Source organism: Camelina sativa, chromosome 9 (assembly GCF_030686135.1).
Source record: "Camelina sativa cultivar CO46 ecotype springtype chromosome 9, ASM3068613v1".
NCBI lineage: Eukaryota > Viridiplantae > Streptophyta > Magnoliopsida > Brassicales > Brassicaceae > Camelina > Camelina sativa.
In genome coordinates this window covers 19469483-19531806 of record NC_141888.1, presented here as the reverse complement: position 1 = coordinate 19531806, position 62324 = coordinate 19469483, and the positions used below count along the sequence as shown (strand labels likewise).

General features: G+C 37.5%; 2 protein-coding genes, 3 long non-coding RNA genes and 5 pseudogenes across 7 annotated transcripts in view; 6 read left to right on the top strand and 4 right to left on the bottom strand.

Moving 5' to 3' along the window:
• Nucleotides 1–1842: 1842 nt before the first annotated feature.
• On the bottom strand, nt 1843–2597 carry LOC147938331 (uncharacterized). The gene is made up of 2 exons (XR_015567083.1): nt 2319–2597; nt 1843–2197 (listed from the first exon to the last, which is right to left on the bottom strand). It is a non-coding gene; the product is annotated as an uncharacterized LOC147938331 (long non-coding RNA).
• A 1341-nt stretch (nt 2598–3938) lies between these two features.
• On the bottom strand, nt 3939–4885 carry LOC147938330 (E3 ubiquitin-protein ligase RSL1 pseudogene; annotated as a pseudogene).
• A 788-nt stretch (nt 4886–5673) lies between these two features.
• Nucleotides 5674–6476, bottom strand: LOC109126423 (E3 ubiquitin-protein ligase RSL1 pseudogene; annotated as a pseudogene).
• Nucleotides 6477–6874: 398 nt separating this feature from the next.
• On the top strand, nt 6875–8697 carry LOC104715288 (E3 ubiquitin-protein ligase RSL1 pseudogene; annotated as a pseudogene).
• Nucleotides 8698–12314: 3617 nt separating this feature from the next.
• On the bottom strand, nt 12315–13478 carry LOC104715287 (putative F-box/kelch-repeat protein At5g03000 pseudogene; annotated as a pseudogene).
• A 15470-nt stretch (nt 13479–28948) lies between these two features.
• LOC147938329 (uncharacterized) lies at nt 28949–29773 on the top strand. The gene is made up of 3 exons (XR_015565864.1): nt 28949–29105; nt 29252–29554; nt 29690–29773. It is a non-coding gene; the product is annotated as an uncharacterized LOC147938329 (long non-coding RNA).
• Nucleotides 29774–51254: 21481 nt separating this feature from the next.
• Nucleotides 51255–52627, top strand: LOC104715286 (E3 ubiquitin-protein ligase RSL1 pseudogene; annotated as a pseudogene).
• Nucleotides 52628–53161: 534 nt separating this feature from the next.
• Nucleotides 53162–55880, top strand: LOC104711004 (E3 ubiquitin-protein ligase RSL1-like). The gene is made up of 3 exons (XM_010427672.3): nt 53162–54057; nt 54480–55249; nt 55445–55880. Exons 1-3 carry the CDS (start codon nt 53323–53325, stop codon nt 55569–55571), a joined length of 1632 nt encoding a protein of 543 aa, XP_010425974.1. The 5' UTR covers nt 53162–53322; the 3' UTR covers nt 55572–55880.
• A 3140-nt stretch (nt 55881–59020) lies between these two features.
• LOC147938328 (uncharacterized) lies at nt 59021–60091 on the top strand. The gene is made up of 2 exons (XR_015565507.1): nt 59021–59614; nt 59722–60091. It is a non-coding gene; the product is annotated as an uncharacterized LOC147938328 (long non-coding RNA).
• Nucleotides 60092–60566: 475 nt separating this feature from the next.
• The window catches only part of LOC104711002 (putative L-type lectin-domain containing receptor kinase I.6), a 3120-nt gene continuing 1362 nt past the window's right edge, over nt 60567–62324 (top strand). Inside the window, exons 1-2 of one of the 3 annotated variants that reach the window (XM_087467464.1) lie at nt 60567–60901; nt 61120–62324. The exon at nt 61120–62324 is cut by the window's right edge and continues 1362 nt beyond it. In XM_087467464.1, coding sequence (XP_087323590.1) covers nt 61427–62324 — 898 coding nt within the window. In that variant the 5' untranslated portion in view covers nt 60567–60901; nt 61120–61426. Of the gene's footprint in view, nt 60902–61073 lie in introns of all 3 variants that reach the window. The other 2 variants (XM_010427670.3, XM_087467463.1) reach the window with 2 other exon arrangements.

Genomic DNA, 62324 nt, shown 5'->3' with positions numbered 1-62324 from the left:
ATCAGAGGTTGCAAGAAGATATCTAGAGCTTGCTTTGGATGCTTAGGACCTTGTACCAAAATACTCAAGAACAGAAATTCGCTTTGCATACACATATCTGGAGGAAGATTGTATGGCGTCAATATAACAGGCCATAAAGAATACTGCCTCTCTGACATACCAAATGGACTAAAACCATCTGTACACAACCCAAGATATATATTCCTACACTCTTGAGCAAAGTCAGGATATACCGATTGAAAATGTTTCCACGCCTTTGCATCAGATGGGTGTGTAATTTCTCCTTCGTGTGTAGAATGTTCTGCATGCCATCTCATTGCCGCTGCAGTCCGTTTTGATTGGTATAAGCATTTCAATCTATCAGCAACAGGCAAGTACCACATACGTTTATATGACACTCATGTCCTTCCTTCAGTAGGCTGATATCTCGGCTTCCCGCAAAACCAACATTCCTGCAGCTTAGCATCATCTTTCCAAAAAATCGTGCAATAGTCAACGTACACATCAATCATTTCAGATGGTAATCCAAAACTCGCAACCAACTTCTGTATTTCATAGTAGTTCTCAGCCGATACATTATCAGGTGGCAAATACTCTTTAATGAGTTTAGCCCAAGAATCTATGTAAATCTCACTTAAGTTATTATCAGCTTTAACTGTCATCATCCTAGATGCCAATGATAACTTAGAATGCCCTTCTCTACATCCATCGTAGATAGGTTGATTTGCAGCATCTAACATATCATAAAAACGTTGTGCATCTATGTTGGGTTCTTACGTATTATTCTCAGGAAATGCAGCAGTAGTTTCATGAAATGCATCATTAACCATATGATGAAATCTATTTTCTTCATTATACCCATAAAAACCAAATTGATCAGATTCTTGATGCCCATAATTACTAAGTTGATCAACAACATAATTCATACTACTACTTCCAACGTTACTGCTACAACCCTCTCCATGACGGAACCATACATAGTAATTTGGCATAAATCCTCTATTATAAAGATGTTTCTTCACTGGATTAAATTTCAAATATTTAATGTTCATGCACCTAGGACATTGACACAATATTGTACCGTTTTCACGAGCAAATTCTTGGTTTGTCGCCTGGTACATGAAACCGCGCAAGCCATCACAAAACTCTTTCGTCACATCACCGGTCTCCGTGTCTCTATGATTGTACATCCACCGTTGTATTGTATATATCTCGTGCTCTCCACCTCCAAACATTATTTTCTCTAGACTTTTTCTGTAGTCTTTTTTTTTTTATCAAAAACTTTATTTTTTGACGATTTTTTTTCTCTTTTTCTTTCTTTTACTCTCAGAATTTTTTTTTTCTTCTCTCCCAGCAGTTTTTTTCTTATTGCTTTGTGTTGTGGTTTCCATGTCTCATGGACTGGCTATTTATAGGCTTTCTAAAATTAACTGCTACGGATTTGCGAGAGAATTTGCGATAGTTTTGCGACGGGTTGTTTTTAAATATTTATTTCTTGCTACAAATTTGCGAGGCTGTGTCCTTTTTGCCGACAAAACAGGTACACTCGGGGAAAACTTTTTTGCCGACATCTAGGTCCCTTGTAAATTCTTTGCAAATTTGCTACGGTACTTTTATCGCTAATTCGTCACAAATTTGTTAGGGAATTGCGTGTCATTTGCGAGGAATTTACTTTCCCTCGCAATGATGTCTTAGTTCCGTCGCAAATTTGCAAGAGAAATATCCATCGCAAAATTTGCGAGGGAGTTACGACAACGGGATACGAGTAGCAAAGTACTCGCAAATCCATAGCAAATTTGCGACGACGTTTTTCCATCGCAGATATACATTGCAAATCGCGTGTTTTCTTGTAGTGATAGTTTTTATTTGTTTATTAAATTCATTGTATGTATAATAAATATATATCTATACAACTATATCTATAGATGGCATCGGCCAGAACACGGAGATGTATTATTGCGGCAGCAGCCGATATGTATTGGTGGTGAACTGTCGAAAGCTTCAAAACGTAGTGGCGGTGGTGAAAGGTGCGAGCATCTTCGGTGGTCCTCCACTTCCACCACCATCTCCGACGTCATCGTTGACACAAGGGTCTTCATATCCACCACCTCCGATGTCGTTGTTGACACTAGGGTCTTCAGATCCACCACCTCCGACATTGCTGTTGACACTGATTCTTCAGATCTGTCGATGAAATCTAAAATACAAATTAAAAAATAATTAAAACAAATAGGATTTCTCCAGATTTATTCTCAGCAACGATGTGTCAATCTCAAGCGAATAAACAGATTGAGAAGGAGAGAGAGAAGGTGACAAACCAAAACAACAGCTCCGTAGAGGAGAAAAGAAGCAGCGGTGGTGTGGAGATATTAGAGAGATGAGAGTACGTTGGACGAAGCTAGAGGAAGAGAATAGAAGAAGTAGCGGCTGTGGGATTTAGACGAGAGAATTTAGGTTAGTGGAAGAGGAGCAAAACACTTAGGGAAATGAAAGAGAAGGGAAAGAAAAGAAAACACTTAGCCAAAAAATAAATTAGGTTTTTTACCTCTCTCCACAAACCCAAATTATTTAGACGGTAAGACCCAAATTTTCTCACTATTCCCAAAACTTCACTCCCTCCAAATTATAATAAATTATATAATCTAATATTTTCTACAGCAAATTATTTTATGTAATTTTTAGTTTTTGTAATAGTATTAGTGGATTTATTAATTATATAATATGACATATATCTTACAAAAGTGATACCACATATTTGCCAAAAGATAATCTTTGCTATTTTAGATTAGCCAATGAGATTTTTTTTTTTGATAAAATTTTGGTAATTTGCACTCATTTAATGTTATTATTTTGATATTGAGGGTTTAGGATCTAAAAAGTATTAGATTTGATTTTAATTAAGACTTATAGAGAAAATATTTTACACTTATATTTTCATTATTTTAATTAAGACTTAGCAGATTGTTACACTTATATTTTCATTATTTTACATTTTTCATTATTTTTAACTACTTTTTGTGACGATTTCAATTGTGTGAAACATGTCTACAACATATTGTGTCACAAATTATGTTGCAAATTTCCTACAGATTTAAATTGACACTTTCAGTAATTAAATACCCACATTTAGTGACATCTTAGCTACAAATTTTTTTCCCAACTTATTAGTCACTAATTAGTATCAATCTGTAGTATTTGTTTCCTACAACTATTCCCGTAACAAAATCTCGTAGCTATATAAACGTTTTTAACTTTTTTTGCTAGTGATAAGGTAGTAAGAATGACATACTTCAGACTACTGTATGTACTTTTTCGTTCGCAATCAATCTAAAAAAGTAAATTAACGGCCTAACATATCTTACTTCAAATAATTCAACTTTAGCTTTTAAAAAAAATTACTTATGAATCTAAAAAAATTCAATTGCAATTTGTAGAATGTTTTAGTCCGTTTTAAAAATAACGATAGATAAAGCTTTTTATTAAAACAATAAGAAATTAATTATACAGTCATTAAATTCTATAAAGTATGTATATGATTTATATTAATTCACCTTTTTAAAATCCATGTATTTATGCAGATCTTAATCTATTTTATAAATATGTAAGAATTATTCTTCATTCTGTAAACTTGCAAGTCTAAATTTTCACTGCTTAACATTGTCAATATATATCAGGTCACCGCGACGCCTTGGGTTGTCTGGTGGCCGTAAAGCTGATGAACTTCATAAAATTGAGAAAGGGTAATAAGTTAATTATAAATGTTGGGAAAAAACCATACAGTCGAACTTGTAATTATGTTTGCTTCAAACTTAATCCCCATCAACAACCCACAAAACCGGTCATACTATTTTTTGAAGCAAGTAAAAAATATAAACCAAAACAAAAAACTAAGTCATGCACATGATGGTAAGGCACTCTGGTGAAGGCGCAAGTGGATGTTATGGCGTTGGAAGATAGACATGGCGAGCACCATGATGACAACTTCCAGCCTTGGCTCCACATTGGTAGCAAAACTTATGTCCACATCTACAATGAAAAATATAATTTGATTAAAACATTATTATAAGAAACAAAAAAAGATCAGATAAAAACATATATAGCAATTCGGATGTTATTAATAGAGATGATACCTGCAAGTTACTTTGATGCATCCTTCTGAAAGTTCGATCATCTGTTTGCACTTTCCACATTGACGCCACATGTTCCGATTTCCTAAAGCTTTGAGCTTTATATCATCAGCAGTAGGATTTGGACCCAGTTTCTTGTAATCGCCGCACGACAAGTCACTATGCCACGGAACTTTACATTTAATGCAAAGGAGTTGACGGCATTCGAAGCAGTGTCTTCTAACTCTAGCTTCTGTTGTAGATTTAGAAAAGTATCTCCTAATTACACCAGGTTCTTTAATTGATATAGAAAGCTCTTTTACCGACATTACAGCCGAGCACCTCGGGTTTGGGCAATAAATTCTATCTGTTATAGGAATCGTGTCCTCTTTGATCTTTTGTTGCCACATCTTTCTTAGTTCAGGTGTCAAAAGATCAGCACAGTTTCCAAAAGTCAGCTTGGACTTGCAACGGTAATGAGGACATCTAATCACACTTCCCTCAAGTAGCCTCACCTCTATATGTCGTTTCACACACTTGGAACAGAATTGATGACAACATTTATCAACACAAAACATCTGATTAGCGTCAATATTATCATCTAAACAGATACCGCAAGTCGTTTTGCGAGTAGACTCCGCTCGGCGAGGAGGATTCTTCACAAGCCTGCTGGATTTAGAAACTATAGTTTCCGTTGATTGTTTATAAGCATATCTGATACTATTTCGGGGCACCAAAATCTGAAAGCTCGATGCAAATTGTTGGCTTATACGTTGCATATTTATTCACAATTCACAGATCAGAATCAACTATTGTGAAGGAGGTTCGATGAAATTTATAAATTTAAATAGAAGATCGAACAAGTAACGCAAAAGACCAAATAAAATAAAATAAATAAATAACAAGGGATAGGTGTGAGAAGGAACACCCTAAGCAAAAACCAAAAAGGATTAGTGATTGATATTATACTATTTTTTTTAAACCAGTGTAACATTATAATTGCAAAAGTTAGAATATAATAATGAAAAGTTATCGAGAATGAAAATAAATATTTGAAAAGTAGAAAATCAATCAATTGCATGTATAATAAGACTAGAATGTATGTACGTACGTGAGGGAAATATATTCTTAAAACAAACTTATTTGCTGCTAATCCTTAAGACAATATTTAAGTTTTTTTTTTTTTTTTTTTTGTGACAACTACAATATTTAGTTATAAATGTTAAATGATACTAGTATATGTAATATTTTCGAGATTTGTAAAAACATTCTAACACTTTGATTAGAAGAAATCGTATTTAGATTCCCTTTATAAACTGAAAACATATTCCATCTTTTCTTTGTAAGGGCAGAAAATACTTTAAAACAATCTTTCATTCTTTAAAGGGTATCAAAATAGAAAATCAAAAGGAAATTGGAATATATTTTAAGTTTGCTCCTAATTTAATCCTATCATATCAAAACTGATCATACTATTTTATGAAGCAAATTAAAAAAAAAAAAAAAAAATCTAATTAATATAAGTACCAAAACGAAAAGTAAGCCAAGCGCAAAGATCGATGGTAAGCTACTGCTGTGATGGCCTTGTAGGATAGATATTGTCAAAATGATGTTCGCAATCTCCAGCCTTGGCTCCACATTTGTAACAAAACCTATGTCCACATCTACATAGAAAAAATGGAATGAAAAATCAGATGAAATCAATCATATAAAAAAAAAAGCCGAAAGTAAAATGTTTTTTGTAACAGATATGGTACCTGCAAATTACTTTGATGCAGCCTTCTGAAAGTTCGATCATTTGGTTGCACTTTCCACATTGACGCCACAACCTTTGATTTGCTAAAGCTTTGAGCTTTATATCACCTGCTGAAGAATTTGGATCCAATTTCATGTAATCATCGCACGACAAGTGACTATGCCACGGATCTCTACAGTTGATGCAAAGGAGGTGAAAGCATTTGAAGCAGTGTCTTCTAAATATAGCTTCTGTTGTGAATGTAGAGAAGTATCTCCTGACTCCAGCTTTGTTTAATAGATTTAGAGAGTTTTTTTTAATGACATTAAAGCCGCGCACGTCGGGTTTGGGCAAGAAATTCTATCTGTTATAGGGATCTTGTCCTCTTTGATCCTTTTGTTCCACGTCTTCCTTAGTTGAGGTGTCAAAAGATCAACACAGCTTCCATAAGTCAGCTTGGACTTGCAGCGGTAATTAGGACATCTAATCACACTTCCCTCGAATAGCCTCACCTCTATATGTCGTTTCACACAGTTGAAACAGAACTGATGACGACATTTATCAACACAAAACATCTGACTAACCCCAATATTATCATCTAAACAGATACTGCAAGTCATCTTTTAACTAGCCATGCCTTGCATAGACGCATCTATGATACTATGTCTAGCAAACAAACTCTGAACACTCGACGCAATATATTGACTTATACGTTTCATATTTATTCACAAAGATCAGAGTCAGCGAGCAAAAGTTCTCTTAATTTTATTAACGTGAAAAAGAGAGAGAAAGAGCATGCCAATTCTCTTTTTAGTTAGAGATTATCGAAAACCCCTATGCAAAAGGGATTCGATATTATCTCTAAAGAAAAAAAATATTAGTACCTCATAATTGAAAAAATACAAACGTAATAATGAAATTTTTTTTTGGTGGCCGCAAATATAAAAGATCTTATATAAAATTAGTGATTATCTCTATTAAGAACAAAACATAATACGTAATATAACTTCTCGAATAGCTTCTTCAGATCTTTTCCAACCAAAAACTTGACACAAACAATCATGGAAAGATATGAAGTAGGCTTTGTTTCTAAGAAACAAAGAGTAACCAAATCTTCGTCGGCAAAATACGTCGATACCGTTGTCTACAAATTGTATTTTAAGGGTTTGGTTAGCAATGATATTGCAGCGGATATTACTGCAGAGCATAATGGGAAAAAGATGGCGATGGCTGGTTTTGGAGTTGTAATTTGCAATCAGAAAGATGAGTTGTTGTTTGAGATAAAAGAACCAGTGAACGACGCCAAGATCAACATCGAAAGAGTTGAGATTAGGGCTTTGGTTCGTGGATTAAGTGAAGCACTTGATTTAGGAATCAAAAAGCTTGTGATTTATTGTGATGACTCTTCGATTTACCAAAATGTAAGTCTTTTTTTTTCTCTACTTTGTTATATGCATTTATTGTGATTCATGACACTCTAAATTGGCTGGTTAGTGGTTAGTTAATTAGTATTGCATTATCAAAACTTCAAGTGCTTAAACTATTCAAATAAAGTATTATTTATTTCTTATGTTTTAGCCATTAATTAGATGGTTGTGCATACTGGCTTGAACGCACTTGTGAGAAATAACTTTTGCAAACATTACTGTGAATATATATTTGGTATTTGTATATCTTAAAGAACAGTTGTATCATATCTTGTTATGTGATGATGACTTTGATTATAATCTGCATCGGCGAAATATATCGGTTTAACTAGAATGAATCTAATTTTTAATGCAGATAATGATTGGTAAATGTGATCCTAAGAAGGAAAGAGTTGTCGAACAACTATTGGAACAAGTCTATCGCCTTCTAGAAAAATTTGATTCTAGTAGAGCTATTCTAGTTTGTAGAAACAATATCAAGTTTGTTTTTAATCTTGCAAGAGAGGCGATTGTTTCTCAAACCAGCACCGCCTCGGAAGTTAAGGGAGAAGTTTGTGTCATTTGTCTGGAAGAAACCATGGTCGATCGCATGTTCTTTGTCGGTAAATGCCTTCACCGTTATTGTTTTCCTTGTGTTAATCAGTTTGTGGAAGTGAAACTGCAAAACGGAACTGTGCCCACATGCCTTGATAATGAATGCAAGTTAGAGCTGAGTCTTAAATACTGTAGCAAGGTTTTGAAACCTAAGGTGATTCAAATGTGGAAACACAAGATGAAAGAGGATTCCATTCCCGTAGCTGAGAGAATCTATTGCCCCTATCTAAACTGCTCAACGTTGATGTCCAAAACTGCGATTTCTCGATCTGATCAATCGAATGATGCAGCATGTGTCAAATGTGCTGGACTCTTTTGCATTGATTGTAAAGTACCATCACATTCTGGTTTGTCGTGTACTGAGTACCAAGAACTTCACCCTTACACTCTAGTTGATGATGACTTGAAGCTTAAGTCTCTAGCACAGAACCAAAAATGGCGCCAATGTGTCAAATGTCGACATTTAATTGAGCTTAATCTAGGCTGCAACCACATGATTTGCAGGTATATATATATATATATATATATATATATATATATATATATATATATATATATATATATATATATATATATTTTAAAGCAATTAAGATATAATTTGAGACTAAATATTTACAGTTTTATAATCTCTTTTATGTTTTTTTGTAGATGTGGGTATCAGTTTTGCTACAGATGTGGAGTTGAATGGAAGAAGAGTCAAGTGATTTGTCCTACAGGTTGCTCACGTACTGCCGATGGTGATTTTGATTATAATGATGGAGATGATCATGAAGGTTACTGGGATGATTTGTATGCCGATTTCTCCCCTTGTCCCCGATTACGTGGATTATTATAGTCTTTTGATCTATGTGTTTTGATTAACAAGTTATTTTGATACATTTTCATCTCTTTCTTTTGAATTCTTACTTTGATTACATTAGCAGCTGCACCTTGACAGTTTCTTTGGATCTTTTGCATTTTAAATTCGTAATGGAATTTGAAGGCTAACTCTCATAATCTTCAAATTTAGATGTTTTGTCATGGTACTTTGCAATATATTTAACTTGATAATTTATTGGATTCTCTGAAATATGGATCTTAAGTAGTGTGCTTGTTTATAATTAATTAAATCTTATATAATATGAGAAGGTTTTTTCCTAACTTTGCATACCACGATGACATTATATAATATGAGAAGGTTTTTTCCTAACTTTGCATACCACGATGACATTTGGCATCATATATTTTCGACACTTGTCTTCACTTCTTAATTATCAAATTCTTTTAATTCATTTTTTCTCAAAATTACATATATTATTTTTCATATTCACTAAATTACAATGATATTTCTGTACTAAAAAATATATAGACATTTGTGCAATGTCCTTTTAGTAATTACATATAGATATTATTTATCAATATTTTATATATTACCATAACACTATAATTTTGCATAGGTATCATTTATCAATATTTTATATAATTACTATAACATTATAATTTTGCAAATAAGAAAGTATTAAATATTAATATTATAAGTTTAGACAAAATAAATTTCTGATAATTAAAGATTTAAATATTAATATCATAAATCTGGAAAAATATAATGTGATGGTCATTAAATTCTTAACTAACTTCAAGCTATAAAAATATTATAATATTATAATTATTATTTGTTGACAAAAAAGTTATAATATATGTTATAAAAATTATTTTTATTTGATATAATAATATATATTAATAACATTTTTTTACTCAATTCTAAACTAAAATTCAGTTCGCATTTAATATGTTCAATAGATATAAAGTATGTGATAAATATATAGCAAATATCTAACTGAGAATTTTATTTTCTAAATGAAATTAATCAAAAAACACAAAGAATTATATTTTTAGAACACATATGCATTTGAAGTCATTTGTATAATTCATTAAGATGAAAATATTTTGTTGCTAAAACATTCAAATTATAATGATAAAACTTTTAAACATGTGTGAAGCATGCTGGTAATAGATAAATATCAAAATTACTTATGCTACCTATAGTTATCTAATTAATGAAATTAATTACACATAGAATGAAGGAAGAGCATGAGTTTCGGCTCAAGAAGAGGTTATTCGAGAAATTCAAGCTATAGTGTCGCTCTTCTTGGAAGAGTCTGGTTTAGAAAATATTGATGTTTTATAGATTATGTTAAGAGTGGACAAACTAACACATAATGTCCATGTTCAACCACATTTTATTTTATATGTAATCAGTGTTCTTTTTCCCAATATAAAAAATGTTTGTACGTCTTGATTATGCATTAAAACATGAAGAGCTCTATATTTTCTAGGATACAGACTAAATATTTTAAAATAATCTTTCATATTAATTTTTTTTTCAATTTAATGCTTAACTAATCAATAGTTATTCAAAAACAAAACAAATAACAAACATAAGATAAATATCGAAACACAAAATATAAAATTTTAAATATTTTAATAAATTTAAATATGTTAAAATTATTATAAAGTTTACTTCTGGTATTGTATAACAAATAAAAATATTTGCATAGAAATTAGAAAAGTAAAACATCTAGTAGCTAGTATGGACTGTGCATGGAATATCTCACACCAAATTCTAACTGCTCTCTCAATCCATCTTTAAGTATGACATTAATATTTAGATCTTTAAGTATTGGAAATTTATTTTTTCCAAAATTATAATATTAATATTTAGATCACTGCAAAATTATAATATTATGGTAATTATATAAAAATTTGATAAATGATACATATTCATATGATGTAAGATTTGTTTTTAATTTTTTCCAAACATCATGGGAGTTAATATGCAATAAATTGTGTTAATGATTACTATTAAAAAAAAATATAATATCATATTGTTTTATATCTTTAAATTATTTTAGAATAAATTGATTTGATCTTTTGGCACAAAAACTACAAATATTATATTTTTTTCAACAAATGATTATTATAATAACATTTTTATAGCTTGAAATTAGTAAAGAATTTAATAACTATCATATTAGAATTTAATAACCTTATCAAAGTTAAGGCACCGGGGTATGGGAATTTCATGATAGCCCATTTGTTGATGATTGAGAGAAGAGAAGCTGAGAGGCAATAGCCAGCAGCTACACCATAGACTGAGGCTTGACGAAGGAATACACTAGACCAAGTCTCTTGGATTGGTGGCTCTGGAGCTATCTTAACCTCGATTATTGAAGTTTCGATTTCCTCATCGTTCGTCATCTCAGTATATATAATAATATATGATAATATATGCAATAAAATTGTGTTAATGATTACTATTAAAAAAAATCTATCATATTGTTTTATATCTTTAAATTATTTTAGAATAAATTGATTTGATCTTTTGGCACAAAAACTACAAATATTATATTTTTTTTTTAACAAATGATTATTATAATAATATTTTGATAGCTTGAAATTAGTAAAGAATTTAATAACCATCATATTATATTTTTCCAAAATTATGACATTAATATTTAGATCTTTAAGTATTGGAAATTTATTTTTTCCAAAATTATAATATTAATATTTAGATCACTGCAAAATTATAATATTATGGTAATTATATAAAAATTTGATAAATGATACATATTCATATGATGTAAGATTTGTTTTTAATTTTTTCCAAACATCATGGGAGTTAATATGCAATAAATTGTGTTAATGATTACTATTAAAAAAAAATATAATATCATATTGTTTTATATCTTTAAATTATTTTAGAATAAATTGATTTGATCTTTTGGCACAAAAACTACAAATATTATATTTTTTTCAACAAATGATTATTATAATAACATTTTTATAGCTTGAAATTAGTAAAGAATTTAATAACTATCATATTATATTTTTCCAAAATTATGACATTAATATTTAGATCTTTAAGTATTGGAAATTTATTTTTTCCAAAATTATAATATTAATATTTAGATCACTGCAAAATTATAATGTTATGGTAATATATAAAAAATTGATAAATAATACCTATGCAAAATTATAATATGATGGTAATTATATAAAATATTGATGTTTTATAGATTATGTTAAGAGTGGACAAACTAACACATAATGTCCATGTTCAACCACATTTTATTTTATATGTAATCAGTGTTCTTTTTCCCAATATAAAAAATGTTTGTACGTCTTGATTATGCATTAAAACATGAAGAGCTCTATATTTTCTAGGATACAGACTAAATATTTTAAAATAATCTTTCATATTAATTTTTTTTTCAATTTAATGCTTAACTAATCAATAGTTATTCAAAAACAAAACAAATAACAAACATAAGATAAATATCGAAACACAAAATATAAAATTTTAAATATTTTAATAAATTTAAATATGTTAAAATTATTATAAAGTTTACTTCTGGTATTGTATAACAAATAAAAATATTTGCATAGAAATTAGAAAAGTAAAACATCTAGTAGCTAGTATGGACTGTGCATGGAATATCTCACACCAAATTCTAACTGCTCTCTCAATCCATCTATGATTCTAAAAACCCTTACATCAATGTGAGATAATCTCAGAAAGAAACCGGTACGAGGGTCACATCCCTCAAAGGTAAACACTTTCTTAGTCCATTCAACGGATCCCCAAAGCTCTTTTAAACCGCGTCTCTCGAACAAAACCTCGGCACACCAAACCTCCGTTTTACATTCCTTACGACAACAGTGATCTGGAGAGCGAACCGTCACCCACTTCCACCACACTGTCATACTTTTTCTACTGCTGGACTTTCCCACAGAATTAATATCATTAAAAAAATATGTATAATCAGAGAGTTCCTCAAGTCCTTCAACACATCTCCATATTGAATCTTGCTTTGGATCATTCCAAAAAAGATTATGATGGGAAATTGACATTAGACGTAACCCGTTATCTACCAAGCAAATCTTCGTATCCAAGTTAAGCTTCAAACCATCCCTCGCATAAACCTTTCCACCCATCACCAATTTGCCTGGCACCACATTCATTTGAGCGGTGAGGTTTAGTGTTGTGGGCAATAATGGCTCCCAAGTTTGGGTCTTTGGATCATAAACCTCTCCCCAACCCTCGATATTGTCTAAACTAGAGCCTCCAATCACGTAGATCTTACCATCGATCACATCAGCAGCTGCAGCTTCTCGAGGTAGACGCATGTTTGGTAATATACGCCATTGACGAGATCGACCATCAAAACTCAACACTCTATTGCTTTTATGTCCATTAACGAGGCCTCCGATTATATAAATCTCCGAACCGATTGAAACAACACTCGAGGATTTGGGAAGTTGGTGAGGAAACGAAGGGACAGGTTTCAGTTTCTGTTGTTTGGGGATTCGGGAAACTTTGAACCAGCTAGGGTTAGGGTTTTTCTTATTCAGGTCTAAGCAAACGTAGAGGTAATCTTCTGTTATTCCGTTGCGTGATCGTGTGGCCTCGAGCTCAGGGGAAGCAATGAGAGATCGGAAATACTTGGAGACTAAGCATAGAGTTGGACGACAGTATCTTGGGACACGAGCCAAACAATGGAAAACGATCTCCTCCGGTAACGAAGAAAAGGACGTCGGAGAAGATGTTTTCTTCATCTCTTTCGTCGTCTATGTCTTTTCGTCGTCTATGGCTGGGAGCTAGTTTTTAATTTTAACGAATACTACCTAAAATTGAACTTATATTTGTAGCATATGCTACGGCCTAAGCTAATGAAGCATTTATAAAGAAAAGTTTTGGAAATTTTCTGATATTTCTTATGATACATTAGGGGATTTCTCTTTCTTATTAATTAGGATAATGAGATAATTTTAAAGATTATCGTCATAAAAAAATTAATTATTTTAAAAATATATAAGAGAAACTTGATAATTTAATTCTTGATATTGAGAATGAGAAGCTTTTAATTACTTGCCGGACACGTCCTTTATTTTCTATTTTCTATAGGTTTAGTCTTAGATTAGAACTTAATATCCTTTTGCCTTTAGGTGTTCGATCCCTACATATATAAAGAGACTCTGTTACTTTCTAATTTTGTTATATTCTTTGAAAGTATGCACAATAAATCCATGAAGAAAGAAGGCAATCTAGCACGAGAAGATGGCACAAACCCCACACCGGGAGATTTAAGTTCTGACTCTTACAGCCTTTATTTCAAGGGTTTAATATTGGAGGAGGCAACGGGGTTTGGGGTTGTAATTTGGAAAGAAGAGAATGGTAGTTGGGTTTTTCACATGAATAGATCACTTGATGACTCTTTCATTACAGTTTTGGAGGCTGAGCTCATAGCATTGAAGCGAGGTCTAACCGAAGCTGTCAGTTTGCGGATCAATCATATCTCAATTTGCTGCCGTGACTATCGGGTTTTTGAATTTGTAAGTTTCTCTTTTCTTTTTTTCCCTTGTTTTTTTTTGGGTAGTTATTTAATAAATTTGTGTGAAGGGTTTTTGTCGATGGTTTTGTGTGTTACATAGTTACTGAGTTTGTTATTTTTTAAAAAGGTCTTAAAATTACTCACATTTGGGTGTTTATTGTGTTAATTTTGTTTGACATTACTTGGGCCCAAATATCTCTATAGGCATTTAAATCTTGGGGTCTATTGTGTGAAAATTGGAAGTTAGTTGATTTGAGAATGTAGTACTCCTTTTTTTAAAGTGGCACGTGTCTTGTAACTGGGTGTTTTCTTCTTTCCCGTATATCTCTTGGTGAACGGAAAGGTGACAATCAATCTTTCGATCTACGGGACATTAGAAGGCTTGTAGCTGTTATTTTTGACGGTCGTATTTTGTTTTCAATCATCCATTGTATCGAAACAGAACACTGAAATTTTTCTCGCGGATATGCCGCACTACGCGCAGATTAATTTGAAAAATTTCATCGTCTAGGGGATATGCCGCGCTACGCGCGGATTAATTTTTAAATTTATAAGACAATGCTAAAGTGTTAATAGATTTTTCTGTAGCTATCTTGTTTTTTAGATTTTTTTGAACAATATCAAATGTACTTTGAATATTTTCTTTTACTTTTGTTAATGATCTTACTTAGCTGAGTTTCTGAATTGTTAATCTTGATGTCTATATTTATTCTAGATGTTAGTAAGAAAATATTCTTTATAAGCTTATGTACAGAGTGAAGATATTTTTTTCATGATAAGAAATGGCAGCAAATTCATGTTATGAATGAACTAAAAGTATAAGTAACATGCATCATTATGATGAAAATTTTAAGTATGAAATCTTAACTTTGTACAATAAAACTATTATTTGTCGACCTGAAATGCGTGTTTGTTACTTGTCAATCATTTCCATCAAAGTAAAAGTTGATTTGATTTTGTATCTAGAACTGGTAGAGCACACAAAAGATTAAGCGGCAGAATTCATGCTAATCACTTAAGCTTTTCCACTTACTATATGCAATGGATTATGGACACATAGACACTCATATACATACCCATTTACATTATTTGTATTGGAGGTGCAACAATCTAAGCGAAAACATAACTTTGGCCTCTCTTTAACTGGTTTTTCCGACCAAACTACAAACAGAACTTATCAAAACAATGTTCTTTACATAAACGATGCTCACACAAAAAATACCAGACCAATTTCTGCTAACAACACTTTCATTCTCTCCACTCTTGCACTAACTCACCACCTCCCTCACATTCTTCATCTCTTTATGTGACAAACAAATTGATCATCATCAGCTTAGACTTCATGGTGTTGTATTTCCTCCTGTCAATGCATGTTCAATGGATGATACTTTGGGATTCTTCAGAAATATGTATAGTGAGGATATACTATGTTCAATGTAGTACATATTTATGTTCTAATCATGCAATAGCAGGAAGTTTATAAAATATCTAATATACAAAACTGTAAGTTCTATACCTTTGACAAAAATAAAAATTTAAAACTGATCAGATTTGTATTTAATTGCCATGACAGTCTTACAAATTATATCAGAGTATTGAATAAGAGAATGTCTATTAGACTAACCTTAATTTGAGGCAGTTACGTTGTTGACGTTGTTGTGGAAGCTTAGCATTTATAAATTTCAAACTCTTTCGCAGTGCCGTTTCTTTTTCTTAACTTCCTAAATGAAACACGCAAACGAAAGTACATAAAATAATCAAATCATGATATGTAGTTCAATTATTTTAACCCCATATATCAATGAAGCACATTATTAATAAGAGAACCTATGAACAGTTAAATAAACACAAAAAATGGTTTGACCAACGAAGGAAAAAATGTTTGATCGGCATAGGAAAAGCCCAACAAAATCACTCTTCCTGATGTAAGTCGTACCTATGATTTTAGCAATTGGAGGCGTCTTGTTAGAATTCTTACTTCTAACCTCTCTTAGGTTAGATGTCTTGCTCTCCCTATCTCTCAGATTTGGTTTGTTTGTTAGAGATGAGACAAGAAGCGGTTTTACTCCAAAAACTACATTGTTAAACTTGGATCAATGTTCTCTTACAATCATACATCTCTTTTATACTAATGCAATAATCTTAACCTAATTACTATACTAACCAACCAAACCCACATATGTTATTGGGCTTGTTTCACTTGAGGCCCAATGGCCTTCTTCTTCTTTCTTCTTCTGTCCTCCTTCAACGCTTCTGCTTTCTTCTTCTTCGATGCTTACGCATTCTTTGCTCTTCATCATCCTCTTACTAAAGCTTCTTCTTCTTGTAGGATTTAATCTATGATTCACAATTCCAACACTCCCTCTTGAATCCATAGATTTAAATCCCCAATTTCAATTTAGGGATTTCAATCCCAATGCTCCCTCTTCTTGTCAATTCGCCTCTTCCCTCGGAAAAATTCTGTTAGCTTTGTTAATGTCGTGTTTTTCCATTTAGCTCAGAATCTTCACACATCAATCTTCTTCCTCTTGATTTTCCAGCGTGAAGTTCTTTTCATCTCCCTCTTGAATCCATCTCCCTCTTGCTTCAATTCTTCTCAATCGATCCTTGCTTTTCTGCAGGTGCTTGGGAGTAAAATCTCTGATGCTTCACGTCCGTCTCTTCCCGTGAGTCGACCCATCACAATCTAGATTCTTCCTCATGGAGACTCTATGCTCTCCACAGTCCGCAGACAGATAACTCCTTCCCTCTCCCTTGTTTCTTTTCTAGCTTTAGCTTCTTGTCCGACATCACCATTTTTCATGGTTCCTCTTTCACAATGTCAGCATAGCTCATTACCAAACTAGTTCTTCTCCCTCTTGACCTGAATCTCCATTGATCCAGATTTTCTCTTGCGAATTTCTTTGCCACTTCTTGACAGATTTCACAATCTCTTATGTGCTGCTCCCTCTTGGTGAATTTCTGTTTATCACACAACAACAATTTACTTACCTCTTCAAGGCTTTAATCTTGTTGCTTCTGCTACTCTTTCACCGTTTATTCTCTCTCGGCTGTTGTTGCCAATCTCTGAAATTGGTTTTCTTTGTTCTTTAGGCTCTTGGGTTTTCTTCACACTCCCGCCAGCCTTCTCCAAGAGTTCCTTTCTCACGTCTCTGCTAGTTGCTTCAACCAGCTTCAGCTCCCTCTAAGGTGAGCATCCTCTTGTTCTGTTTGCGAATTTCTTTGTCAACTCTTTGACATATTTTCTTCGCATTCTCCCCATGTTTCTCTTTGATCAATTTCTTGACCAATTTGTTTCACTTGCAGGTCAGTCAGCCTTGTGGCTTCATCTCTGTAATATGCAAGTCTCTCCTTCAAGCTTTTCCGTGAGCTTCTCCTCAGTGCTTCTACAATCAGCACTAGCTCCCGTTAAGGTGAGCTTTCTCTTGTTCTGTTTGGTGTTGATGTGATCGCAGGACGCGACCTCAGCCAAGAAAACCAAGACACGCCGGACGCGACCGAGACGCCTGACCAAGGCGCATCGGACGCGACCAGGGCAACCCCTTCAGACGCGGCCAAGGCTCCAACGATCCTTCCCGGAGCCACCACACGTTCCAAAAGCTCAGCAAAAGCGACCAAACAGCGGCTCAACCTATTTATCCGAACCTACGTCCAACACCAGCCACCCCACGAAGACTCCGAAGGCTCAGTCCGCTTAGTCTTCACTCTTACCCAAGAGTGAAGACGGTCAGGTCGTTAAGCGAGGAAGTGTACTCTTTTTCCTCACTCCGGGTTTGTCCCAATGGGTTTACCGGAGGAGGTTTTAACGAGGCATGGAGCTAAACGCAAAACGCCTAAAGGCTAAGTTGCTTCACGCGCAAGGCCAAGGCGGTTATCTCTCTTTCCCTCTTATTTTTGGTTTAATTTTGAACTTGAGAATATTCTCTTTTGATCCTATGTTTGTGAACGTTGGAGAGTGTTTGTGGCTAAGCGTGTTAGTCAAAAGGCGGCGATGTGTTCTCTTGTAAAGGGGACACGTCAAAAGGACGATGTGCGGATCAAGATGAATCCGCGTGTCCTTAAGCTACTATCTAGACCTAGCTATTTAAACCCTCCTTAAGCCCTTGTTCCTCCTTAGACTTGTATGAAAATAAAACTTTTCCTCAAGAGAGATTCTTGAAACTTGTCTCATTCTTCTCTTTCTTCAATCCGGGATTGAACCTTGAGAAAACCCTAACAAGCCTCGAACCGGGTTCGACCTTGTTGGAGACCGTATCAAGAGGAGAGCCAAACCTCTTGTGTCGTCACTCAATCCATCCGTATTTCCCCTCGAAGATGTCTACCCGCTCGTTCCGCATCCGTACTGTCCGATTGATCCATTCGTGGCTCCTCGTCGTATCTCCCGAACGGCTCGTTTGAATTCCTTCAAACTCCGTTTCCCTCGTTTGATTCTCTCCTAGATCCGAAGCCTAGAACCTCAGCCGAGAAAAGCTTCACCGACTGAAAGTTGACCGAGAGCCCAAGCCGCGTCCATACCGCAACCATACCGTGACCGTGTCCTCGGGTCACATCAGCTTGGTATCAGAGCTTCAAAGCTCCTACGAGGTTGTTTCTTTCCAGAACTCTCTGTTCCTTTTAAGTTTCAATCTTTGAGTTTAAAGCTTGCATCTTTTAGCTCCATAAGACTCGTTTGTTCTTTTTGGTTTATTTTGGTGCATGTTTAGGATTGTCTTTCGTTCGCTTAGGTTGTTAGAATTCGCATTTGTTCTTCGTGTTCATATCTCTGTTCCTTGGTGTTCTTGCGAGTTCACTTTTGGATCCATAAAGCTAGTTACGCGTTTTATTTTTGTGTTTCCGGTCTTAGGCATAAAGCAATTCTTGTCGCGTAGCACTTTACTTTTGCTTTATTTGTTTTAGTCATAGGATTGCATGTGTCATAGCTATCCTCAAACCTTGTTAGTGAAACGAATCTTTGTGTGGTCCTCTTGAGCGTGTGAGACTCACGTGTGGTATTCTTTTGCGAGGTTAAAATTCAAACTTATACCGCGGAGCCACGCCACATCACCAACAACCAGTCCGTACGATGGCCGAAGAAGTTCCACCAGCGCCACCAGAGATTGGTGTCACCCTCGCCGCATTACGAACCGGCCTAGAGCAACTAGCTGATCGCCTCACGAGGATTGAACTTATGAATCCTCCTCGCAAAGATCCGTTACCTGCGAGTCGACCACGACGCGAGCCGGCAAGTGATCAGTCCGATGAGGACTTTGAACCGAGGCCTAGACGACGACACCGCTATGACGATCAGGACGGCGAAGGCCCGAGACGTTACGAGCCAAACCACAAGATGGTCCCCCCAACGTTTGCAGGCAAGTCGGACCCCGAGGCCTATCTTGAATGGGAAAGTCGCATGGACCACTTATACTCGTGCCATGCCTATCCGGAGCTACGAAAGGTCCAATATGCGGTGGCACAGTTCACCGATCACGCCCTTACCTGGTGGGATCGACTGGAAGCTGAACAACGACGCAACCGCGATCGACCTATCACTGTTTGGGAGGTCTTGAAAGTAGAGATGCGAAGGCGCTACGTGCCTCCATACTACCACCGCGAGCTCCAGAAGAAGTTCCGGCGATTAACGCAAGGCGCACGGAACGTGGAGGAGTATTACGAAGAATTTGAACACTTGCGCAACCGGTTACAAGTTGATGACTCCGAAGAATCACTCATGGCCCAGTTCTTGGACGGCTTGCAAGAACGCATTGCACGCAAGGTCGAGCGCCAACCCTATCAAACCTTTGAGGAGTTATTGCATCTCTCGGTGCAAATTGAGACTCAAATCAAGAAGAAGAGTGCCTCGGCGCCTCGTGGCCGAACTCAAGGAGCTACCAATTGGACTCCTAACGCGTCGCCATCAAACCGATTGCCGGAAAAACCAAAAGCGACCAGCGCAGACTCGAGATTCAAACCTAGGGAGCCGGTCACCAATGAGCGCCAAGATCCGCGACGCAACACCACCGACGTCCGGAGCCACGACATTGTATGCTTCAAGTGTCAAGGGAGAGGCCATTACGCTCGTGATTGTCCAAACGCACGGACGATGATACTGACCGAGGCTGGCGAGATCGAGTCCGACGATGAGGCCACCGAAGAGATTGTGCAAGGAGAAACCGAGCTGGAAGAAGCTGTTGCGGAACCCGAGGTCGGAGAACTGTTCATGATACGCTGCATTCTGAACGCCGGTGTAGCCACGGATGACGCCAACCAACGTGACAACATTTTCCACACGAGATGCACTGTAAGTGGTCGCGTTTGTGGCTTGATCATAGATGGAGGTTCTTGCACTAACGTGGCAAGTTCCAGTCTTGTCAAGAAACTTTCTCTTGAAACCACAAACCACCCTCGCCCTTATCGCTTGAGATGGTTAAATGATAAGACCGTGATCCAAGTAAAGGAACAAGTCACGGTCCCATTCAGTATCGGTCCGTATAAGGATCAAGTCCTTTGTGATGTGGTGCCTATGCAAGCTAGCCACCTCTTATTGGGGCGCCCATGGCAGTTTGATAAGCGCACCACACACTGCGGCCATACTAACCAATACTTTTTCGTTCATGACAACAAACGTATTTGCTTGAAACCCTTGAGCCCCACGCAAGTACATGAAATGCAAGACAAGTTGTCTAAAGACTCGAACGATAAAAAGAATTTCCTGATTCAGTATGGTGATGTTAGAAAGTCCCTTAAGGACTCAGCCCAAGTGATTTTGATGTTGTTTCGAGATGCATTGCTTTCAGGTCTTGATGGTTCACTGGAGGCCTTACCGGAGGTCATACGCGGCGTCCTCAAGCGATTCGCCGATGTATTCCCCGAAGAACTCCCCGAAGGCCTACCACCGATCAGAGGCATCGAGCATCAGATCGATATAGTTCCAGGAGCGCAGCTTCCCAATCGGCCAGCCTACCGTGTCAACCCCGAAGAGGCGAAGGAGCTTGAGCGACAAGTCAAAGAGCTCATGGCACAAGGTTACGTCCGAGAGAGTTTGAGTCCGTGTGCTGTACCAGTGCTCCTAGTCCCAAAGAAAGACGGATCATGGAGGATGTGCGTTGACTGTCGAGCCGTCAACAACATCACCATCAAATACCGCCACCCCATTCCACGCCTTGATGACATGCTAGACGAGCTTAGCGGCACCAGCGTCTTCTCAAAGATCGATCTGAAGAGCGGCTACCATCAAGTTCGGATGAAGGAGGGTGACGAGTGGAAAACGGCCTTCAAGACAAAACAGGGTTTGTACGAATGGTTGGTAATGCCATTCGGTCTTTCTAACGCCCCCTCTACCTTTATGCGTCTTATGAACCATGTTTTGCGAACGTTTATCAATAAATTTGTAGTGGTTTATTTTGATGATATATTGGTATATAGCTCTAGCTTGACTGATCATGTTAAACACCTAGAGGCTGTCTTGTTTACCCTCCGCGAAGAGCAACTCTACGCAAACTTGAAAAAGTGCGTGTTTGCTGCTGATGAATTGGTCTTTTTAGGCTTTGTTGTGAGTTCGCAGGGCCTCAAGGTCGATGGAGAGAAGATACGCGCAATAGAGGAGTGGCCCACGCCAACGAGCATCACCCAAGTCCGGTCGTTCCACGGTCTAGCCAGCTTTTACCGGAGGTTTGTGCGAGACTTCAGTACGATCGCCGCGCCTCTCACCTCCGTGATCAAGAAGAATAGCGAGTTTCGATGGGGAGAGGAACAAGACAAGGCGTTCACCGAGCTCAAGAAACGCCTCACACAAGCACCCTTGCTTACATTACCCGATTTCAACAAAACTTTTGAGGTTGAGTGCGATGCGTCGGGAGTCGGAGTCGGAGCTGTCCTGACTCAAGGAGGCAAACCGGTGGCGTACTTTAGTGAGAAGCTTAGTGGAGCCACGCTTAATTACCCTACGTATGACAAGGAGTTATACGCCCTCGTTCGTGCCATGGAGGTTTGGCAACATTATTTATTGGCGAGAGAGTTTGTGATTCACATTGATCACGAAACTCTCAAGCACCTCCGCGGCCAGACCAACCTCAAGAGACGTCATGCGAAATGGTTGGAGTTCATTGAGTCATTCCCATACGTTATTAAGTACAAGAAAGGCAAGGAAAACGTAGTCGCCGACGCCTTATCGAGACGGCATGCACTGATCACCACAATGGACGCGCGAGTAGTGGGTTTTGAAAGCATCAAAGATGCTTATGCTGGAGATGCTGAGTTTGGAGATTGCTTCCAGAATCATGGGAAAGGAATCTACACCGAGTTCTACATTCACGAGGGTTTCCTGTTCAGAGGTCGAAGGCTGTGTATACCAAATGGTTCTATCCGGGAGCTGCTAGTTCGTGAAGCCCATAGTGGAGGTTTAGCGGGTCATTTTGGCATCACCAAGACCTTGGCCGTGCTCAAGGAGCATTTTTACTGGCCAAAGATGCGAAGTATGGTAGAGAAGCACGTCGGCCGTTGCATAGTTTGTCGCACCTCCAAATCGACAACTCACCCGCATGGCCTCTACATGCCTTTGCCCGTGTCCACCGCACCATGGATCGATCTCTCCATGGATTTCATCCTCGGCCTACCCCTCTTGACGCATAAAGATAGTATCATGGTGGTTGTTGATAGGTTCTCGAAGATGGCTCACTTCATTCCATGCAATAAGAACAATGATGCTGTGCAACTGGCGAACTTGTTCTTTAGTCAGGTCGTAAGGCTTCATGGCGTTCCGCGCACCATCATATCCGATCGTGATCCCAAGTTTCTTGGTCACTTCTGGCGAACTATTTGGCGCAAACTCGGGACGAAGTTACTGTACTCCACCGCGGCTCACCCTCAGACCGACGGCCAAACAGAGGTCGTCAACAGATCAATAGGCGCCTTACTCCGCACAGCTATCGCCAGCAACAAAGGCTCCTGGCTCGAGTGCATTCTGATCATCGAGTTTGCATACAACCAAGCGGTGCACTCAGCTACGAAAAGGTCGCCATTCGAGGTCACATACGGATTCAAGCCTTTGACGCCCCTGGATCTCCTTCCTCTACCACCGAATGAAGCCGAGAATCAAGACGGAGTCGCACGAGCAGAAATGGTCAAGGCTTTGCACGAGGAGGTCCGAGCCAACATAGAGCGAAGGAACGAGCAGTATGCACGCTTCCTCAACCGAGGACGTAAACCGATGCTGTTCAAGCCTGGTGATTGGGTCTGGTTACACTTAAGGCCGGAGAGGTTCCAGCAGAAACGCAAGGACAAGCTCAGCCCGAGAGGAGATGGCCCATTCCGAGTCGTCGAGAAGATCAACGATAACGCCTACCGACTTGAGCTTCCAGGTGAGTTTGGTACATCCACCTCATTCAATGTCACTGACCTTGTTCCGTTTGATGTAGGTGACGACGAAGATGTTTTGGGGACAAAACCTTTTCAAGGGGGAGGGAATGATGTGATCGCAGGACGCGACCTCAGCCAAGAAAACCAAGACACGCCGCACGCGACCGAGACGCCTGACCAAGGCGCATCGGACGCGACCAGGGCAACCCCTTCAGACGCGGCCAAGGCTCCAACGATCCTTCCCGGAGCCACCACACGTTCCAAAAGCTCAGCAAAAGCGGCCAAACAGCGGCTCAACCTATTTGTCCGAACCTACGTCCAACACCAGCCACCCCACGAAGACTCCGAAGGCTCAGTCCGCTTAGTCTTCACTCTTACCCAAGAGTGAAGACGGTCAGGTCGTTAAGCGAGGAAGTGTACTCTTTTTCCTCACTCCGGGTTTGTCCCAATGGGTTTACCGGAGGAGGTTTTAACGAGGCATGGAGCTAAACGCAAAACGCCTAAAGGCTAAGTTGCTTCACGCGCAAGGCCAAGGCGGTTATCTCTCTTTCCCACTTATTTTTGGTTTAATTTTGAACTTGAGAATATTCTCTTTTGATCCTATGTTTGTGAACGTTGGAGAGTGTTTGTGGCTAAGCGTGTTAGTCAAAAGGCGGCGATGTGTTCTCTTGTAAAGGGGACACGTCAAAAGGACGATGTGCGGATCAAGATGAATCCGCGTGTCCTTAAGCTACTATCTAGACCTAGCTATTTAAACCCTCCTTAAGCCCTTGTTCCTCCTTAGACTTGTATGAAAATAAAACTTTTCCTCAAGAGAGATTCTTGAAACTTGTCTCATTCTTCTCTTTCTTCAATCCGGGATTGAACCTTGAGAAAACCCTAACAAGCCTCGAACCGGGTTCGACCTAGTTGGAGACCGTATCAAGAGGAGAGCCAAACCTCTTGTGTCGTCACTCAATCCATCTGTATTTCCCCTCGAAGACGTCTACCCGCTCGTTCCGCATCCATACTGTCCGATTGATCCGTTCGTGGCTCCTCCTCGTATCTCCCGAACGGCTCGTTTGAATTCCTTCAAACTCCGTTTCCCTCGTTTGATTCTCTCCTAGATCCGAAGCCCAGAACCTCAGCCGAGAAAAGCTTCACCGACTGAAAGTTGACCGAGAGCCCAAGCCGCGTCCATACCGCAACCATACCGTGACCATGTCCTCGGGTCACATCAGGTGTCCTCTTTGATATCACCATCTTGTGCGTGACTCTTGTCCACGTCTTCAGCTCCCTCTCTTTGGTAAGCCTCCTTTGTTCTTCTGTTTGGTTTAAGCTTTGATCTTTCTCTTTCTAACCAGTTTGTTGCTCCCTTTCACTCTTATGTGAGCATCATCCTTCTGGTTTGACTTTGATCCCTGCTTCTCCAACAGCTTGCGTCGTTCACTCAACCTCAGGTATGCATTCTCCCTTTCTTTACTTTGAGTCTTCTTTGATCACCAAGTTGTGCATTTCCATTCTCTAAACCATCACTTTGGTTGACTTTAGTCTGTTTGGTTCTTTTCACCATCACCTAAAGCTTTTCTCTAACCTCGGTCTATTTGGTTTTTCCAGAATCTCCAACACAACTTGAGTAATCAAAAACTTTTCCAAACTTAAGCATACCTCTCTGATTTCAACTTCAGCCACAAATTCTCCCTCTTGGTTTGATGCTTCATAGGTTTGTTCTCAGCCTCAACCTTCTTTCTCAATCCATCCTTCTTGAATTTGAGTATTGTTGATCTTTGAACACTGGTTTTATGCACACTAACCTCATGAGATTTTGTTTCCATGGCTGTAGCTTCTTTCACTTGGTGACTGAGCTTCTTCTCTACTTCAGCCCCACTATTCTTTGACACCATTGATGTGGTGCCTCTCTTCCTCTTTTGCTTCAACTTCTTCTGCTGCAAGCCTTTTTTTTTTCTTCACAAAGGTTTTTCTCTAACCTTAGCCTTCTTTGGTTTCTTGAATCATCAACCTTGGCTCTGCCTGATTTGGTTTGTTTGATTCCTTACACCACTATGGGCTTTGGTCTTTCTCTAACCTTGGCTTCTTTTCTCTTCTTGTTTTAGTTGGAGAACCGCATGGATCCTCAACTTCACCAAGCATCTTCAAGCTTCACTTCACCATGTCAGAACAAGAAAAGAAATCACCCCATAACTCTGTCTTCACATCCGCACTATCTCCACAGCTTCTTCCAGAGACCTCCTCGCCTTCTTGGGTGCTCTTGAAGGTACGGTGTAAAAGTCTTTGTGGTAGCTGATGGTGCTCTTGTCACCACATCCTTTTCCTTCTTTTCTTCTTTGACAGTTTCAGTTTGCTCTTCTTTGTTCTCTTATTTTTTTTTTTTTCCTTTCTCAGCCTTACACTTCTCCTTGTGCAGGCTTCTTCCTTCCTCTCCCAACAAGCTTTGCTTTGAACAATATGATGGGTTTCTTTCTCTTCACAGCCTTTGAGCTGCTTCTCCTTCTTTTGTTTCAGGTTTCAGGTTTTCTCCTAACCTTTCACCTCTCTGTTTCAGGTCTGTTCATCTCTCAGTGATGAACGACTTCATGGAGGCTCCATCTCTGCTCACTTGTCACTGATGAACAGCTCCGTCTCATGCCTTTCTCAGGTCGCAGGCTCTTGACATCTTCTCTGTGACGCCGGCTCAGCCTAAACTATGGTGGAGCTTCACCGTCTCAGGTTTGCTCCATCTTTACTCTCTCACTCAGCTCACCTCTCAGTGATGAGCTGCTCCATCTTTCTCTTCTTTCTCTTTGCCGTTTCCTCTTACGGCAGCTTTCTTCTTCTCCCTCACAGCCTCTCACTTGGCTACAGGTATTCCATTGAGCAGCTTCTCTAGCCGCATCTCACTTCCTCCTTACTCTCGGATCCGTTGGTCTTGTCTAACCAAGCTTCAGGTCCGAACACATCCCCTCACTTTCCCTTCTTCTTCAATCTCTTCCTAGACTGCCTTTTCTCCCTCTCGGCCTAAACCCTTCTTCTTCTTGCAGGCTCCAGGGATCTTCAGCTCTGATACCATGTTAGAATTCTTACTTCTAACCTCTATTATGTTAGATGTCTTGCTCTCTCTATCTCTCAGATTTTGTTTGTTTGTTAGAGATGAGACAAGAAGCGGTTTTACTCCAAAGACTACATTGTTAAACTTGGATCAATGTTCTCTTACAATCATACATCTCTTTTATACTAATGCAATAATCTTAACCTAATTACTATACTAACCAACCAAACCCACATATGTTATTGGGCTTGTTTCACTTGAGGCCCAATGGCCTTCTTCTTCTTTCTTCTTCTGTCCTCCTTCAACGCTTCTGCTTTCTTCTTCTTCGATGCTTACGCATTCTTTGCTCTTCATCATCCTCTTACTGAAGCTTCTTCTTCTTGTAGGATTTAATCTATGATTCACAATTCCAACACTCCCTCTTGAATCCATAGATTTAAATCCCCAATTTCAATTTAGGGATTTCAATCCCAATGCTCCCTCTTCTTGTCAATTCGCCTCTTCCCTCGGACAAATTCTGTTAGCTTTGTTAATGTCGTGTTTTTCCATTTAGCTCCGAATCTTCACACATCAATCTTCTTCCTCTTGATTTTCCAGCGTGAAGTTCTTTTCATCTCCCTCTTGAATCCATCTCCCTCTTGCTTCAATTCTTCTCAATCGATCCTTGCTTTTCTACAGGTGCTTGGGAGTAAAATCTCTGATGCTTCACGTCCGTCTCTTCCCGTGAGTCGACCCATCACCATCTCGATTCTTCCTCATGGAGACTCTATGCTCTCCACAGTCCGCAGACAGATAACTCCTTCCCTCTCCCTTGTTTCTTTTCTAGCTTTAGCTTCTTGTCCGACATCACCATTTTTCATGGTTCCTCTTTCACAATGTCAGCATAGCTCATTACCAAACTAGTTCTTCTCCCTCTTGACCTGAATCTCCATTGATCCAGATTTTCTCTTGCGAATTTCTTTGCCACTTCTTGACAGATTTCACAATCTCTTATGTGCTGCTCCCTCTTGGTGAATTTCTGTTTATCACACAACAACAATTTACTTACCTCTTCAAGGCTTTAATCTTGTTGCTTCTGCTACTCTTTCACCGTTTATTCTCTCTCGGCTGTTGTTGCCAATCTCTGAAATTGGTTTTCTTTGTTTTTTAGGCTCTTGGGTTTTCTTCACACTCCCGCCAGCCTTCTCCAAGAGTTCCTTTCTCACGTCTCTGCTAGTTGCTTCAACCAGCTTCAGCTCCCTCTAAGGTGAGCATTCTCTTGTTCTGTTTGCGAATTTCTTTGTCAACTCTTTGACATATTTTCTTCGCATTCTCCCCATGTTTCTCTTTGATCAATTTCTTGACCAATTTGTTTCACTTGCAGGTCAGTCAGCCTTGTGGCTTCATCTCTGTAATATGCAAGTCTCTCCTTCAAGCTTTTCCGTGAGCTTCTCCTCAGTGCTTCTACAATCAGCACTAGCTCCCGTTAAAGTGAGCTTCCTCTTGTTCTGTTTGGTGTCCTCTTTGATATCACCATCTTGTGCGTGACTCTTGTCCACGTCTTCAGCTCCCTCTCTTAGGTAAGCCTTCTTTGTTCTTCTGTTTGGTTTAAGCTTTGATCTTTCTCTTTCTAACCAGTTTGTTGCTCCCTTTCACTCTTATGTGAGCATCCTCCTTCTGGTTTGACTTTGATCCCTGCTTCTCCAACAGCTTGCGTCGTTCACTCAACCTCAGGTATGCATTCTCCCTTTCTTTACTTTGAGTCTTCTTTGATCACCAAGTTGTGCATTTCCATTCTCTAAACCATCACTTTGGTTGACTTTAGTCTGTTTGGTTCTTTTCACCATCACCTAAAGCTTTTCTCTAACCTCGGTCTATTTGGTTTTTCCAGAATCTCCAACACAACTTGAGTAATCAAAAACTTTTCCAAACTTAAGCATACCTCTCTGATTTCAACTTCAGCCACAAATTCTCCCTCTTTGTTTGATGCTTCATAGGTTTGTTCTCAGCCTCAACCTTCTTTCTCAATCCATCCTTCTTGAATTTGAGTATTGTTGATCTTTGAACACTGGTTTTATGCACACTAACCTCATGAGATTTTGTTTCCATGGCTGCAGCTTCTTTCACTTGGTGACTGAGCTTCTTCTCTACTTCAGCCCCACTCTTCTTTGACACCATTGATGTGGTGCCTCTCTTCCTCTTTTGCTTCAGCTTCTTCTGCTGCAAGCCTTTTTTTTTTCTTCACAAAGGTTTTTCTCTAACCTTAGCCTTCTTTGGTTTCTTGAATCATCAACCTCGGCTCTGCCCGATTCCTTACACCACTATGGGCTTTGGTCTTTCTCTAACCTTGGCTTCTTTTCTCTTCTTGTTTCAGTTGGAGAACCACATGGATCCTCAACTTCACCAAGCATCTTCAAGCTTCACTTCACCATGTCAGAACAAGAAAAGAAATCACCCCACAACTCTGTCTTCACATCCGCACTATCTCCACAGCTTCTTCCAGAGACCTCCTCGCCTTCTTGGGTGCTCTTGAAGGTACGGTGTAAAAGTCTTTGTGGTAGCTGATGGTGCTCTTGTCACCACATCCTTTTCCTTCTTTTCTTCTTTGACAGTTTCAGTTTGCTCTTCTTTGTTCTCTTATTTTTTTTTCCTTTCTCAGCCTTACACTTCTCCTTGTGCAGGCTTCTTCCTTCCTCTCCCAACAAGCTTTGCTTTGAACAATATGCTGGGTTTCTTTCTCTTCACAGCCTTTGAGCTGCTTCTCCTTCTTTTGTTTCAGGTTTCAGGTTTTCTCCTAACCTTTCACCTCTCTGTTTCAGGTCTGTTCATCTCTCAGTGATGAACGACTTCATGGAGGCTCCATCTCTGCTCATCTGTCACTAATGAACAGCTCCCTCTCATGCCTTTCTCAGGTCGCAGGCTCTTGACATCTTCTCTATGACGCTGGCTCAGACCTAAACTGTGGTGGAGCTTCACCGTCTCAGGTTTGCTCCATCTTTACTCTTTCACTCAGCTCACCTCTCAGTGATGAGCTGCTCCATCTTTCTCTTCTTTCTCTTTGCCGTTTCCTCTTACGGCAGCTTTCTTCTTCTCCCTCACAGCCTCTCACTTGGCTACAGGTATTCCATTGAGCAGCTTCTCTAGCCGCATCTCACTTCCTCCTTACTCTCGGATCCGTTGGTCTTGTCTAACCAAACTTCAGGTCGGAACACATTCCCTCACTTTCCCTTCTTCTTCAGTCTCTTCCTAGACTGCCTTTTCTCCCTCTCGGCCTCAACCCTTCTTCTTCTTGCAGGCTCCAGGGATCTTCAGCTGTGATACCATGTTAGAATTCTTACTTCTAACCTCTCTTAGGTTAGATGTCTTGCTCTCTCTAGCTCTCAGATTTGGTTTGTTTGTTAAAGATGAGACAAGAAGCGGTTTTACTCCAAAGACTACATTGTTAAACTTGGATCAATGTTCTCTTACAATCATACATCTCTTTTATACTAATGCAATAATCTTAACCTAATTACTATACTAACCAACCAAACCCACATATGTTATTGGGCTTGTTTCACTTGAGGCCCAATGGCCTTCTTCTTCTTTCTTCTTCTGTCCTCCTTCAACGCTTCTGCTTTCTTCTTCTTCGATGCTTACGCATTCTTTGCTCTTCATCATCCTCTTACTGAAGCTTCTTCTTCTTGCAGGATTTAATCTATGATTGACAATTCCAACAAGTCTCCGTATGTAGGTCTCTAGATTTTTCTCCTCATCCAAAGCTTTTCACCTGCAAGAATACCACCAACTGTCAGAACTTACCTCTGATCAGATTTTCTAAGTTCTTCTGAGGAGCATGATTCTTGAAAAGCAGATGCTGAATTTCTTGACGAATTGAACTCTTGAACAAAGCTACCAAAAGTCAGGTGACAGCGGTCAGTCTTTGGGACGCGAATATGATCTGCGATGATGACATTCGACTTTCACTGATATGAACATGCGAAAGCGTATCATGCAACTTAACGGCTTCTTATTCCACGTTTATGGAATTATCAGCAGGACAGCGAGCTTGAGACTTTGTAGGTGTTCCAATTACTCCAGGGTTGTGTCCAACATGTTACTGATTTGATTATGGTTTCCCTCCTTGTTTTGTGAGACTCCTGCATTACGTACAGGTTGATCAAGAGTATCAGAAGTCAAGAAAAGAAATGGCTACCACAAGGACTTCCCAATAGATTGAAAGAAAGGATTATATTAACAAAGACAGAAGCTATATACAGGGAAAAGAGCCGCCTAGCAGAAATCAAATAAAGCACAACATCCTTTTGATTAATAAATAATTGGCGTATAAGTGTTACCCTTTGTATGGCCACCAACTTGATGTGTTCTAGCATATTGACTTCCTCTATTCCCACACTGTCTGTTCAATAATGGCCTATTCTTTTCAACACCGCTGGACATAATAGGCTCTCGTGCAGTAGTTTGATTGTGATCAATCTTTGAAGTTGGGGAAGATGGTCGATATGCATTTGGAGGCCCATTCTTTCTAATAGAGGACCCTGGAAAAGATCAGACAGATGGATCTTTACCAACATTTTCAGAAGGTTTTCCACCTAAACCTACACCCCTTAGTTCCCGTTTAATAGCACCCACGGGTGATGATCTAGAAACGGGGGATGGTACATGAACTGGATCTGTGGAAGACGCATATACACCAAGAACTGAATTGGTTGATGGCAAAGTAACTCCACGGACTGTCTGCTTTCCATCAGAGAGTTCTTTATTGATAGAACGGTGCGAAGGAGCAATTTCAACCTGCCTGAGCCTGACATCACCAGTAAATCTTGAGCCCCAAATGAGTCACAATCTCCCAAACCACATGTTGAGCTGGCAAACAATGAAGCGAAAATTCTTATTTTTCACATCTGAATTCAGCATAGTTTGCTCAAAATTATAAGATATCTAGTCCTCGTTAGGCTTTCAGTTTCCCAAAAAGTAACCATATTTGAATATTTCAGAGGAACGCCTACCAAGAGAACATACACACTCCTACTCTCGTCTACCAAACAACCAATAGCACCAAAAAAAAAGGTACGTCTCTTATCTTCTTAGAGTCCTACTTTACTAATTTTTTTGAAAAGTACAGCTAAAGCAAATTAACTCCCTTATAATAATAACATTAAAAACAGATCATTCAGAGTAAACAACGTATCATGCTTTCATATGTATAAAAGCAAAACAAGGCAAGTAAGCGACTTAGGATAGAAAGCTCGAATAAGAACAACATGATATATTACAATTGATCATACATACCCCTTTTTCTTCACAGTGGCCACCACTTTGTTAATATTTGATTCAGAAGACAGGGCAGAAGAATGCTTCAACTCTTCATCAACATTTGGATTAGACATCAGAAACCTAATCATCATAAAATAGATATATAAATCTATTGTGAGAAGTTAATCTATTATAAAGGATAGGAAATAAAAAGAAAATGAATCACCAATCGGAGGAAGCAAAAGAAATAGGAGTGGATGTTTTATTTTAGTTAGACAATTACATTCCAGAATGACAATATAATAGTGATCTTAAACCAACTATTGTTTCTTCTCAATCAGGTAAGTCACAAGCAACACCAAACCATAATCTTGTTGTTAAAGTGACAGGTGGTTCACCTAATTACATGAAGAGGGAAATTGGCATGGTTCGTACCTTCTCATCAATGAGTAGGAAGTCTATGCCCATGAGTTGGCCTCCTTTCTTTGACGTTGCGGGCAGGCCAGTGAGGAAGCATTCTTCCGACGATCTATTGGTGAAGACTGGTGAAGACGGCCAGCTTTGAGATTTGCGAATGAAACGATAGTTGAATTCATGTTAGTCAGGAGAAAAGTGAGAGAGAAAGTAAAATCTTAGAAGCATGAAATCGGAGGAGAGAACATTATATAGGACTGAAACTTACGCAAATTGAAGAAAGAGTAGTGGGTCTTCAAGTAAAAGAGAGAGCATTGAACGACATGAAATCCTGTTATACATGAAACCGTTACTATGTAGATGGAAGACAAAGAAGGCAGTGAAAGGGTGTGGAGGAGTCAAGAACATTACTTTAAAATCAATGTATTATGTGAAACGGAATCAAAGAATGAAGAAGGGCAGGGACGCTTGAGTCACAGATTGGAGGACGGTGGAGAGGAGTGTCGTGGGGAGGGTTTGATTTCAAGGGGCAAGTAAAAAATGTATCCATAATAAATTGGGCCTTAGAAAAGAGATTAAGCCCGAAAGAGAAAGAGAAGAAAATGGTTATTGGGCATGTATCGAAAATTAAGGAATAAATGTATGACGTTGCTGCACAAGGAATGAGTAAAAGGTAACTTTATATATATAGATTTATATTTTTACTTAGTTTTAGATTTGAGTTTATCATAAAGGGTGTATTATAAAAGGGATCGAAAACTATCGATTATTGAATAAAAGAGTTTTAAGAGAGCTTTGTCTAAAGCCTAGAAAGGAGGACTCTCAACCTAAGAGCTTATGTTCAAGCTCTGCAAGGAGGACTTGCAAAACCACTTCGATATCGCCGATCTCGGCCCTATCCTTATTGCTTCTTTGTCAAGTTACGACGTTCTAAGCAAGATCCGTTTGTGAATCCGAGTTCTCCTGGAGATCTAGCGTTCTCGTCCGTTATTAAGCTTCCGCTCTCTATCAGTTGGTATCAGATTCATCACGTTCCTGGTGGTTTGATTTCCTTCCGACGATGTTTCCGGATTTTAAGGTGGATATTCCCGAGTTCCACGGTGGAATTTCTAGTGATTCGTTACTAGGGTGGCTCATGGAGGTTGAAGAGATTTTGGAGTTTCAAAGCGTTTCTGATGATCGATTTGTTTTGCTTGTGGTTAAAAAATTTCTGAGGACAAGCCGCATCATGGTGGCAACATGTGAAGAAAACACGCAAGCAAGCCGGCAAAAGCCCTATAAAATCGTGGGATAAACTTAAGCAGAAGCTATGCGCATACTTCTTACCTCGTCATTGTGATAGTTTGGTGTATAGTCGTTTGCAAAAGTTAAAACGACAAAGACGTTTCTCGGTGGATCACAAAGAAAATTTGCACATTCAAGAGAATCATATGGTATCTAAACCCGTATATAGTATCTACGGTGATGGTACTTTTTCTCCGCCTAAGGTGTATAATGCAGATCTAAAACTCAACTTCAATAATAAAGAAGACGGTGATGTTGTCTACGACGACAACAACGACATTGAGAAGAAGGCCGATGTTGTCATAGAATTGGAAGACGTTGATATGGTTACTGGTGCAAGAAACGACGATGATTGTTTCAGCAACGTGAACAATGACAACCTCTTTTCAGATCAAAGCGGAGATCCAATCTTCGATGTATACGGTGAAGAAGTTCGTGATATGGATGGTCATGATTTTTCAACTACGGATGGACATGCATGTTTTGATGTCTACACAGATGAAGATGGTGTCGAAGCAGAAATGTTTCATGACAAGGTTCTTGTGGAGCCGACGTGGTGGTGTTCGGAGACAGTGTTCTCCACAACGACAACACTTTAGTTCTAAGAGTTACGACCGATGATGACATATCGCCTCTTTAGATCTTATTGGTGGACTAGAACCTCTTGAAGTTTTTTGTCAATTTCGATCACCAAAAGGAGATCAAGAGGACGAAGACATCAAGTGGGCACGTTGGACACTTGTTTTACTACATGGGCATCTGGAAAACAAGACCCACTAAGAAACTCATTTGTTAAGATTGTCTCACATATAGAAGAAGAAGAAGAAGACATGTGTTGGTATAGTGTGGAAAATAAGAGGTCATGGGTTAAGAGCTTGTGTTCAAGCCCTGCAAGGAGGACTTGCAAAACCACGTCGATATCGCTCCCTATCCTTATTGCTTCTTCGTCAAGTTACAATGTTCTAAGCAAGATCCGTTTGTGAATCCGAGTTCTCCTGGAGATCTAGCGTTCTTGTCCGTTATTAAGCTTCGGCTCTCTATCAGTTTGGAATCTGATATCGAAGCGGCAGAGATGCTTTCTGTTGCATTCTGTGATAGGTTTCAAAGAAAGAAGCAGAGTGGTGAAGGGGTGGCGCCAGCTAGGCGATCAGGTCAGACACGTAAGCCGAACAGCAAGTACTTGGATTGACAAAGTCTTGCTATTTCTTTGTTTCAGTTTCGCAAATAAGAGGCGTGGTCTTCCTAGTTTGAAGGATCACATTCTCCACTTTCTATTTCCTGTTTTGTAGGAGTTAGTAACTCCACTTTCTGTTTCAGTTATTTGCTTCCTTGTAATCGTTTGTCTATTTAATCAATGAGAAAAGCCAAAAATAGGTAGTCTTAACTACCAAACAAATCTCTTGTGTTCTATCTTACAATCTCTTAGCTTTGAAGAGGGACCAACGTATCAAGTTGGTATCAGAGCGGTTTTTTTATTTATTTATTTTCATTTCACCATCATCATACCATCACTATTTCATCATCACCATTGCACGAACAACTAAAAACTCACGAAGAAGATTGGAATTGACTCCACCTGCCAAGGACGAGTCAATGGCCAAGGAGAAAGAAAGGATCGACAACATTGAAACGAACATGGGTTCGGTTCAGGAGGACGTACGCGCTATCAACACCGGTATAGATGACAAGTTCCGACTTATGGAGAAGTCTCTTCACCAGTCCATGGAGGAATCTTTTGACCGGATGCTGGACGTTATGAAGACAATGATGCACACCCACGGGGCGGATCTGGGGGTACACGAACCCGTCAGACAGAAACACCACCACCGTATGGAGAGCAGCAAAATCTTTCTATCGTTCCTGCGCAAAACAGAGGAGTAAAGCTGGAATTCCCAAGGTTCAACGGTGGTGACCCGACGGAATGGGTGAGCAAAGCCAAACAGTACTTTGCATATCACGAGATGCCTCGAGACCAGAGGGTGAGCTTCGAATCGTATCACTTGACCAAGGAAGCGAACTTGTGTTGGCAGGCAAAGTCGAAAGCCATCGGCTTATCTGGTCGCCAAATTCCTTGGGAGCGTTTTGAGGTGGAATTGTGGACACACTTTGGGCCTCTCGATGGTGACGATTTTGACGAAGCATTGTGTTACATACAACAGAAGGGTTCGTTATTAGAATTCCAACGAGAGTTTGAACGGTTGTAGAACAAGGTGGAGGGCTGGACAGAGAAGGCGTTAGTTGGAGCTTTTATGGGGGGGTTACATAAATCAATCTCGAGTGGAATACGGATTTTCAAGCCTAAGACCTTGCTTGAGGTCTTCAATTATGCGCGCTTGAGGGATGACCAACTGCAACAAGAAAAGCGGTGGAACAACCCTCGCATCATGGCACCGCCACCGGCATACACAGTGAGCCATCCTCGAGGGGAGAATTCCAAATCTACGCCACCACGGAAGCTGAGTTGGGAAGAGCTTAAGAAAAAGCGTAGCTTGGGTTTATGTTTCAGCTGCGATGATAAATTCTTCCCAGAGCATAAATGCAAACAACCCCAACTGTTCATCATGGAGAGTGAAAACGATGAAGAAGAGGCTGCGGTCGAAAACACGGAGGAGACCGACCAGTCCCCGGAGATCACCTTACATGCTTTAACCGGTTGGGATGCTCCGACGACCATTTGACTATGCGCAGACATCGGCAAACACCATCTATTGGCACTGGTCGACAGTGGATCGACACATAATTTCATCAGCCTAAAAGCGGCACAACGACTTAGATTGAAGTTCACACCAACGCCATCATTCACGGTACGCGTCGCTAACGGGATGCCATTAAAGTGTGGAGGCAAGTATGACAAGGTCATGATTCAGATCGGCAATGCAGCGTTTACGGTGACATTGCACGCCCTACCATTGATGGGCCTCGATCTCGTTCTAGGCGTTAAGTAGCTTGAAACTTTGGGCCCAACAGTCTGCGATTGGAAGGCCCGTACCATGCAAATCGATTGGGCTGGCCGAACACACGTTCTTAATGGGCTACGACATACACCTATTCAGGCCACAAACTCCAATGATGTCGTTAAGGAAGCTCGCCAACGACAAGCCTTGTTCGCGATTTGCCTCTCCGATTCCAATCCGACGTTGCTACCGGTCAGTCAAGATATGCGAGCATTTATCAATGAATTCGATGCCCTTTTTCACATCCCAGACAGCTTACCACCACGCCGTGAGATTGAACATCGAATTCCACTCAAGGAAGGGACTGATCCCATCAATGTACGACCTTATCGTTACGCCTACTTTCAGAAGGAAGAAATCGAGAAACAAGTTTCCGACATGCTCAGGTCCGGAATCATTCGCTAGAGCTGTAGTCCTTTTTCTTCGCCAGTCCTCTTGATCAAAAAAAAAGATGGGTCATGGCGTTTTTGCACAGACTACCGTGCTCTCAACGCTGCTACAATCAAAGATCGATTTCCTATCCCAACGGTTGAGGACATGCTCGACGAACTTCATGGTGCCGCATTCTTCACAAAGCTTGACCTCACAGCCGGTTATCACCAAGTGCGAATGCATCCCTCCGACGTTCACAGAACAGCATTTCGCACACACAACGGTCACTATGAATATTTCGTCATGCCTTTTGGTCTTTGCAACGCACCATCCACGTTTCAAGCATTAACGAATGAGATATTTCGTCCTCTAATGCGCAAGTCGGTGCTGGTTTTCTTTGACGACATCCTCGTCTATAGTCCAACATGGGAGATGCACCTTCAACACGTTCGTAACGTATTCAGTCTTCTCCGCCAACACGGTTTATCTGTTAAGTTCAAGAAGTGTGACTTCGGGAAGCAGGAACTTGAATATTTGGGCCACATTATCTCTACTACTGGAGTCAAGGTGGATCAATCCAAGGTACAAGTGATGTTAGACTGGCCAGTCCCTACCACAGTTACGGAGCTACGTGGGTTTTTGGGACTCACCGGTTACTATAGAAAATTTGTGCGAGATTACGGCCTCATCGCTCGACCACTTACCAACCTGTTGAGAAAAAGACAGTTCACGTGGGGACCAGAAGCAGAGGAAGCCTTCATAAAGCTGAAAGCAGCGATGACAACTACACCGACACTAGCGCTGCCAGACTTCACACAACCCTTTGTGATACAGACAGACGCATCAGGTGAAGGTATAGGTGCAGTTCTTTCTCAAAACGAACAACCTATTGCGTTCATGAGCAGGTCACTCGGTGTAACCAAGAAGGCATGGTCCACATATGCTCGAGAAATGTTGGCTATTATCATCGCTATCTGGACGTGGCGACCATATCTCTTGGGTCGTCGTTTCACAATCCAGACAGATCAGCGGAGTCTCTGCTATATGCTTGAACAACGCATACTCACACCGGAGCAGCAAAAATGGATGGGCAAACTCGTGGGATATGACTACGAGACTGTGTATCGATCAGGCAAGGCGAACGTAGCAGCTGATGCGTTGTCTCGCTTACCAGATAGTCCAACGCTTCATGCCATCTCGGTACCGTGTGCATCCATTTGGGAGAGCCTACGTGAGCTAGCAAAGTCAGATCCGTATTTGGTTCGTGTTGGAGAGACAGCTACCTCCAAACCAGGTCAGCCTTATAGTTTGCGAGATGGTCTGCTGTGTTACAATAACCGGGTTATCATTCCTCCCTCGTCGTCACTTATCACCCAACTCCTCCACGAGCATCATGATACACCTCTAGGTGGCCACTCCGGAGTGCTTCGAACATTCAAACGTCTATCTCGACAGTTCTATTGGCCAGGAATGCACAAATCCATTGTCGAGTATGTGAACAGGTGTGACACTTGCCAACGTGCGAAATCTCAGACGATGTCTCCAGCAGGCCTTCTTCAACCCCTACCGATACCGTGTCAAGTGTGGGAGGATATCTCGATGGATTTCGTTGATGGCTTACCATGCTCCAACAAGTTCACATCCATCATGGTGGTCGTCGATCGGTTAAGTAAGTCTGCTCACTTGATTCCTTTAATGCATCCTTATACAGCAACTAGTGTGGCGGCGAAGTTTGTGGCGAGCATCATCAAGCTCCATGGGATACCACGTTCCATCCTCAGCGACAGGGATCCAGTTTTCTTGAGCAATTTTTGGAAAGAATTCTGGAAAATCTCGGGAACCAAGCTGCGCATGTCAACCGCCTACCACCCTCAGACAGATGGCCAGACTGAAGTGGTGAACCGGTGTATCGAACAGTTTCTTCGTTGTTTTGTTCAGAACCGTCCAACACAGTGGAGTGGTCTCCTTCCGTGGGCAGAATACTGGTACAATACTTCATACCATTCCTCAACGGGTATGACACCTTTTGAAGCCCTTTACGGGCCGCCGCAGCTACCAAGGTATGAGCACGGTTCTTCCTCCTTTGCTGAGATTGACGTTCAACTTCTTGCAAGGGATGAGGTGTTGAGTGAACTAAAACGACACTTGGAAGCGGCCAATAATCGTATGCGACAGTCCGCAAATCGTAAACGACGGGATGTTGAATATCAAGTGGGAGATTGGGTGTTTCTTCGTCTCCAACCATATCGCCAGCAGTCTGTGTTACGCCGTTCTTGTCAGAAGCTTGCCAATCGCTATTTTGGTCCTGTCCAGGTGGAGAAACGTATTGGTCTTGTTGCGTATCGGTTGAAGTTGCCTGAGGGATCACGGATTCACCCTATGTTTCATGTGTCCTTGTTGAAGAAACGGATTGGAGATGATGAACCAGTTGCAGTCGAACTTCCCCCATTACGAGACAACGGAATATTTCATTTGGACCCGGAGGAGGTCCTCTCTGTTCGTGTGGTTCAGGTTGGAGGGAAACGTATTACCGAGGTACTGATTCGTTGGCACCATTTGCCTATTGAGGAAGCAACGTGGGAGGACGCTAGTCAGATCAAAGCTAGCTTTCCAGCATTTACGACGAACCTTGAGGACAAGGTTCTGTTGGAGGGCGGGAGTATTGATAGGTTTCAAAGAAAGAAGCAGAGTGGTGAAGGGGTGGCGCCAGCTAGGCGATCAGGTCAGACACGTAAGCCGAACAGCAAGTACTTGGATTGATGAAGTCTTGCTATTTCTTTGTTTTAGTTTCGCAAATAAGAGGCGTGGTCTTCCTAGTTTGAAGGATCACATTCTCCACTTTCTATTTCCTGTTTTGTAGGAGTTAGTAACTCCACTTTCTGTTTCAGTTATTTGCTTCCTTGTAATCGTTTGTCTATTTAATCAACGAGAAAAGCCAAAAATAGGTAGTCTTAACTACCAAACAAATCTCTTGTGTTCTATCTTACAATCTCTTAGCTTTGAAGAGGGACCAACGTATCATTCTGTAATCATAGATCTTGCGAGAAATGCCTGAAAAGACATATAGAAGAGGGACTAGTAGATGGCAAAAGTGTACCAAAATGTCCTGAGTATGGCTGCAAATCGAACCTGGATCGTAGAAGCTGTGCACATCTTTTGACACCTAAATTACAAAAGATGTGGGAACGACATGACCCAGTTCCTGAATGCGACATATTTCATTGCCCAAATCCAAGCTGCTCGGATTTGATGTTGAAAACTAAGCTCTTTGAGTCCACCGAAGAAGAGGGAGTTAGGAGATGTTGCTTTATATGCTGTACACCCTTTTGCATCAACTGCAAAGTCCCATGGCATAGTAACTTGTCGTGCGACGAATTCAAGAGGTCGGTTTCAAACCTTAGTACAACAGGGTCGCGACAATGTAGAAGTTGCCAACACAGGATCATACTATTACTATCTGAAGAACGCAACACTGTAACTTGCAGGTATTATCTATAATCACTATATTTTTTAGTTATTAAGATTCGAATCCTCTCTCTTTGGAATCTGATTTTTTCATTGGTTGATGTGTTTAGGTGTGGCTATACGTTTTGCTACAAATGTGGAGCTCAATGGAAGCATGGAGGTTGCTTTCATCAGCGCCAATGGCTGTCGGATTTGTTGATTCTTCCCTTTTTTTTCCTTCGTTTTTATAATTTTTTTTTGCAATTATTCTTTGTGTTTATCATTAACACATATATCAAATTAACATTTTTGAAATCTATTATAATATGACAAAGTTTGTTTTCCTAACAATGCCATATTTGGCGCTCTATTTTTGTGATACATGTCCTTTTCATCAATTTTAAATTTAGTGTTATATTTCACTTTTTATTTGACTTCATTTTACTTGTATCTTACTTATATGGTGTATGGTTTGTTTGTTTACATTTTTAAAAAATTGTTACAAAAAACTATTTCTTCCATTTTTTAGTTTTAACATCTTATATATTTCATAAAGACCTAAAAATATAATATACTAATCAAACCATTGAAAAGTTTTAAACAAATTGAAACCAAATTAATTTATACCAAATAAAAAATATAATATGGTTTTATACTTTTTAAACTAAAAACTGAAACAAGATTAATTTTTATGATTGACTAATTCAAAAATACAGAAGATTTCCTAATATATGAGAAACTCACATTATATTCAATAATCACATATATTGCATTAAAAACACAATTCTTGATAATTTTAATTTGTAATTAATACTCTATAAGTTCATAATGGTATTATAACATAATTGTTTTATCACACCATGAAATAACAGAAAACAATAGTTTCAAAAATAATTTATTATTAATTATACTATTTATTTTAAAATGATTAGAAAAATAGATAATATCTAGAAAATAAAAAAATATTAAATTTGACCACTTTTCTTTTCATGAATTTAAACTTACAATACAAGATATTTGTTTTGTGATATCGTTTCAATAATTTTTTAAAAAATTGACTTATCATATATAAAATTACATGTTGTTAAATATTATTTTTAGATGATGATAGTAAAATTAAGAGAAAATAGCATATACACTCACCTTTCCCAACTTAATACTAAACTACAAAACCGTAAAAATATAAAAAATTTATATGTAAAAATTGTGGCGCTTTGAAATTCTATTTTTTCTCTGTTAATTTTTTTTCGGATATTATAATTACTAGGATCACCTAAATAAATAATGTAGGAAGGATTAGAGGGGAACAATAATAGTTAGAACTCATAACAATACTATTTAGGAGTATGATGAGAATCAACAGCGTGCACGTCTAAGGAAGTTGGTCGGCGAAGGACGGGCTCATTGCTCTCATACACTCGTCTTCTCTTTTTTTTGCAGTCACAATCACTTTTAAAATATTTCATATATATCCAGTATCCTTTTTTGTTAAGATTTCAATTTTGAGTGTATATGAAGCTGTAGATGAGTCTTTGTTGTTACGAAAATTTATTGAACAATTATCTCGACCGTTAATTTTTCTGTTGATCACTAGTTCTCCATCTTCCAATAAGCTGAATCTTTCCAACAATAAAAATATATTAGATAGATCTGAACGGTGAAATTTTATTATTACTTTTACCTTGATATTTTAGTACCATCTTTAATTTACAAAAAAAAAATGAAAATATAGACTTTCTATAATACGATTAGTTTTCTAATCGAAAAGCATGAGAATAGACAAAAAAAAAATATATATATATATATATATAGGAGCCAATGCATCCTCATTTTCTGAAAATCCAACTTAATCACATTTTTAAACAGCTAAAAACAAACCTTACAGTTTGAATACGTACCAACGGAATGGTAACCCTCGATGAAGCAGATGGTAAAGAGAATCTCTTAAGATTACGTATTTTGTAACCTGGAGAAATGAGGCATTGAAAAAAATAATCACTCCACATTTATAAATCTGAAAAGGTAATTGAAGATGAGGTTGGACTTGGGTGCACTCTCAGCCATGGAGATGCATAGCAAGTATGTTAAGAAGCCCCAATGGTCTATGCAATATGTAGGTCAGTGAGTAGGTAGGAAAATCAAACCTCCTAAATTCGTGATGTTTCGATTATATCTACATTTCTCATTTATCTAGTTGACTTTAGATTTTCCAATTAGTATTATGCCTCGAGTTTTATAATTTGGGGGTAACACTTCCAACATTAAAGAAATTAAACTTTCCATTTATCCATTCAAATTAGGTATGCATTCCATACAAGAGGATTGGATCGATAAATTATTATCCAAAGTTATAAAGTCAAGAATACACACTACAAATTCAAATTCGCGAAGGAATTCTTCATACAGATTTCAAGCAATCTTTACACATATTAAAGAAAAAACATGAAACCATATGAAGGTTTTGTAGCCAAATTTTAATCCAAATCCAAAGAAACTTAAAAGATACAAGTAGCATCAAGAACAAAAGGAAAGAAGAAATAAAATAAAATTCAGTAGCTTAGTTTAGAATGGCATTTATTGTTTTAATAATAGGAATACGAAGATGAGGATTATGAGGTTTAATACTCAGTTTTTGGAGAAGGTGAATATGATGGAGGAGGTGGGGATTTGTACTCAACCTTTGGTGAGGGAAAGTAATAAGGTGGTGGTGGTGGGGAACTGTAGACATATGGTGGTGGAGGAGATTTGTAGTCCACCTTAGGAGAAGGTGAGTAGTACGATGGTGGTGGGGAGCTGTAGACATATGGTGGTGGTGGAGACTTGTAGTCTACCTTAGGGGATGGGGAGTAGTATGGTGGTGGTGGAGAGCTGTAAACATATGGTGGTGGAGGAGATTTGTATACAACCTTAGGGGATGGGGAGTAGTATGGTGGTGGTGGAGAACTGTAGACATATGGTGGTGGAGGAGACTTGTAATCTACCTTAGGGGCTGGTGAGTAGTATGGCGGTGGTGGGGAACTGTAAACATATGGTGGTGGAGGAGATTTGTATACAACCTTAGGGGATGGGGAGTAGTATGGTGGTGGTGGAGAACTGTAGACATATGGTGGTGGAGGAGACTTGTACACAACCTTAGGGGATGGAGAATAACATGGAGGAGGTGGTGGACAAACACATACATGAGGATGTGGTGGAGACTTGTAGTACACCTTAGGAGAAGGCGAGTAGTATGGTGGTGGTGGAGACTTGTAGTGTACCTTAGGGGCTGGTGAGTAGTATGGAGGTGGTGGGGAACTGTAGATGTATGGTGGTGGTGGAGACTTGTAGTACACCTTGGGAGAAGGCGAGTAGTATGGTGGTGGTGGAGAACTATAAACATATGGCGGTGGTGGAGATTTGTAGTTTACCTTTGGGGCTGGTGAGTAGTATGGTGGTGGTGGGGACTTGTAAACATATGGTGGTGGAGGAGATTTGTATACAACCTTAGGGGATGGAGAGTAGTATGGTGGTGGTGGAGAACTGTAGACATATGGTGGTGGTGGAGACTTGTAGTACACCTTAGGAGAAGGCGAGTAGTATGGTGGTGGTGGAGAACTGTAAACATATGGTGGTGGTGGAGACTTGTAGTCTACCTTAGGGGATGGGGAGTAGTATGGTGGTGGTGGAGAACTGTAGACATATGGTGGTGGTGGAGACTTGTAGTACACCTTAGGAGAAGGCGAGTAGTATGGTGGTGGTGGAGAACTGTAAACATATGGTGGTGGTGGAGACTTGTAGTCTACCTTAGGGGATGGGGAGTAGTATGGTGGTGGTGGAGAACTGTAGACATATGGTGGTGGTGGAGACTTGTAGTCTACCTTAGGGGCTGGAGAGTAGTATGGTGGTGGTGGAGAACTGTAAACATACGGTGGTGGAGGAGATTTGTAGTCTACCTTAGGAGATGGTGAGTAGTATGGTGGTGGTGGGGAACTGTAAACATATGGTGGTGGAGGAGATTTGTACTCAACCTTAGGGGAAGGCGAGTAGTAAGGTGGTGGTGGGGAACTGTAAACATACGGTGGTGGGGGAGACTTATAGTCTACCTTAGGAGAGGGTGAGTAGTATGGTGGTGGTGGAGAACTGTAAACATATGGTGGGGGAGGAGATTTGTAGTCCACCTTAGGGGATGGTGAATAATATGGTGGTGGTGGAGAGCTATAAACATATGGTGGGGGAGGAGACTTGTATTCAACCTTGGGGGATGGTGAGTAGTATGGTGGTGGTGGTGGAGAACTGTAGACATATGGTGGAGGAGGAGATTTGTATTCAACCTTAGGCGATGGAGAGATATATGGTAGTGGTGGTAGAGAAACGTATGGTGGTGGGGAAGACTCGTATTCTACCTCAGCATTTGAATAAACACAGCTTTACATTGGCAACTTTGTAAAGAGATACAACTGAAGAATTTTTTTTATTAACATAAAATATGTTACGAAATATACAACCAAAAAAACGCAACTGTTACTTGCAGGCTATGATGATAAATTTATTTTCATTATATAGAATTATAGATTGTAAAATTATTTTCAATTACTGTTATTATGAATATTCGGTGTTTTTAAATACTATACTCAATTAGAAAATAAAAAACCAAAAATTCCGAGTTTATCTACTACAATTTTTAATAAAATCAAAAAGAACCCAATTTAAAAAAAAAAAAAATATATATATATATATATATAAAGACCAAAGTCAAGGTCCAATTCTTTTCCAGAATGCTTCGTGTAATCGTATTACCTTCCAACCTAGGTACCCGCACTTGTTACTTCTCTTCCGTAGTCTCTCTTTAGTCTACTCGAAACTCTAATGGCGGCGATGATTGAAGACGAAGAAGTCTCAGTGATGCTTGAAGAATAGAGTGAAGAAATCATGGCGGCTAAAACCACGATTTGGCTTTTAGTTTCCAACTGAAAGAAGTCCTACTCGTTTCTAGAGCAGCCCACTTCCTCCGTCCCGGATTCTTCTTATAGCGACGTTGTTATTGTAGATTTCAACAGTAACAAAGAAACGACGTCGAAGAAGAGTAATTCGATGATTCTTGCCGCCATTAGATAGAGTCAGATAGAGTCAGATAGAGTCCAAACTTTGACCTCGATCTATATATCCATCAAAGAAACGTTCTACAAGTATTTCTCTCCGAAATAAAAGTTTTATATTTAAATCTCCCCAAATTTCGGTTGCATCGGTTTACACTGCAAACCCAAATTAAACCAAATATTAAACCACTAAAAGTTGATTGTAAACTGAATTAAAATCCGACCCACCATTAATTGATCTGATATCTCTTCTTGGCCCGATTCTTCCGGCAACAAATAATAGTAATAAATTTGATTTTTAATTACAAAAACTGATTGGATAAATTCATTGTAATTAAATTCGATTGTCATTAAACATAATTGTTAGAGTAGGAAGATTATGATACAGCTGAACGGAAGTGATGACCAAGAGTCGCGTCGCAAGAGCTGACGGAGATGGTGGAGGAAGGAACAGAGCCATGGATTATTGCGACAGCGCTGTTTGGTGGACTACCCAGATCGCCTTCACCTTCTCCGACCACCACCGCCTTCACCTTCTCCGACCACCGCCACCATCTCGACATGTCTCTCTCCCGTGAAGAATCGCTTTTCCTCGACTCCTCTTTCTCTCCTCAACTGTCTCCACTCTGCACCTCGCTGAGTCCACTCAGTTGGAACAGCTCTTCACTTACCAGATCTCAAATCCATGGAGCGACGACGATGAAGCTGTCCATATCTCTCCCCTCCTCCTCCTCTTCACTCGTCTTCTTCTTCAACAACCTATGGATCCCCGACAGCGTCTTCATCCCACACCAACGACGGTGGCGTCAACAAAATTAAGAAGACTTCAAATTCAAATTCGATTAAAGTGTCGTGGTCATGGAATATGTTCTCCTTCATTTTTTCCATTAAAAGGAATTTGTTTTTATTGTAAGAACAAAAAAATTTGCTCTAGATTTTAATAGATATGGTCAAATTATTATGTGAGGTTACAGAGTAACATCGATTATGGGTTTGCTCATTGTTTCATCGATCAGGTGTTTTGGTTTAAGGTGCCAATCGGGTTCTAATCTAATATAAATCTGGTTTTCTTTGGTTTTAATTGGTTTTGTTTCTCTAGTAATTGGTTAAATGAACAATAAACCGATGAAACCCAGATTTATGGGGTAATAGAACTCAAACTATTAATTTGGGGAGATTTAAATATAAAACTTTTGTTTCGGGAAGAAATATGTGTACAATGTTTCTTTGGTGGATATATTATATATAGATCGAGGTCAAAGTTCGGACTCTATCTAGCTAGATATGATAGTTCTTTTCTCTTTTGTCGTCTATGTTTCTAAAATTCTGGTCTGCGAGCTAGGTTATAATTTCAGTGAAGATTACTAATATCAATCATACATTTCAAGTGAGTTAGTGTAAAAATATCAAATCCTAAGTTATTCAATCATAATTTTTTAAAAGTTCAATAGATCTAATTTTATTGAATTAGTGATTTGAAAATATACCTATTATGTTATTTATTTTTTTGTAAGAATTTAAGATCATTTTCTACTTAAAACTACATATTTTTAATCTCATGGTTTTAAGTAGCTACAGGAACGAAAGAATTTTACAATAAACATAACAACTATATCATACATACGATCATCAAACTCAAATCATTCAAAATATTAGATTCAATATACCCTTTTACTTTTCTAGCATGTGCTTTTCTTTTTTACACTACTACGGTACCTAATTAGGGATTTTTATTAATTAGGATAATGATATATTTTTAAAATATTTATCGTACTTGAAATATTTTTATTTAACTAATTGGAAAAATAAGAGAAAACTGAGAAAATTAGTTCGTAATTTTGAGAAAGCAATTCTCCATATTTTTTTGGATACAACATGGAAATAAATTAACCATCTCATTACTTTCCCGAGTCGTAATCTTTTATTTTAATTTTTTTATCTTCTTAGTTTTTTTTTTTCCTTTCTTATTCTTATACATAATTTCCTTTTAGTCTTAAAAGTTAACTAGATACGGACCCGCACATACGTGCGGGGATATTTTCATAAGTTTTTTTTTTTATTTCTAAAAGAATTTGTTATGTTGTTGTTAACTACAAATTTGTTTTGTGGGTTTATTGAGAGTTTTTTTGTAAAAATATTGTATTACAAATATTACGCATAGTTGTAAAATAAAAAAAATAGTATGCATAGTTGTAAAATAGCTTCCGGGGATAAATTTTCGGATCAATTTTAACATAAAGTTTTTCTTAGTCCTTCATACATACAGTAAAACCTCTATAAATTAATACTCTATAAATTAATAAACACTATAAATTAATAAATTTTGCTAGTCCCAAGTCGGGACAGTGTAAAAATAACAAAATTCGATAAGATAATAAGATAATAATTTTTTTGAAATCTTCATTAAAATATGATCCCAATAATATAATAAATTAATAATCATGTAAATTTATATATATATATATATGCTGATATAATAAAGTATGTTTCTCTTAAACCTCATATCTATAAAACAATTGTTATGTTGTATCTTCAAACTATAATGATATAAAATATTCTATAACATTTCATAAAACAGCTAAAACTTTTTAAAGTTTTCACTTTCTAAATATGCATCATTTACATTTTGATAGTTTGATAGACTATTAAAATACGATAATTGATATTCTTATTCATATATTTGAATATTTATGTCATGTGTATAAGTGAATTTGTCTATAATATTTGTAATTCATTGTCAATAATATTTTTTAATTATTTCAAATTCAATTCTAATACTATAAAATTTACAACATCCAAAATTCTAATCTTATTTTGCAACAATTGTCTCAATTTAATTTTTAAAAAATTAAACAATTAAAAATATACCTATAAATTAATAATTATTAATTTACATTATAAATAATAATTATTAATTTATAGATAAATTAATAACACGATAAATTAATAAAATGTCTTGGTCCCAACATTATTAATTTATAGAGGTTTTACTGTATTACAGTTACGTTTGGCAAAGCTAATGGTTGTTGTAAGTCTTCTAGATTCAGACCCGCACGTACGTGCGGAATTGATTTCAAAAACTAAGTTTACTATCCTGTATGCATTATATTATATACATGTGAGGTAATACTTGTAAACATATTTTTTAGGAATCAACATTCATAATCCAAACTTGTACCTGTTTAGTAATAGATTTGTCTTTAGTTCAGTTTATACAAACAGAATAATTAAATTTGTTTTTGTTATAAGTAAAGACAAAACAAAAAAAGAGAAAGGTGGTATGTCTATTTCGAGATCTCAGATTCGTCTCATCCCATATATATCATGTTTTCTCATTCATAACTATAGTTTAAATAATAATTTACTGATTTAAAATATTATATTTTATTCCAACAGATTAAAACATAACTAAAAGATTTGGTATAACATTTATAACCCGAACGTATATCAGTTGGGCATTTGGTACAAATTATTTCATATCTATTACAAATTATTATAAGATTTTAATACTATAGATTAGATAATATATACCTGAAAATTTATAGATTATATTTACTTATTTGGTTTATCATTGTAAGCTCGCAAGTAACCTGAAAAGCTGCGGGTTCACTGGAAAATTAAATAAATCTCGTCCTGTTTTCTTTCTCCCAAAATTTTATTTCGAATTTTAGTTGTCCAACCTTAATTAGTGATGTAAGTATGCATGCTTTGAATTAATTTTGTGCCAAATAGGTAATATAAAAATGAGTTTGGAAAAAGAAAAAAGCATAATTTAGAGTTTTTTTTCTTAAGAACAATTCTTCTAAACATTTCAGTAATTTATATTACTGAAAATACTGTTGGATTTTAAACGGTCCAAGGAAAAAAATTCTGTCAAGAACTTTACTTTTTTTTTCCGTCAATGTCGAGAACCAAAAATTAGAAAGAGAAAGTTTCTCTGAAAGCAATTGGTGATTACGCATGCGGTTCTTCATCCTTCCTCTATCAGTCAAAGCAAGGCTCATCAGTCATCAACGTTGATCAGGTTCTTACAATTTTATTATTCTCTTGTTTTGTGTATGTTATTAAAGTTTTGAATCAAAGTGTGTTTTTAATTGTTTAGTTTTCTGTAAATTGTTTGTCCAACAAAAAAAAGAAAAAAAAAAGTTTTCTGTAAATTGTTCTCAAACTATAACTATGAGAAACTGAATGACTCAGTGACTTCAACATCTTGTTTTTTATTGTTTTCGCAGAATATCATTGTCACCATCACAACTCTTATTTTCTACGATTATTGATCTAGAATACCAAGTCTAGTAAATGATTAAAATTAAATATAAACTTTTTCTTGCAAATCCAATTATGGGTTCTAGGCATAATATTAAAGTGATGCTCGATTTTGTTAAAACTATTCTGATAATAGATGATTTGAATGACCTTTCTAATACACTTTTTTTGCCGTCAAATATACTCTCTTACATTGGAAAGAAAGACAAAATCAGTTTCTTTTTTGTCATGTTAATAAGTTAGACAAAAAGCTAAGCAATATGGATCTAGGCAAGAGAAGCATATGCAAGCACCTGCCATTCCATAGAAATAAGAGGTTAGTAATTTAATCCTCGTAACTTCTCATTTGAAAACTAATCAGAATAGATTTGAATTAATACTAAATAAACTTAGATAAAGTAATTTTTGAAAATATAACTCCTACATGTAAACCTTGTGAACCTTATAGTTATATGTACACTGTAGATGGTATCCTTTTCAACATAGAGAATTGATTGAAAATAGCTTCCAAGTTCCAACTATGATCATGATAGCATGCATCTGCCATTGCCTCTTAAATCTGTAATCAAAGAGAAACTTGCAAATCAGAAACATAATTCTTCTCAATTATTTTCCAATCGAGTTTAATCACAAATCTCTCTAATTCTTTGACATTTTTTTCTTCACTCCATCCTAAAATTGAGAAGTTGTGAACAGACATATAGAAGATTAAAACAAAAAACATTTAAAATAAAATTTGTTTCATCTATTATGCTGTTTTTTTAACTTAGTTTTCTTACACATAAATGATGTATTCTCACATCATCATCATCGAGTATCATCTTCAAGGTTTCTTCTAAGAAAGTTGTATATTGCCTCAAACTGGGTACAATCTTCACTTGTATATTCCAAATCATTGTTTGCAGCCATTTTTTTGTTTTTTTTTTTGGAAAAATTTATAATTTTAGATGGTTTGCAGTATTCGAGATGAGTTACACCTTCATTACGTCTACTGTATTTATAGTTGTAGGGCATGTTTAAAAAATTATTTTCTAGTATTTAAGATTTAATCATATCGTCTATAATTATAATTGGTAAGTTGCTAAAATTATATATATAAGAATATTTCGAAATCGTTTAGAATATGGTAATTATCCGAAATTTATGTGTAAATTGTCAAAGATGATATTTTATTAAAGGAATAATTTTTTAAAGGAAAGATATTATAATATTGTAATCTCCTAATCGTAACAATATAATTTGAATTGTTATATGTTACATTAAAGGTTGACATGCTAAATACGTGGGTAGATTTGTGGGAAGATTTGTTTAACTTTAGGAAATATACACTTTAATATCGTGCAATCATATTGTTTGGCTACAATTTTTATTTGTTCTCTTTAAGTTCATCTACACTAAAATATCAATTAATACCTGTTTGGCTCTGATTTTTTGGCTAACCGTAATCCATTTAAAATATATTTGGCATTTCATGTAATAATTTTTTAGTCTATGTTATTTATTAAAAATGCTTCCCTTTTAATAGTATAGATATCCTTTTGCGTTTAGGTTTATTATGTCAACTACTCGTCATAAAATCTAAAGAACCCTAATTCCTAAGGAAAAAAAAATCTGAAAGTATGCACAAGAGATACATGAAGAAAGAAGGCAGTCTAGCTCGAGAAGATGCCCCAAAACCCGCTGGAAAACCCTCACCGGACGACTTCAATGATGATGACTCCTACAGCCTTTACTTCAAGGGTTTGATGTGGAAGGAAACAACGGGGTTTGGGGTTGCAATTTGGGGAGAAGAGGATGATAGTCTCTTGTTTCAGATGAAGAGATCACTTGATGACTCTTTCATCACAGTTTTGGAGGCTGAGCTTATAGCATTGAAGCGAGGACTAACCGAAGCTGCGAGTTTAGGGATCAATCATATCACAATCTACTGCGATGATTATAGGGTTTTGGACTTGGTAAGTTTTTCTTGGGTGTTACGGTTCACCATGTCTTTTTTTGCTTCAATCTCGTAATTGACGTTTTCTTTTTTGCCCTTTTGAATGTTTTAGATCATGGAGCGATCCGCGCCAGAGCAAGAGAATATCGCCTTGATCATGGATGATGTGCAACGCATCAGACAACAATTGCCATCTAGCATCGCTGTTCTTGTGACTGATCAAAATCAAGTCAAGTTTGCAATGGACTCAATAAACATACGTATGCCTCCGTCTCATAAGAAGACTTGCGGTAGCTGTTTCGACGCTGATGGTATCAAAACTGAGCTGATGCTTTCCTCTGGATTATGCCGTCATCAGATCTGCGTGAATTGCATGAAAGAACATATAGAAGTGAGACTACAAGACGGAAGAAGTGTACCGAGATGTCCTCGTTATGGGTGCATATCGAACCTAGATCTTACAAGCTGTGCTCATCTTTTGACATCTAAAGTACAAAAGATGTGGGAACGAAGGATCAAACAGGACTCGGTTCCTGAATGGGACAGGTTTCACTGCCCAAATACAAGTTGCTCAGCTTGGATGTCGAGAACTAAGCTATTCGAATCTACGGAAGAAGAGGGAGTTAGGAGATGCTGCTTTAAATGCCGTAAAGCCTTTTGCATCTACTGCAAAGTCCCATGGCATAGTAACTTGTCTTGCGATGAATACAAGAGATCGGTCCCAAAGCCTAGTATAATAGTGTTGCGACAATGTAGAAGTTGCCAACACACGATTGAACTATCGGAAAAACGCCGTGACATAACTTGCAGGTACATTATCTAACATCATCTATAATCACATTCTATAGCTATTATGTTTTTCAATTAATGTAATGTTTTTTTGGTTGATGTGTGTTTAGGTGTGGCTATTCGTTTTGCTTCACATGTGGGGCTGAATGGAAACTTGGAGGTTGCTCTCATCATCGCCAATTGGATTTGATATTGATTGGCTGTTTTTGCTACGTTTTCTTAGTAATTGTTTTAGCAATTTACCTTCTGTTTATCACTAACACATAGATTATTTAGGTGTTTCGAAATGTCTATTTTCCCTTTCTTGGTTTTTTTTCTTTGTTAATTTTTTGGATTGTATTTTTTTTTTGGGTAGGAAACATTTTTGGATTTTTTATAATTATTATTAGTTTATTTTCATCCTTATTATTATTATCAATATTCGGTCTTTTTTGTACTAAATTCAACAAAAACACAAAAATCCACAGATGAAAATAAAATATAAAAAATTGATAAATTTGTCATTTTTGCTTATATTGATTTTACCATTTTATCTAAAATATCATAGATATACCATTTTTAGATTTTAAAAATATAGTTAAACTTCGATTTGAATAGTTATGTTTGGGTATAGTCGGTTCTACTTATTTTTAGAATTTAATTTTTGTTATAAAGTATGTATTTTAGCACATCAAAAATCATAAATATGGACAATTTTAAATGTTCAAAATAGTAAATTTAGAAAAAAAATTTAGCAAAAATAGCATATTCTAAAAGTTTGACTTACAAAATCAAGAATCTTTACCAAAAAAATCCAATTTTATATAGGCAAAGAAAAAAGAAAACAAAAAGTAATAAAAGAAAGAAGAAGAAAGTCACACAGGTCAAGTCTTTCTCAGAACGCTTCGTATTACCTTCTTAACCAAGGTAACCGCACTTGCTTCTTCTCTTCTCTAGTCTCTAGGTCTCTACTGAAAACCCTAATGGCGGCGAGGATTGAAGAAGAAGACGAAGTTTCGTTGATACTCGAGGAACAGAGAGAAGAAATCATGGCGGCTAAAACCCTAGATCGCGACCAAGATTTGGCTTTTAATCTCCAAATGCAAGAAGCCCTAGCCGTTTCTAGAGCAGCCCACACTTCCTCCGTCCCGGATTATTCTTCCTCCGACGAAGTCGATTTCACCGGAGGCGATGATGAAGAATTCGACTTCACTGCGCTCATCCTACAGGACATTGAAAGAGCCGAGCAGGAGAGGAGGGACCGTGAGTTTGGTGAACATGAGATGAAGAGGCTCAAGGTTGATCTCGACCGTCGGATTCATGATCAGAGGTTTGCTGAAGAGCTTATGAGTATCCCGGAAGGAGATTGGAGTAAACATGGTGATAATTACGCGAAGCCGTACGCTCTCGGTGTTGGGGCTTCTTCTTCTTCATCCTCCTCTGCGATTGGGAAAGAGATCTTTAAGGTTTATTGTAAAGGTTTGTTGAGTGAAGAGATGATTGGAGATACGAGGGTTACGGTTGGTGGTGTTGGTGTGGCGCTTTGTGATTCGAATTGTAACTTGATTTGGGAGGTGAAGAAGGTTTTGGGAGCTGACGAGTCTAAAAGCTCTGAAATTGCGGAATTGGAGGCGCTTGTTCATGGGTTGGAAGAAGCTTTGGCCTTTGAATTGGGAAGGGTTACGTTTTTCATTGACAATTTTAAGGTCTTTCAATACGTGAGTCATCTCTACTCAAAGACTTGAACTTTTTTACTAAAGATTGAATTATTGTGTTTGATTGTGACTTGTGAGCATAGTGTTTCTTGAAATTCAGAGTTTTTATTTACTCCTTTTTTAGTTGCTAAGTTTGTGTTCTACAGTGTTGTTCCCTCTTTGTTGTTTGTTTGTGGCCTGTTTTTGTTGTTGTTTGTTTGTTTGTTTGTTTGTTTGTTTGTTTGTTTGTTTGTTTGTTTGTTTGTGATACTTAGTGCGTTATGAATTCCTTATAGCTTGTTTACAATACATAACAACAACTATAGCTCTGCATTCTTGTACCTGAACATTTGGGATACAAAATTATTTTTGAGCTTCAAAGATGCAGGATTGAAATTATTAGGCTTTGATATGGATGATCATGTTTTGGCTCTGTTGTAATATAGGTGACACGTAAGGTGGAACCGAGGCAGAGCGTTGTTGCGACACTTGTAAACCAAGTGGCTCTTCTCCAAAAGAAATTCTCATATTGCCAACCATCACTTTTGACAAGAAAGAATGTTAAGTTTGTCTTCAAGCTCGCAAGAGATGCTATTGTGTCTCAAATCAAATGGCCTGAGGAAGCTAGTACTGGCAAGTTCAAGGAAACTTGTGTGATTTGTTACGAAGGTATCACTGTTGACAAGATGTTCTCAGTAGATGGTTGTTTCCACCGTTTCTGCTTTTCATGCATGAAACAGCATGTTGAAGTGAAGCTACTAGGAGGGCAAACTGCTAGTTGTCCGAGTGAAGGGTGCAAATCAGAGGTGAAGATGGAGTGCTGTGCAACATTTTTGGATCCTAAACTGGTTGATGTGATGATCCAACGCAAGAAAGAAGGCTCGATTAGTGTTACAGATAGAGTCTATTGTCCATATCCCAAGTGTTCGGAGCTGATGGCCAAATCTGAGCTCTTGGAATATACCAAACAGTATTTCGTTGATGCTGAGAAATCTAAAGCGAGAAAGTGTATGAAATGCAAGAACTTTTTCTGCACCCAGTGCAAGGTACCGTGGCACTATGACCTCAGTTGCTCTGAATTCGGCAAATCAAAGGGCTATCAGAATGCTGGGGATGGAATGCTGAAGTCTCTGGCACAGAGCAAGAGGTGGAGACAATGCATAAATTGTAACAATATGGTTGAGCTTGTTTGGGGATGCTACCATATAACCTGCAGGTATGTCATTCTTTCTTATTAGACTAATCAATTTTGTTTTCAAAAATAATTTGTATTGGCTCTAAGAAGTTGTAGCTTATATATATATATATATATATATATATATATATAATTAGAGAATTAGACTGCATTTTAAATTCCATGTTTGGTCATTCGTTACTATTATTGAGTCAGTGATTTTCTTGCGGATTACAGATGCGGGTATGAGTTCTGTTACACATGTGGAGCTGAATGGAAGAAGAAGAAAGCAACATGTTCGTGCCCGATCTGGGATGAGCGCAACATAATCCGTGAAAGGAATGCGATCCCCCCTAGGAGGTGACTTGGTTATCTGTTGCGTGTAAAAAGGAGGTAGCTTAATAGGGTAGGAGTAACGAGTGGTTCTGGAATCAAAAGACCAGTTATGGTTGGCTTGGGTTTCTTTTCTTTTTTTTTTTGTGGTTTTTGGAGCTGATCCCAGGCTTCGGACCTTCGGTGTTTTAGTTTCGATCTTCTATTTCCGTTTGTCTAATGCTAGGAAAAGAAATGACAGTTTTAACTTCAATGTTCAAGATCTGAGGTTAAAGTAAATCTTGTCATCTCCGGATGTAGTTGATACTTGCAGGTATTAATTAAAGTTTGTAGTTTCTCAGATGTGTTGGTTTGGTTTGATCAGATTAAAAATTTGGTTAAGTTTTGAATCAATTTTTCGGTTTGGAACTGGATCCACTCCTTTTATACCAGTTCTAAACGGCGTCGCCTACAAGGATAATGAGGTCGACAGTCTCGTAATGATTCCTCCTTCACGAGCACTTCTTTTATATGACTAGGTTTTGAACCCACGCTATGCATAGGTTTATTTGATATATTTTGGTAAAAATTATATATAATTGATGATAGTTATGAAATATTATCTTATAAAAAAATTTAAATTACTATTAAGGTCAAACTTTTATTTACGATACACCAAAATTTTAAAAAATATAAAAATCAGTTGTGCTAAAAAATCTAATCTGATCAAAAGAATCATGGATTTAACTGGACGCCCAAAAGAGGCAGATCGGATTCGAATTGGTGACCTTGCATATACTAAACCATTTTTTTACGGCCAAACAAACAAAACACTTTTTGAATCATGAATTAATCTTGTTTTCTCATATTTAATTGACAGCCACCATCTATGTTTTCGTGTTTTTCCATTGTTTTCTTACTTTTCATATTCTTTCTCGTCATTTTTATTGTCAATTTTCATTATTATTTTTACTGTCTGATTCTTCGTTATACTCTTCTTCTTCCTCTTCGTAATCTGCTTTCTCACATTCTTCCACTTAATAACTTGTTAACCCATCAAACTCCAAGACCAAAATCATTGCTTATTTTCTCATAAAATTTTATGGATCAGCATAGTCACCACATGCACTCAATTATTGATATTTTCACCTTTATACTTATTCGGTTTAAGATCCACGTGTATTGAAACTTCTTGAACCAAAATCTTAATACTATAAAATTGCAAATTACTTGCAAAGAAAGTAATATGAACACATGTATAGCTAATAAAAAGTGTGTTCGTCATATTAGTCTTATTTATAGTGGTTCTTAGCCAGTTCTAAAAATTTTATAGCCAATGTGGGATGTTGTGCATACACTTATTTATAAATTTTTTAATATAAAAAATTTACATAATTTTAAAAATGTTAAATATAAAGATATCTGATATTGGTTGGTCATTTTAAAAAATTTAATATAGAAAATCCTGTAAATTTTAAAAATGTTAATCAGTGACATGTCAAATCCCAATTGGTTGTTTAAAATCCTATGTGGACGCTGTAAGGAGCTTATATCTCCAACTTTTATTAGTATTGATAATTATAATATTTTAAATTTTTAAAATTTTAAAACTTGGACGTATGGTAAATCAAGCTTCATGCTCATTCATAGTTGAAAGCATATTAGTCTTATTTATAATGGTTCTCAGCCATAGTCAAAAAAGCTGATGTGAGATATTGTACATATTTCTTTTATTTCCAAAATTTAAAATTCTGGAAACTTAGAAAATGTTAATAAATGACATGTCAAATCCTGATAGGTTCTTTCAAATAATTTTTAATATAGGAAATTCTAGAAATTTAAAAAATTGTTAATTACTGAGATGGCTAATCACTATTGGTTGTTTAAAATCCTATGTGGACACCTTAAGAAGCTTATAGCTCCTAATTTTATTTAGTATAATTCATCTGAAAAATGTAGCAAAATATATTTAACTACTAGGATCGGACCTGCGCTACAGCGCGGAGGAATATTCATCTATTTAATATGATTTGTAGTAGAAATTAGAATATACATAAAATATTATAGAAAATTGCATTTGTAAAAACACACACTCATAACATATGCTTTGAAAATATACACTTATAATAATACACATTTACATTTTATATTTGACGAAACCAATCCATAAAAAAATTACATTGTGTAAAAAATAGAAAATCACAATGTTTGTACTTTTTTACGAAACAACCCGTATATATATGTAAGAAATACACACTCAGAGTGTATATTTTAACGGACCAACCCACTAAAAGATTGTATGCATTAAAATATGCATTTCTAAAAAATACAGTCACAACTATATTTTGATGGACCAACCCGTAAAAAATTGCATTCATAAAAATATCAATCTTAACCCGCTCTACCGTATTATTGTGAGTTTCGCAAACCAACCTATGAATTTTGATAAAAGAGAATCCTATATTCTAAATCCTGTTGTTAGATTTGATAAACTTTTCAAAAATATGATGTTGAGAAGTAAATTTTTAAGATATTATAAATATTGTAAATCCTTATAATATAGGATTATAATACAGTAGAATTTTGAATACAAAAAATATATCAATTTATATTTTCGGATCATTTTATAATAATGTAGTGTTATAACATATATTTGGTCATTGTTTGTTGCTAAAGTAATATTACAAAGCCTATATATTATGTAATCCAAATGTGGTAATTTTTTTACTTTAAATGAGGTAGTTTTCAAATTTCAATATGAACAATAGAAAATATTATGATTAATAAGTGATTGCCATTGGAATACTGTTTTTTTTTTGTTTTGGCAAAACATGTAGAAAAATAAAAAATGTGTTTAATACATGACTTTAGTTGGTCAAAGCCAAAAAAAAGCCAAGGAAAAAAATATTAAAAATTACATAGCAAAATATAATATCAGTTGGAATTTATGCTTGCCAAGTGTTTTGATACATGTTCTATTTTTATGTATATCTCCTATTGTACATGATGTTGAGTCAAAAAAAACCCATGTGAGCTAGAATTCATGCTTGCCAATTTTTTATAAAGATATTTGATAAAGATATGATAGATTTAAATGTAATTACGATTGATTAGAATTAGATAAAGCTTGATAGTTGCCTACATTATAGGAAATATAATTATTCGGATAGTAAATATTCGATGAGTTTTTGGAATGTCTAACAACCGATGAAGATTTGTTTTCCTTAAATGTTTTCCTTAATTATTCGGATAGTAAATGTTTTTCTTTAAATTTAAGAAACCGTTTAATTTCGGGTTGTTAGACATTCAAGGTTGGTGAAATATGATTTTCAGTTTAGAATATTTCCTTGTAAACGGGTGATCCATCTCTATATTTCGGATTTTTCTCACCCGTATCCGTTTTTTCAATTTCGGATTATTTCCACTTAATTGACCTGACCCATAGTCAATTTTGTACTTCTATTTTACTTATATAGGGATAGATTCTGAATTTGGCATGGTGGGGCTTGTTCTTGATGATAGTAGGATGTTATTCCCTGGAGAATATTCTTAAACCAGGGAATATTCTCAGTTGTTTTTTTTATTATTATAGCTAGCTTTAATTTATTATTTTAGGAGATGTTAATGTTCAAAATATGTGATGGCTTAGAATTTGTGAATGGGCGATCTCATTGTTTTCTGGTGTATACAAGAAATTTCCTAAGTCAACTCTGTAATGCTCAGATATAAGATGTTTTCATTGCTCTCAGACTAATTCAATGTATACAAGAAATTATAAGAAATTATGGTGGATTTGTCATTGGTAAAAGAGTGAAAAGGGTTTTTGACCTGACCAGCAGGAGAAAATTTCATCGACCATATGTTTTTTATTTGGGTGCAAAAGACAAAAGTTTCTTTCATAATAGTCAGACTCTGTGTCTCGTCTGATCTTAATCATTTTCAGTATTCATCTGATTTGCGTCTCAAGTCAACAGGAGAGGGGGTTTATCTACAATGGTAATGGGGAAACAGAACTCGGAGTTGCCAAAGGATTGTTGCAGTTGACCGATGGATCCAGAATGAAAACGGGTGGTCATACCTTTTTCAAGAACCCTTGTGAGTTCAGTTCAACTCGATCACTCTCTTTCTCAACAAAATTTGTGTGTGCACTGGTGTCTAAGGCAGGATTTGTTTGCGGTCATGGTACGGCCTTGCTTGTACAGGTAGTCGTTTTACCAACAATCATAACGTATTTGGCTCTTGGAGCAGTTTATTATGTCTACGTGAGAGAAGCAAATACGCAAATGTAAGAGAAGAAGAATGGGAAAAAGAAGACGGGGTTGTCCACGCCGTTTTACCTATAAATCTCTATATATGGCAACGAAAGGCAGGTTTCGGAAAAGTGAAGAGAGGAACTCCGATAGAGACGAGAAGAGAAAGAAGAAGAAAGGAGAGGAAGAATCGAAACAAAATCAACTTGGAAATTAACATTTTATCGACTTCATTCTCAATCTATGTTTTGAGTTCCATCGATATGTTTACGTATTCGAAGCTGTAACGGAAGATTTAATTTAATTTTATTTTTGTTAAAAAGGAAATCTTTATCACTTTATGCATGCCCAAGTGGCTTCATGTGCAAATCTTTCAAAATGAATCAAGACCTCCCGAGTTATTTTATATAAACCATTTTGGATGTTGATTGAGCACAATTTTCATCTTTGCACTGAATTCACCTTTTTATTGTCTACATAGTCTAGAACTTTGCAGCTACACATCGAAGCATCTAAATGTTATGGGGAATTGGAGAGAATACTATACAAATAGAGAGATTTACATTCATTCAGTAAAGTTTTATGTTTTTATCATTGGGCCAAAAAATATCCTATTATATATACCTCGAAGACCCAAGTGAGACTTTCGTCAATCTGTCCTATTTATTTAAGTTATTACATTTTACCCCTATATTTTGGTTATTTTGCATAGTAGTCCCCCATAAAATGAATAATTTACATTGGAGCCCTAGACAGCGTTGTTTAGTTCAGCACCGAAGTCGATTGATAGATTCCTTGACGAGAGCATTGTCCTCCTCTGTCGCAGAATCTCTCGACCGAGATGATTGTCGCAGCTTCCATATTCAGAGGGGGCGAGGGAGCGGCTCGTGGCGACACTGTACTTGTTTCCCATCTGCTCGATTTCAGTGTGCGTATCTGGTGAATCAAAGAGATTTTTTTTTTTTTTTTTTTTTTTTTTTTTTTTTTCTCAAATGCAGAAGAAAGAAGAGTACGTCAAGCCAAGTTTACAGCTTTTGAATGGGGTTTTTTTCACTAATATCTTAGCGGAAGTGTTGGCGTGAACAACTGAACATGATGATTTGATGATGGACTTGCCTTTGGATTCAACTTGGTATGAATATTTTATTTTATCAATTTGGGTGCATTTTGAATTCGTTAATTGTTTGTTTTGTTTTCTTGGACTTTGAAATTGTTTCTCTAGTTGAAAGAAATTTATTTATATAATAACTAGGAGTTAAGAAAAGGTCAAACATTTGAAAAAGCCAGTAAACATATTTTTGTAGCTAGAGATTCTGACTTCAGCATGGTGGGCACTGTTCTTGATGATAGGGGAGTAGTGGAGAAGAATATTCTTAAACCATGAAATGATTGACAAGTCTCGGTTTTTTTAATATTAAAGCCGGCTTTATAAGTTTAATCTTTCAGAGGCTAAGAATATACTAAGGAGTGTCATCGTAAAATTTCTCAAGTCAACTCTGTAATTCTCAGAGACAAAATGTTAAGAAATTATTGTGGACTTGGCAATGAAAAAGATTGGGACTTTATATTATATACTGGGAGGTTTTGACCTGACTTTGTTTTGCAAGCTGGATACATTATTATCCACCATTGGTGTCGAAGAAAAGATTCGTTCAGAATGGTCAGATTCTCTGTTTTGTCAGAAATGGCTCAAGGATTGCATCTCATCTGGATGATCTTCTTCTGTATTCATCTGATTTGCATCTCAAGTCAACAGGAGGATGGGTTTATTTATAATGGCTTTAGCCAAGCAGACCTTTATACTGACGGTGTTGCTAAAATTCTTCCCAAAGGACAGTTGCAGTTGACTGACGGATCCGGACAGAAAATGGGTCATGCTTTCGTCAAGAAGCCTTTTGAGTTCAGTACACCTGAATCTCTCTCTTTCTCAACTCATTTTGTGTGTGCACTGGTGCCTAAGCCCGGTTTTATTGGTGGTCACGGTGTTGCCTTTGTTTTATCTGCCTCCATGGATCTCACACAGGCAGACGCAACACAGTTCTTGGGACTTTTTAACATCTCAACTCAAGGATCCCCTTCTTCTCACCTAGTTGCTGTTGAGCTAGACACTGCTCTCAGCGCTGAGTTTGATGACATTGATGCCAATCATATTGGAATTGATGTCAATAGCCTTATGTCTATTGCTTCTACTCCGGCTGCTTACTTTTCCGAGATAGATGGGGAGAACAAAAGCATACAACTTCTGAGTGTTGATCCTGTTCAAGTTTGGGTGGACTACGGAGGAAGTGTACTTAATGTTTCTCTGGCTCCTCTTAAAATTCAGAAGCCAAGCCAGCCTCTTTTGTCAAGATCCATCAACCTTTCAGAAACATTTCCAGACAGAAAGTTCTTTCTTGGGTTCTCTGGAGCAACAGGGACATTGATCAGCTACCAATACATACTCGGATGGAGTTTTAGCAGAAACATGATGTCATTACAGCCCTTGGATGTCAGTAAACTCCCTCGAGTTCCTCGTCATAGAGCTAAAAATAAGAGACCATCAGCGCTGCTTATTA

Coding starts and splice junctions, on each gene's coding strand:
- LOC104711004 (XM_010427672.3), top strand. CDS start 53,323: ATGGCGGCGAGGATTGAAGAAGAAGACGAAGTTTCGTTGATACTCGAG. Junction 54,058..54,479: donor ATTTTAAGGTCTTTCAATAC/GTGAGTCATCTC, acceptor GTTGTAATATAG/GTGACACGTAAGGTGGAACC. Junction 55,250..55,444: donor TGCTACCATATAACCTGCAG/GTATGTCATTCT, acceptor TGCGGATTACAG/ATGCGGGTATGAGTTCTGTT.